The sequence below is a fragment of the Henckelia pumila genome, chromosome 3, assembly GCF_033568475.1.
Source record: "Henckelia pumila isolate YLH828 chromosome 3, ASM3356847v2, whole genome shotgun sequence".
Lineage (NCBI taxonomy): Eukaryota > Viridiplantae > Streptophyta > Magnoliopsida > Lamiales > Gesneriaceae > Henckelia > Henckelia pumila.
In genome coordinates this window covers 46736577-46791713 of record NC_133122.1, presented here as the reverse complement: position 1 = coordinate 46791713, position 55137 = coordinate 46736577, and the positions used below count along the sequence as shown (strand labels likewise).

General features: G+C 35.3%; 4 protein-coding genes, 2 long non-coding RNA genes and 1 pseudogene across 7 annotated transcripts; 4 read left to right on the top strand and 3 right to left on the bottom strand.

Moving 5' to 3' along the window:
- Nucleotides 1–930: 930 nt before the first annotated feature.
- Nucleotides 931–4044, top strand: LOC140891324 (axial regulator YABBY 1-like). The gene is made up of 7 exons (XM_073299767.1): nucleotides 931–1171; nucleotides 1483–1635; nucleotides 1888–2005; nucleotides 2877–2925; nucleotides 3491–3566; nucleotides 3675–3749; nucleotides 3851–4044. The coding sequence occupies exons 1-7, from the start codon at nucleotides 1055–1057 to the stop codon at nucleotides 3917–3919; spliced, it is 657 nt and encodes a 218-aa protein (XP_073155868.1). The 5' UTR covers nucleotides 931–1054; the 3' UTR covers nucleotides 3920–4044.
- Nucleotides 4045–5813: 1769 nt separating this feature from the next.
- LOC140891768 (uncharacterized) lies at nucleotides 5814–8831 on the top strand. Of its 2 annotated transcripts, XR_012152601.1 has the most exons (6): nucleotides 5814–6069; nucleotides 6162–6322; nucleotides 7073–7125; nucleotides 7797–7965; nucleotides 8226–8312; nucleotides 8703–8831. It is a non-coding gene; the product is annotated as an uncharacterized lncRNA (long non-coding RNA). The 2 variants fall into 2 exon arrangements; XR_012152600.1 differs by having other exon boundaries at nucleotides 7797–8312.
- Nucleotides 8832–11523: 2692 nt separating this feature from the next.
- LOC140893103 (protein RGF1 INDUCIBLE TRANSCRIPTION FACTOR 1-like) lies at nucleotides 11524–13545 on the top strand. Its single transcript, XM_073302170.1, has 5 exons — nucleotides 11524–11714; nucleotides 11882–12058; nucleotides 12353–12427; nucleotides 12632–12772; nucleotides 12963–13545. The coding sequence occupies exons 1-5, from the start codon at nucleotides 11712–11714 to the stop codon at nucleotides 13305–13307; spliced, it is 741 nt and encodes a 246-aa protein (XP_073158271.1). The 5' UTR covers nucleotides 11524–11711; the 3' UTR covers nucleotides 13308–13545.
- A 5787-nt stretch (nucleotides 13546–19332) lies between these two features.
- Nucleotides 19333–22472, top strand: LOC140887925 (GRAS family protein RAM1-like; annotated as a pseudogene).
- Nucleotides 22473–24599: 2127 nt separating this feature from the next.
- On the bottom strand, nucleotides 24600–29734 carry LOC140890758 (phosphatidate cytidylyltransferase 4, chloroplastic-like). The gene is made up of 7 exons (XM_073298786.1): nucleotides 29244–29734; nucleotides 28144–28442; nucleotides 27322–27512; nucleotides 26671–26795; nucleotides 26048–26181; nucleotides 25653–25768; nucleotides 24600–25047 (listed from the first exon to the last, which is right to left on the bottom strand). Exons 1-7 carry the CDS (start codon nucleotides 29547–29549, stop codon nucleotides 24956–24958), a joined length of 1263 nt encoding a protein of 420 aa, XP_073154887.1. The 5' UTR covers nucleotides 29550–29734; the 3' UTR covers nucleotides 24600–24955.
- Nucleotides 29735–30793: 1059 nt separating this feature from the next.
- Nucleotides 30794–34577, bottom strand: LOC140887104 (vesicle-associated protein 1-2-like). The gene is made up of 8 exons (XM_073294147.1): nucleotides 34378–34577; nucleotides 34088–34158; nucleotides 33855–33936; nucleotides 33541–33656; nucleotides 33286–33453; nucleotides 33149–33190; nucleotides 32301–32378; nucleotides 30794–31086 (listed from the first exon to the last, which is right to left on the bottom strand). Exons 1-8 carry the CDS (start codon nucleotides 34427–34429, stop codon nucleotides 30976–30978), a joined length of 720 nt encoding a protein of 239 aa, XP_073150248.1. The 5' UTR covers nucleotides 34430–34577; the 3' UTR covers nucleotides 30794–30975.
- A 7980-nt stretch (nucleotides 34578–42557) lies between these two features.
- Nucleotides 42558–47630, bottom strand: LOC140889678 (uncharacterized). The gene is made up of 4 exons (XR_012152151.1): nucleotides 47425–47630; nucleotides 46059–46161; nucleotides 44327–44741; nucleotides 42558–43567 (listed from the first exon to the last, which is right to left on the bottom strand). It is a non-coding gene; the product is annotated as an uncharacterized lncRNA (long non-coding RNA).
- Between the last annotated feature and the right edge of the window lie 7507 nt (nucleotides 47631–55137).

Genomic DNA, 55137 nt, shown 5'->3' with positions numbered 1-55137 from the left:
TCACTCGATATCATTGATTTGTTTAATTTTTGACTCAAGTTCTATAAACGATTAATAAAATACATCATTATCTTATTCAAGTTTATTGATAAATCATCCTTATATTATGTATCTCATCTACGAGCGAATTGTCCAAAAGCATAGGAAATAGATGCACTAATTAATTTATTTATATAATTTCATGCATTATAGTAAATGTCTAAGTTTACACTTAATCATATAAGAAAAATGTACATGAACACATTACATTTGAAATTAAAAATTATTCCTTCATTTTATTTGAAAAAATTCTTTCAAAACTACATTTAGAATAGTTATGTAAGTTCAAGTACAATGTGTATCAATGTGTAAATACTATATGTGTACATGTAACATAACTTATTCTTTAAACAACTGATCGTTGAGACTGATAAACTTAATCAAATGTTTATAAGACACAAATTAAACCTTCGCAAACAAGGTGACCATCATTGATCAACAATCATTAAGGTGCGATCGAAGCAATCGAACGATCCCCATATATCGTCAAACACACATAAAATCGCTCACAAGATTTCGTGTCGATGGAATTCGGAATAGACAGATGACCAAAATGATCAGACTCACTCATAGGATATACCATAGATAGGTTTACAAACATTTAGTTTCCCACACATGATGATGTATCAATTAGTCAATAATTAGTTTGTTACATAACTAATATATCAGTGATTGTAAAATGTAGACTTGTATAGGCCCACACATACATGCATACCCCTCACTCATTTCACTTCAATCCCTTTTGACAACTCAAACCTACATTCCACAAATAATCTAAAACATTTAAAAAAAAAAAAAAAAAAAAAGAAACAATGGAGAAGGATCAGATCCGAGGCTGATAATGTGTCAAGGCCCAAAAAACCCTCATATCAAATCATATATACACACTCACACACACAGAAACCTCGAACTATCCAATCAATCAATCAAATCATCTCTGCGGATCATCAGAGAGCTGGCTTGGGAAGCTAACTACTGCTCAAGAAAAAGCAAGAATAATTAGGAGGGGAAAACCATGTCCTCTTCGTCTTCTTTCTCACCACCGGACCACCACCACAACCACCACCACCACCTCTCCCCCTCCGACCAGCTCTGCTATGTCCACTGCAACTATTGTGACACTGTACTTGCGGTATACACATTTTTTAATCTTCATTTTCAACTTAATTCTTGTTCTTTGTGCAAGAATTCTCTCGCAAACCCTTCAATCTCTTGACGAGTTTTCTTGGAAAAAAGTGATCTTTTCTTTAACCTAGTAGTAGTTGTCTGAGTTCTTGAAAAATGGTTCCTTTTTTTTTTTGGGATTTTGGGTTCATGAAATAATAACTTGAGTTTCTTGTTTAGATCCACGCTTGATAAGCTAATAATTAAAGGGAAATCCTGAGTTTTTCTTCAGAAAGATTTGATATATGTTCTTTAATTAATTTCTTGAATGAAATTCAGGTGAGTGTTCCTTGCTCAAGCTTGTTCAAGACTGTTACTGTGCGATGCGGGCATTGCACCAATCTGCTCTCAGTCAACATGCGTGGATTGCTACTTCCAGCTTCCAATCAGCTTCATCTCGGCCATTCTTTCTTCTCCCCTCAGAATCTTTTGGTATTATACATAATATATGATCTGATATATGACTGTTTTAGGGTTTCTAAAAAGGAATGTGACAGCAAGATTTGATATTTATGATGTAAATCGTTTGATCTAACCAAATATACCATGTTTCTTGATTTTTCTTCCAGATTTCATATTTAAGATGTTGGAATGAGGAAAAGTTTGCCTTTCCTCTGTGTGTTTTTTTGTTTTTTTGGCTTCTGAACATATTAATCAAGTATCATGAGTTGCTTTTACTCTCAGGACGAGATTCGGAATTCGCCATCAAGCTTACTCATGAATCAGCCAAATCCGAACGAGTCATTGTTACCGGTTCGTCGGGGGCTCGAAGATCTTCCTACGCCTCCAATAGCTAACAGACGTGAGATTTTTGCTAGCTCAGCTAATTTTAATCTGCATTCTTAATTTTGCAAATGACCATATGCATGTTCCTTTTAAATATAATGTAGTTTTTTAAAATTTAGTTGAAATTTCTTCACTTGAATTTGCGGCTAATTTAAGGGCTTGGAATGGTTTCACTTGCTATTATAATTAAAACATCAACCTTTTTCATGTACAGCAGTTTGTTAAACCAGATAAGAGAACATGTTACAGCATAATTAATATAGTGAATGAACTTTATTTTATACATTCATTTATCACATTTCTACCAGTTTCCTACATATTTTTCTATGTTTTCTGCTATTACTTACTCACGTTCACCATGTATATATCGTCGATTTACGGTATCTGTTGGATATGTGATGAAGACACAGACAGTAAGATATGCTAACATGGTATTTATAAACAAAATGTACATTTCTTCTTCCGGCGGAACCCTATCTTCCTTTTTTTTTCCCCTTGAAATCTTTTTTGGTTGTCTGATTCTTTGCAATCTTATCTGGGTTTTTGTTATTTATTTTTCTGGACTCACTATTTTTTTTGTTTTATTTTTTATGGTTGGTTTTTTTTTATATGTTTTGTGCCAGTGTACAATATATGTATAAAAAGTCTAGAAATTAAGAATATATATGTTTCTCCCCCGGGAATCTTGAGAATGTGAGAATTGTATAGTCCCAAAAAAATATATATACTTGAAATCAAAGTCATAATTAGATAATGATAAAAGTGGTGATGAAAAGAAAGAAAGTGACAGTGAAGAAAGTGAACAAATATTGGTGCAGAAAAATTAAAATAAAGTCAGCCAAACAGTGACCACTTTTTGTGAGCGTTGTGTTTGTTTGTATTTTCAGCTCCGGAGAAAAGACAGAGAGTGCCTTCTGCTTACAATCGCTTCATCAAGTAAGTATATATATGTATATATATATTACCAGAAAATTATTTAAATTATTTCATTTTTTCACATGCATTAATTCCATTGAAACTATTTGCAAATCATATGCATATTTGCCACATTTTTTAAAAAAAAAAATTTAATAATGGGATATTATGTATGTGAGTAGATATTTAGATAGTGTCAACAAATATTTTCCTTTTTTTAAAAGAAAAAAAAAAGTGATTAGGGACTTTTCTTTTTTGCATCCTATATTTACCAAACCTTCCTGTGTTCGCCCTCTTTTCAGGCGCATGTGTTTACATAGATGTGCGTTCTTGACTTCTTTCGGCTTTTTGGTTTGCTTTTTTGCTGCAGCTTCTTGAATTGCAAATACTAATTCATTTAATGTAGTTTTCAGACCCTTTAACTCAAATTATATAAATTAATACATATTTTGAAACATATTTATGAACTAATTAGTTAAACAAGATTATTATGTGTAGTGTAGAACACACACATATGTATTTAAAAATTTAAGAAACATGTAATAATTAAGATTGAAAATGACACATGCTCTCGCCAAATATTCAGGGACGAGATCCAACGTATTAAAGCTGGAAACCCTGATATAAGTCACAGGGAAGCCTTCAGTGCTGCTGCAAAAAATGTAAGATCCAAGAAAATTATATTAATTTTATTAATATATATATTTATAAAATATGTGTTATTTTTTTTAATTAATTAATGTTTGTTTGCAATGTTATATTTTCTACAGTGGGCTCATTTCCCACACATTCACTTCGGGCTGATGCCTGATCAACCAGTGAAGAAACCAAATGTTTGCCAACAGGTACGTCGAAAACCCTAATATTTCCGCGATCGTTCTTCACAAGTACGCGCGAGTTGAGATTTAATTTGGCGGGTTTCTTTTCTCCATGTTTGTTCTTGTAGGAAGGAGATGATGTTCTAATGAAGGATGGATTTCTTGCTCATGCTAATGTTGGCCTTTCTCCCTATTAATAAGTTAATTAATTAAGTAGCGTCAAAATTATCGATCGGTGTTTAATTTGTATGTGAATTTGTACGTGTTGCAATGTCCTTAATCTGAGAAATATTTCTCCATTTTATGTTATGTGATGTTCTAAACTGATATTTGCTTGATTAATTAATTAATTTAGTTTTACTACGATTTGCTAATTAATTAATGCTAATCACTGATGTAGCTTTACTTGAAATTATTATGTTAAGTATCATGTGACATTCATTTTATATATTAATTAATTTGAAGCTGATTTAAAATTATTATGTTAACTATTTATAAGTTAATTAATTATTTTCTTTGGATTAATTATTTTCTCTCCTTTCTTTTGTATATTACTTTTTCATTGGGTCCTTAAGCTTGTAAGCGAATAATTCTGAAATTAAATATTTTTTATTATTTTAAGGTGAATTAATAGTCGAAAGACATTCTATTATTAAGTACATATTATATCTTGCATTTAGTGAAGCAGGCCCATGTAGTCGAAAGACATTCCATTATTATTATTATCATCATGTCTTCTCTTGTGAGTGTACTTTATAGTTATATAATCATTTTAATTTAATTTTTTATAAGTCTCGTTTTAATATATACTTATCAAGCAATTTATGGTACATAAATATATATGCTTCGACATTTTCCCATGCCCTCGGTATAACTAGCTTACCCACTTAAATTGAAAATTAAACTAACTTTATTTAAATTATATATGTTGCATGTTGTGTATGTGTAAGTATTTCCCTAATCGATTGAATATGGCGGGAAAAAAAAAATCGAATTCAAGTGCATATAATTTACTTAACCCTCAATCCAACCACGCTCAAGATTTCGAACCATGATCGAGGTTAGAACTCGAAAATTCAGTAACTTAAATGGTCTAATTATATAGGAGTAGTCAAAATAAAGTTATTTGTAAGAACTAGATTAATTATGTCGAGTTGACCTTGACCAATCAACAAATTGGCTGTTATTTTTTTGAAGGACAAATAATTGGCTATCTTAATTTTATTTGAATGTCTATTTTGAATTATTATTATTATTATTATTATTATTATTATTATTATTATTTTGTAATAAATTCAAAAAAAAAAACAGGTAATCGATTCGAGCTCTTTCCTATGCAACACAATGTTCCCCTACATGGGCCAGTACATTGAGCCTCCATAGTCCTTGTCAAACTCATGGTTTACATAATGGGCCGGTAAATTAGGCCTATGTAGTCCTTATTAAACTCACAGTTTGACCCAAATGTGTATGGGTTATACCATGGGTTATTTGATTTATCTTGGGCCCAAACTGAATGCCATACTGGAAACCATTTGGGCTTCGATAAACAAGCTTAGAGAGGCCCAATTGATTTTCCCAATTCTGTATTGGAATTTTTTTTGTTCTTTTATTTCGTTTGTACAATATCATAAAGAACTTTTTATGTACAGTACTTGTTTACTTTCCCACACCCTTTCAATTATGGGACGGGTGACCCAATTATATTCAGTAACACATACGACGGGTCTGGGTCTGGGCCAGGATCGGAATCTGGACTCTGATACCATGTTGAGAAACGAGACTTGGACCTAACTAACCTAAAAAACTAGTTCAAGAGGAGATGGTTGTTCTTGTCTATCACACTTTAACACACAAACTTAACCCTCAATCCTATCACACTTGAGATTTCGAACCATGATCGAGCTTAGAACTTGAAAATTCAGTAACGTAAATGGTCTAATTATATAGTAGTCGTCAAAATAAAGTTATTTATCAGAACTAAATTATCTCAAGAGTTGACCTTGACCAATCAACAAATTAACTATTATCTTTTACTATTAATTAAGTCTAAGCCCCTTATAAAAACTAACTACGGTATCTTGGTCTGTTTTAACTATACCCAAAAATGCCCCTTCACCCGTTCTCCTTTTAATTGAAGCCACGTTCTTCATCTTTTAATTGCGTTCTTCTTTCACACGACAAAATAGTTTCTCAAAAACTAACAACCCGCAAAATCTGATCTTATCGCCCACAAAATCGATTATTTCATACAGAAGCATATTCTTTGAAACAGAACGCTACAAAATCAGGCATTGTTGTTGTTGCTGCTTCTGTTCCGATCATCACGCACGGGCGTCAACTTCATGTATTTTTTTCTAAGTATTTGTTTGTTATTTGATCTCATTAATTGTGTTGGTTTCAATTTTCATTCCCTCTGTTTTTTCTGATTTCATTTAGGTTTGTAAACAACCTCTGCACGTGAAGCAATTATTTATTTGGAGGAAGAACACCACCTGCTCGACAAATTGCCAGAGAGAACTTCCCATACAATCGTACTACTTCAAGCATCTTTCTATTGGAGAAATCAAAGAGCGTACTTTAGGAGAAAAAAGCTTCAGGTTCAATTTTTCATTCCTTAATTTCATCGATATTCATTAATGATTTATTAGTAGCCCAATTGTAATAAAATAAGAAAACCCCTGGACCTTTTTTTTAATGACCTTAGTATTGCAAATTTGATTAATGCCAAAATTTCCCATGTATTTTCGTGGAAATCTCAATCAAACACCATACAATAACCAGTACTTTTGCAATATGGGAAAAAGGCTAAGTACTTTGTTCAACCTTTCTATGAGATATATATAGACATTGGGACTTTTAGTTTTCTGCACATGTGCAACTAGAACAGCACAACTCCTCATGGGTGGGTTTATGAGTTATCCCATTGCATCACGAAATAGATTATGCCCAAAAGGTATCAGGTTCGAGACTAAAAACATGTAATATTTGACTTCTAGATTTTATCTATTCCAATTCAACAAACCAAGCTTGAATTGCCTTGGAGAACAAGAGAATGGCTGGCAAAACCCACCATTTGTCATCTTTCATGGAATCACAACAAAGTTGAAAAACACATCAGTATACAAATCTCACATACTGAAAAGCTTGGATCATATAATCTTAGTTTTATTGACAACAATATCATGCTTTTGATGTTTGTGTGACAATGTCATGTAAGGATCTTACACTTTGGGTGGACAAAATCGGGTGCTACATTATTAAATATACATATCATCTATTCGTTTATTTATTTTATTTTGTTTCAGTTCTTTATTCTCCTATGAATATTTTTGTTTTGTGTTCAACAGATTTGAAGAAATAAAATCGAAAAATCAAAGATTCTTATCCATGGCAGTGTTGGGTAAGCCAATGTTAATCATACAACCATCAGTTTAAATTCCTAATTTTATGGTTTATATTTTATTATTTTATGATATTTTAAATTAATCCATTAAAACAAAAAATAACAGTAAAAACTTTATATACTTTGTAAAGCTATATGTTTATATGTTGAGGTTATAAATTATATTTCTTTTAAATTCTTTGTTACTTGCATTAATCTTCGATACGTTTTCCAAATATTTAAATGTCGATAATCACTCATTTGAAATATCACGTGTTGCTTGGATTTCTCGAAGGTCAGTAAAACGTAAATTATTTTTGGCCTTTTCCTATTGCTCATAGTTTATGATTACCATGAACAATTTTCATATTCAAGTTCCTGAAAATTGTAGTTTACATGCTAATTTTTGGATCTTCATATTCCAAATCTTCTTTGTGTTACATAAGATTCCGGTTTTTAAGGAAACGATCCCCTTTTTGGTTGACTTGCATTAGATTTTTTTTAATCTACTATCTTTTCAAAATATATGAGATTTACAACACATGTTTGCTGTTGCTTCTTCTGCTTCGAAAAATCCTCACGCAATTCATCAACTTAATGTATTGTTTTGTGAGTATATATTTGTTGTTTGATCTCAGGATTTTGTGTTCAATTACTATTTTCCTTACCTCTGTGTTTTTTGAGTTCAGTTGCGTTTGTACACGGTTTCTGCACATGAAGCAAATATTTCTTTGGATTAATAACGCCACCTGCTCGAAAAATTGTCACAGAGAACTTCCAGAGAATCGTAGCAATTCAACCTCTTTATGTTGCCAAACCTAGTTAATTCTCACCTTACCTCCTTCTCATTGCAACGTTGTAAGTGATATTTTTCTGATTTAACTCTCTTATTTCACATGCCACTGAATTTTCTTCACAATTAAAATTAAAACACTCGAACATATTTCTGTATAAAACAAAAAAGTCAGCATATCATATTAATTAGTGTTCTTTTTGTCATGAAATTATGCCAAATTGTTTTCATTGACACATCTCTTTAAAAAAACACAGATCTCTTCTAATCTTATTAATTACTCTTCTTTTTAAAAACCACAGATCTCTACTAATCTTTACTTTAGTGCGTAGGATTTAAGAACAAGCACAATCAGTCCATCCACCATCGACTCTGGCGTGAAATTTATTTCGATTCCTGTTCGTAACCTCAGGTAACACATACTATCTCCTCCTGTGATGATTTCTTTTATTCATTAATTTTTAAGTTTCAAAATTGATTTAAGCATATTATAAATTATCAATATCGGTTTACCCACGACCTTGTGTTAGCTTTGTTGGGATATTAATACAACTCTCTTCCAGATGTTTTTTCAATATTTCTTATTAACAGCAACAATGCATTAAATTTTACACATTTTCCTTATCTGTTTTATTTCTCTTCACAATGTTTAGAAATACATTCTATATTTCTCAATGCCAAGTTATGTTTGAGCGTGATTTATGTCGGATTTCATAGTTTATTTAAAAAATTTTTTTTTTAATAATTCTGTTCAGTTCAATCGTTTTTTTAAATCTGTTTCTCACACTGAAGTTGGATTCAGGGAACCACATTAGAAGATCAAAGGTGCTTGAACTTAATTTGAGCAGTTTAATCCCTACTCCAAGTGCTGGGTAAATATTGTCGGATACACTTTCCCATCAAACTTCAAGATATTGAAGATGCTTCTCACTCCATCTATGGATAATAAATTTATTTTTGGACTGCACTAATACTCACTAAAAAAATTTCAGAGCAGACACATACAAAGAAATGGCTTCAGTTATCAAAAACTAATACTTGAAGTATAACTATCAGTCTTGAAAAAAAATATATATTTTGTGAAATTGTGATGGAGTTACTTTGTACAATTCTTCTTGGTGATGATGAATGGATCTACTTGGATCAAGTGGATGTAGGATCGCATTGATCCGAACCACTATACGTCTTTTTGTCGTTTTTATATTTGCACATTACTTGCTCGATAAAATACCAACACTCAAACAAGAACATAGACATTTAATACACTTATTATTGCACTACAAATAATATATTCAATTTGTAAAATATACATGACTCAATCACGTTTTTTTACAATAAAAATTATATACAAATATATACATCTAATATTCATATATTTCGTTATACACATGCAACACATGTGCCTCGGTTGCTAGTTGTTATTATTTTTTAGAAGGACAAATAATTTGCTATCTTAATTTTATTTGAATGTCTCTTATGAATTATTATTATTATTTTGTAATAAATTCAAATCCAAAAAAAAAAAACGGGTAATCGATTCGAGTTCTTTCCTATGCAACACAATGTTCCCCAACGTGGGCCAGTACATTGGGCCTCCATAGTCCTTGTCAAAGTCATGGGTTACATCATGGGCCGATAAATTAGTCCTCCGTAGTCCTTATTAAAACTCATAATTTGACCCAAATGTATATGGGTTACATCATGGGTTTTTAGATTTAGCTTGGGCCCAAACTGAATGCCATACTGGAAACCATTTGGGCTTCGATAAACAAGCTTAGAGAGGCCCAATTGATTTTCCCAATTCTGTATTGGAATTTTTTTGTTCTTTTATTTCGTTTGTACAATATTATAAAGAACTTTATATACAGTACTTGTTTACTTTAACCCTTTCAACTAAAAAAGATATGTAGGATTAAAACTATAAAGTAATACCGAGCCAAAATTGGATGAAAATCTTATTATTTCCAAAATCCAATGCTAATTTATCTTAATTGTTACGCTCCTATGACATGTTGTATCACTAAATCCATCAAAATGCAATTAGATTTTAGCTAGTCACATTGATTGTTTTTATCTGTACACAATTGCTTCGATTAACTATTTTGCCCTTGATCGAAAGAACGTAATACGACGTTTTTATTCGGATCGAATTAAGTATAATCGGGTATTTACAATTATCATATCTAATCTTTATAAAGTATATATAATATGGATGTGCATATGTGTGGCTAGGAATAGGGAAAGGAGAAAGCGACTCAATGCATACAATGTGTTGTACCATCTTGCCAAACTCCAATTTGACTCCTCCTCAAATTTTATGCTAAATATTTTTAAAAAATAAATGGTACACAAATTCTGCTGTCCCTCTGTGTTCCTTATTTGTGAAACAATTGTATTTTCTTGCCTTTTTCTATCTCTGTACAAAGCTTAATTTCATTATATTTTTTTCGCACAAAGACAAAAGCCCATTAATGGTCCTGTGCATATTCATTAGTTTTGGTCTGCTCAGACTGTGTGGAGGAAAAAGAAGTGGAAGTTTAGGTGTTAAGTTAAGTACCCAAAAAAAAAAAATCAATACAGAAAACAAAAAATAAATAAGGAAACTTCAGTGGAAGAAATTAAATACATTTGCAAAAAATTAATTGAGTTCGAGTTAATTAAATTTCTAAAAATTGTGGACTCAGTTCATTTAATCACATAAAATATTTTCTTTTTCTTTTTCTCTTTTTTTTTTTTTTTCCTATTTGCCATTTATCTGGTCTGACAATATTTTCATTTTCTGAAAACCAAACTAAAACATAATAACATTTCTTGGATATCGGACCTAAGAGATTTGGGATCAACATTGAACTTGTGTGTGGGAATTGACCTTTGTATATTGGTTCACTTGCCATTTTCGTCTCTCATGCACAAAACAGTAATTAATGTACAGTGTTAAACAAAAAGGAAATCAAAATATTTAATTTAAAAAAAAAAAAAAAGCAAAAGTACGTACACTCGCTTCATCTTTAAAATATTTATATTTGTGCAAGTTTATGAGAAATAACTTAAGTTACCATTTTTGTTTTATAATTTCGAAGTTCGAAGAGAACAAAAGGAAAAAGAAAAAAAAAAAACAAAGATAAAACAACAAATCTTTCATCTAAGAGGGGATCTATAACAAATTTTCTTCTCATTAAAATCTCCCCAACAATTAATATTTTAAATTGTGTTCTTTTTCCAAAATATCAATTCCCAAACCAAGCATTACTGTTTGGTTTGGCTCAAATAAACTCACCAAAACAATAAAAATGAATATCAAATCAATGATTTTGAATGCCTTAATCTAAACTCACCCTTAGAAAATTCATATATGCAAAATAAATCCTCACACGTATTGGTGGAATAAGCTGTTTCTTCTGATCAATAACAATGAGTTTAATTTCTTTAAAAGAAGTTTGGCGTAGATCATAGAGTGTTAATATGGCTAAAAACATACAGATTATTGGAATATGAAAAATGTTTGAAAAAAATGTAACAGAAAAAAAAAAGTACAGAAAAATACTAAAATGACACAAAGCAGCAGCACAAAGAACACACGCCACTAGCTGCAGGCATACCCCAAATAATAACAGCAACTTTAAATGAAGCCAACTCCTCCACTCCTGTTCCTCCATCGGTAACACCAACAACGCCCACTACCAATTTCCCTTTCATTTGGCAGGAGGCGCCGTTCTATTTTCTTGCTTCCCAAATCTCTCTATTTATTTATACTTTACATACTGCTTGCTTGCTCAGATTTCAAATCAGAACAGAAATCAACTCATTAAACATGGTGGGGTCTCTCTCTCCTTTTTCTTTTCTTTATTATTGTTACTTTTCAATCCACTGCATATCAACTTATTACTTCATGTATATTGGAGAATTGATACGTTTTCTTTCTTTTTGTTTTGTTTTGTTTTGACTGGTTCTTGAATTTTGATATGATTTGATTCTTTGCAGCTGGATACTTGGGAAGTTCCTCAGTGGCTTTCGACCCTTTTGACGGAGAAGTTCTTCAATGCCTGCATAATTCACGAGGAAGATAAGAGGAACGAAAAGAATGTGTTTTGTTTGGATTGCTGTGATGGGATTTGCCCTCATTGTTTCATCCATCATCGCTCTCACAGGCTGTTACAGGTTATCTCTTCATTTCACATCCTCAATTGTTGTCATTTTGTACGTCTTTTTTTGTGTTTTTTGGTTCTCATGATGATCATCAAGTGGAACTGAGTTGAAACTTGTTGTCTCGACGTATATGAATTATACAGATTAATTGAATCCGATTTTTTCTACTATATTGATTTTGTTTTGATCATGTATGTTGGTTTGAAGTTTGAACCCTATTTTTGCGTTGTTGAAGCCATCATTGAAATCTTCAAAATATTTGAGTTTTCTGGTCAATTTTGATTACATGTGTTTGAATTGTTTCAGATTAGAAGGTATGTGTATCACAATGTTGTAAGGCTAGCGGATGCAGATAAACTCATGGACTGTGGAAAAGTTCAGGTAATTGGTTGATCAAAAGGAGCTTTAAATACCTGTTACGCTGTATAACCAAAATGGAAATTTTTTGTCCCATTTCCTTTTTGAAACTGAAATTCTTCATCTTTTACATGCAATTTTCACGATATCGGTCGATTTCTTGAAACGGGTATTCGTTTAACTTTTTTTTTTTTTTTTATTTTTTTCATGGCTTTTTTCCCACTGCAGTCTTACACTACAAACAGTGCAAAAGTGGTGTTTTTAAATCAGAGGCCACAGACAAGACCATGCAGGGGTTCGGGCAGCCTCTGCATCACCTGCGACAGAAATCTGCAAGAATCATATCTCTTCTGCTCCGTCTCTTGCAAGGTTTTTTGATTAATTTCTTCCCTTTTTTTTCCTGTAGAATTTGCTCAGGGTTCCTCGAAATTCGCAATACCTGGTTAAGTTTTTTTTCGATTTTCAAGAACTTGATATCTCGATCAACCATTCGTTGGCTTACTTTAATTTATCCTTTTATTTATATACACAATTTTGCTTGGTTCTTGTTTTGGTTCAGCTGAGACATGTGCTGGAATCTGGTGGCAAGCTTTCCATGTATCTTCGAAAATGTGAGTTTCTTACTTTGCCTGAAATGGGTTTAGACGAGGGCCGAATGACGCCCGACTCGGTCCTGGAACCGGACGGCTCGGTGAAGACGGAGTCCGGTTCCAGCAGCGGCGCGCTTGTGGGGTGCCTGAATCTCTCCAGCACAGCAACTACAGAAATCGTGAGGAAGAAACGGAGCAACCTGTCCAGAATCCGGTCCGGTTTGAGAGCGGCTTGCGGTCCGGTTTCGGAGATGTCGGATTCCATGATGAACCGTAGTAGGAAGGGTACCCCCCACAGGTCTCCACTTTACTGATGTTTGGCGAGGGCAATTTGGGAAAGAAAAATGGCCACCCAAACTTTTTGAATCTCTTTGTCCTTTTGTAGGCCTGTGATCCATTAAATACACAGTTTTTGAAAGGGCTTTCTACTCTCTCTTTCTTTTTCTTGGCAGTGGGTGGATAGGGACAAATGGAGTACCCTTTCGCCAATTACCATTTAACCCTTGTTCAAAAAATATGAATATTTCACAGGAGATTTCATTGCCCTTTGGTTGCTTTGTCTACGTTTGTTTTGTTTTTTGTGCGCCTATACAAACGCTTCAAGTGATACATATAAATATATAATTTTTTTCTAGAAAAAATGATTATGAACTTTTCTTTCATACGATTTTACAAACTTTAAGTATTTTTTAATCATTCGCAAACACTGTCTTACCGTCGTCGACTCTTGCTATTTGTATATATTTAAGATACATCTCGAAACTTCAAGAGGGACATCTCCATCTCCATTGCTATTTAAGATTACATCTCGAAACTTCAAAATCCCATTTTCCAAAGACACCTCCCGTTTAAATTAAATTAATCATAACATAAAAGACAAAAAACACACACATATATATACACACACATACGTTTTGCCACGTGTCTTAACTAAGCTGGGGAAACAGCAACGGCGGGGGTGTACGTACGTTTTATGGGCATAGTACGATACTAGTATTGCCTACAAGGATTTTGTTGATTGCTACCACCTAATTTAACTATACGTCCACCGAGATATTTAAAAAAAAAAAGAAAAAAGAAAAATAAAAGGAAACAATAAAAAAAGAGAGCAAAATTGAATCTTTCCCACAATATTTATTATCTAAGTAGGTGAAAATGCTTAATTTTATGCATTAGATACCAAATCACTCTAGGAAAATCGAATATCATCATCCACCTAAACAAACATAGAAGATGAGACACTACTAGCAAAAATAAGCCGATTACTTAAGAGTATTTACTAGTAAATTACAAATAAATGCCGAAAAAGTGGTATGACAAATCCACGTCTCAAAACTTATTGTAAGAATTTGATTTAAAATTAATATAAACGATTTAAAATCTTTTGTGTTATTCAAGTACGTTTTTTTTAGATGAATAAAACTGAAGTGAATTTTATACTCACTATATATTGGCTCAGTTTGGTACCGTTATTAATAATCTATGTATAAAATTATCATGTCTAATCACACGTTCTTTTCATCATATTATTTATTCATCTATTAATTATAATTTTACATCAATCAAATCATTAATTATTTATCTTACATCAATCAAATCATTGAACTCAAATGACAATATTATCCCTTATAAATAATATTATTTATATTTTTTTTATTATTAAAAGGATAATATGGTAATTTACCATTTTTATATAAAATTTAATCAATCAAATCAAATAAACTATAATATATCAATCAAATCAAATCAAATATCCATTGTCCTTTCTTACTTATTTTTATTACATTACATTACTTATCTATATATTATTTATCCCATCACCCGTACCAAACTGAGCCATTAAGTTATACAGTCAATAATAACCACGGTGGATTTCAAATATATATACTCTAAACGTATGTTACTTTTGAAATTCATAACTCGAATAATCTCTCAGACTCATTACCAAACTATGCAGTTAATAATACTTGATAGTGGTGAATTTCAAAGGCAACTCGGGCGTAAGTTGATGGACATGTAATAATATAGCTCATAAAGAAGTTAATTAGTATTTATTCCAAAATTTATATATATTTTTTGATATTGTTGTTAAAAGATTCAACGCCGATCAATAATAAAATTATTAGAATATATGAATAAAAAATAATTATTAAAATATATAGTTTTAGCAACTAAAAATATATAGTTTTAGAAATATAATTCTTTCCAATAAACAGAGAGTGTGGTGATATGTCGGATAACGTATATGAGAATTGGTGACCTAAAATCAAACAGTGTGTTTCACTTGATGAATAGTTTTAGCACCTAGAAAAAACTTTTAAAAATTATAAAATAAGTGAGTTTTTAAAATTTTGCATTTTAAAAGACTCACGAAAAATGAGATAATTATGTATGATTTTAAAAACAAGAGTTCTAAAATACCAATTATTTTATTATGAGGATTTGTGATTTGTTTCTGTTTTTACAATTATGATATAAATGTCACATCTAGCATTTCCGGCATTATATATTTTATTCTAAAAAAATTAAAATTATGCTTTATTACTCGTACATTAGTATAATAATATGTCACTGTGACAGGGTACGCACGTATATTTTGTCCGCTCAATAAAAAATTGACTATATTTAAAATTTTGTTTTTTTCTAAAGGAATATATTTTTGTTCAAATTTTATGTTAGTCAACAAACACATTTTACATAATATATATTAGCGTTTTTGTACACCCGTTGTGTTTGACGAAAAATTTGATAAAATCTAAAAAAATTTTGGGAACAAAAAATGAATTAAAAAATAATTAAAAAATGCCACATTTAATTCGAGGAGGTGAGATTTGAAACTCTATTCGAGAACCTCGCCCCCTTCGGATACCTGGCTTTGTAATAGATTTTGTTTTTTTCACTAAAAAAAATAGATTTTTTTTAAAAATATTTTGTTAATTTTTTTATAGTTTAAAAAAAAAACTTAAATTTATATTATGAAAAACATTAAACATAATTTTAAAAAAAATAAATAAACCTCATTTTTAGCAGGAGTTCGATTCTTGGTGATAATGTAAAATCCACGCATGTAATAAATAAAAAAAACTTGGTAATAATTAAAATCAGCATCGATATTCCAAATTCACCTTTAATTAATTAAATAATAATAATAATAATAATAATAATAATAATAATTCAGGTTCATTATCTCGAGTCGACAAATTCAGTTTTAACAGAAACTCTCAATATCTTACTATCTTATAATGGTTCCACCGCTTAGAATAACTACGTTTAGTCATAAATGTGTGTGGACATAAATACCCTTGATATTAATTAACATATTTAATATTTAAATATTAATATTTTATTTTACACTTCTTAAAAACTAACATAACTATTTTTTAACATCAAAACACACGTTCAATATCACGAATCAACAAACTCACATAATTTTAAACATGTTTAAAATTTTGAATTATATATATTTTTAACCAAAAAAATATAAATTTTACACACATGCAATGCATGTGCTCGGATGGCTAGTATATATAATAATTCAATGTTTTACAATTCAAACTAAATACCAGAACTAAATTGACGAAAAATATCAGTATCTTGCGTATGTTTTAATTTTAAAAAAAAAAAATCAAAATATGTGTTGTTTAAACTTTAAATCATTCACAAGACAACCCGTAATACTTTTTTCTTTAAACTTAGGGATGACAATATGTCGGATTTAAACTCGATTTCGTGTTAAACCCACCTCGGACAGGACGAGTTCAAACCCGAACAAACAGGTTTTGGGACGAAACAGAGCAGGTCCAGGTCAACGGGTCCGGGGCGGGTCTCGGGTTTGGGTTGACCCACCCTGTATATATATTTATACAATATATTATATTATATATATAGTATATATATTGAATGTATATATATATGCGTGTATATATATTTATATATATTATAAATATAAATTATAGTTTTTTTTTAAAAAAAAATAAATATTAACGGGTTCGCGGATCCAAGCCCGGGTTGGACTCGCCGGGTTTTGAGGCGGGGTTGGGCGGACGGGTCCAAAAAAGAGGCGGGGAGGGTCTGGGTCCGAGCCCTGGTTTTCTTGGCGGGATAGGTCTTGGATTTGGCAAAATTCGTCCCGAACCCACCCTGTTGTCGTCCCTATTTAAATTAACATTGGAAATTTAAAATGAGTGTAGAATCTTTCGGAAAAAAAGGTAAGAAAAAAATCACCACAACAAACTTTTTCTGGCTTGTAATATATTAAAAGTAAGAGGTGATGTTGTAAGAAATGAGGGAATTCGAGTGATCAATTAATTTGGATGAACATGTCAGTTTTAGGAGAACAAATGTTCCTTCTGCTTCTATGTTAATGACTTTTCGAGTTGTCATGTGTTAAAAAAAAAGAAGTTAGAGACGCCAAAATATCCCACGGAACCCTCCAACACTCAATTAAAAGACCACATCAAAAATATACTCACAAAAACTAGAGAATTTCGGAACATAAATTGATAACATATACCTTCAAGATAGATATTAGTATATTAGTAAATAATCATATGGGTTTCCCCTTGTTAACATCGATAAAAGTTGGGTAGACGTAACAACTTTTTCCAGCTAGATCTCCTTCATGTTCACCTCGATATGCACTCCAACCAGCCTTCTGCACAGACTAAATGACTCGTGAATGGGCGTCGGAAGAGAACCAGCCTTCTGCACAGACTAAATGACTCGTGAATGGGCGTCGGAAGAGTTTTTTGGGGTTATCACTTCGATGCCTAAGTCAGAATAGGGCTTAATGGATAAGAAAACTCAAATGAATATAAGAGCTTATAATGTATATGAGAGAATCATCCGAAATTATGAGGCAAACCTAGTATTTATAGAGGATTCTCGAAACTTTAGGAGAGTTCCGCCAATAAAAAACATTATCTTTTCCTAAAATACAAATCTTATTTCCTTCTTATCACAAATTATTTCATATCTCATAAGACATCAAATCTTAAATAAAGGGCACCAGACTTTATAAATCATCCCACCTCTTCCTCCACCCCTGTCCTCAAACAGCCACTGACCCCTGTCTCAAGACTGAGCTATAATTTAGCTCTTCCCGAACACTTGTTTATCTTTTTGAAATGACCTGGTTCAGACCTTTTTTTGATCCGATGTAACCCTCCTCCTAAGCCGACCTAAACCCCATCCTGTTCCCAAGTAACCCTCTACCTGGGCGGCTGGACCAACCTGGACTTCATCCTGGTCCGAGGTGGCCCTCCACCTGGGCCGATCTAGACCCCATCCTAGTCCAAGATGGACTACTATATATCACCCCTCAAACTATATTAATTTCGACTCTCATAATCCTAATCTTAATTGAATCGAATTGTTTAAACTATAAATAGACTACTCATCAAGATGGATTAATAATTTATATATAGATATAGCAAGATATGACTAAAATCATATTTATGAAATAATAATTTTCAGTTTTTAATTATGTAAAAATAAGCGAAACACCCATTAAATATATTTTTTTGAAAAAAAGCTGTCATAAAATATGATACGAATAACATGCATCTATTGATCGTACAAAAATACAATCGATAATGTCAATATTGGGTTGTTAACCCATAAAAGAGAATCAAATTAATTGGGTATGTAAAATTCGATATCAAAGTTTCAAGTTCAGTGTTCAATTTTACAAGTTTCTCATGTAATTATCCTTATTCAACTTCCTACAATATACAACTAAAAAATAAACCAAGCAAACATCAACTATTTAGTTTCTAAAACGTGTGATTGTCCATGAAGTGTTGTTCATCTGTCAACAACTCTTAAATATGGAACATGACCCCAAATTGAAGAACTAATTATAACAATTTTTTCTCCAAACTTGGGGAAAAAAACGTGGTGGTCAGGTTTTTCACTAAAGTGTAAGTCAAATAAAATCCTAATCCTAATAATTCAAGTGAGTAACAACCATCATAACATAAGTTGCGTTTTGCCAAAGAAAGAAGCTCTTGCAAGAAAACTATGTCTATCGGGCAACCCACATAAATAAATAAATAATTCAAAAAAAAAATCCTTGTGAGATTATGATGTCCGTAAATTTTATGAATAAATCATCTATATCAGTTTTTTTTAAAAAATATTTGGCTTCAACCACAATAATAAAAAATATTAATCATAGCTGCATTTAAAGAACGTGTTGATCCATATTTAAATTCGTGAAACCAATATATAAAAGACGGAATCTTAAATAAATCAAGAAACAGGGGAAAGAAAATTAAATATCACAAAAAAATGAAAAACATATATAAAATTGAAAGACAAAAAAAAAAAAAAAGAAGAAAAAACAGAGGGAGAGAGATGAATGAAGGGGTGGCCCTCTCCTACTTTTTTATGTTGCACGCATCTATGGCAGAAACACAGAGGGTACTGCATTTAGAGGGGAGAAACGATACAAAAATACTTCAGAATCTCCACAACCAAAGTCCTAGGATGTGGATAAATGTCATGTTATTTGATTAGTTTTTGCAATTAACGAGTGGCTAGCCTGTAAAAATCTTGCTTTTACATGCACTGATGCAGGTATATACTCCTATTTTTGAGTTTCCTGCATTTGGGAAGGTTATGTTTCGTGGGTTTCATTTTGGATTTTCTTTGATTTCTTTTGCTGGTTTCTTCTCTAAACTTTTACTGGTTTCTTGAGGTGGAGAAAGCTGGGGACTTGGGATTTCGTTATAGATGAAGGGCTCGCCTTTGCCCTTTGATTTAGAGGGGATGCATAATTGGATTTGGATCTGGTTGTGAAAGAAGATACAGTTTTTGGTCGTAATTCTGCAATTCTATCTTCTTGGTGTGAGGTAATTTTCAAGAAAGATTGTTTCTTGAACTGTTCATGTGAGCCCAAATCTGTCCTGGATTCTTCTCGAATTCCTAGCCAGCATACGTCGACTTCGACCCTGTCCACATCCCTCGGCGGCGGCAGAAGTGGTGGTGGTGGTGGGGTGGCGGCGGTTTCAGATACAGACCTATCTCACAAATGGCGGCAAGACTCCACTACTGCCACAAGCTCTAGTGCAGGAGCTGATTCTGGGCTCCTTCTAGTTCCACCGCCTATTGAGATCGCTGGCGGCGGAGGCGCCGCAGATGAATGTACTATGGAGGATTGGGAGAGTGTGTTGTCGGAACCCCTGCCCATGTCTTCCGGCCAAGAACTGTCCATGCTCCGCTTGATCATGGGGGACATTGCTGACCATTCAGTGGGCGGCGTGAATAAGGTTCTTCAAATCGGCGGGTGTCCTCCTCCGTCGGATGTCGAGTTCAGCGGCGCTTTTGAGGCTGCCGAGCAAGCTTCTGGCGGAGACTCCGTGGCGCAGTTTGGTACGAGTTTTATGCCCCTAAATCCTGCTTTTATTCACTGTTCAAGCTTCCCCGATAACAAATTTACTGCCGAAAAGATTGGTACTTCAACTTCAAATGCATCTTTAAATTTACTCAGTGATATCAAACCTTCAAATCCTCACAATATTACGAACAGCTCAATTTCTAACAATCTTGGAGTCATTTCCAACCCGCAATTTCTAGTAAATCAGCACGTAGCTCATAACTCACAGAACCCTTGGTTTTTCTTACCCGCACAACAGCAAGAACAGAACCCTTTAGTGCCACCTCATGCGAAAAGGCACGACTCGAGCCAGGCCACTGGTGGTGTATCCTTCCAAATTGGTGGTCAAATCCCGAAAGGCTTGTTTCTGGATACCGGGCAAGAGCTGTTTTTGGGGAGGCAACAGCTAACTTTCCAGCATCCCCATGTTCTTACACATCACCTTCACCAGAGGCCATTGGCAAGGATGGGGCTGGATCCTAATCCGAACATGGGCGGGGATGAATTAGGACAATGTGATCAGCAACAGCAGGCCATCATCGACCAGCTTTACGAGGCGGCAGAGCTGGTCCAGACGGGGAATTTAGTACTCGCGCAGGCGATATTGGCGCGGCTCAATCACCAGCTCTCTGGTTTTAATAAACCTTTTCAAAGGGCTGCTTTGTATTTCAAGGAGGCATTGGAGTTAGCCCTCCATGGTAACTCTTCAGCGGCTACACCATTGCCCTTTAGTCTCATTTTCCAAATTGGTGCGTATAAGTCGTTTTCTGAGATCTCACCTCTCACACAATTCATCAATTTTACTTGCAATCAAGTGGTTCTCGAAGTTTTTGAAGGTTTTGATAGAGTTCATATAGTTGATTTTGATATCGGGTATGGTGTACAATGGGCATCGCTTATGCAAGAGCTTTCATTTAGAAGTGGAGGCACACTGTCCCTTAAAATCACTGCCCTTGCGTCTCCATTGACCCATGGTCGGCTAGAACTCTGCCTCATTCAAGAAAACCTTTACCTTTTTGCTAATGAAACCAATATTGAATTCGAGTTTGAGGTTCTGAACATTGATTCGTTGAATTCTTCGTCGTGGAGTATACCTTTTGACATATCCAAGAGCGAGGCATTTGCTGTGAACCTCCCGGTTGGTTCATTTGCCACTTTCAAGCTACGAGTGCCATCCGTTCTTCATTTTGTAAAGCAACTGTCCCCAAAAATTGTGGTGTCTATGGACAGAGGTTGTGATAGAACTGATCTTACACTTCCCAATCATATAATCCACGCTCTCCAATCATACTCGAACCTTCTCGAGTCTCTTGATGCCATTAACATGAAATCGGATGCTAGACAGAAGATTGAAAAGTTCTTGTTCCAACCGGGAATCAAGCAGATTGTAACTGGTCGTTTCCGTTCTCCTGAAAAGACTCCGCATTGGAGGTCTCTCTTTTATTCATCCGGATTCACCCCAGTACCATTTAGCAATTTCACTGAATCACAAGCTGAGTGTGTGGTGAAAAGGACTTCTCTTCGTGGATTTCAGGTGGAGAAGAGGCAGTTGTCGCTTGTTCTATGCTGGCAACGCAAGGAGCTGGCTTCTGTATCAGCTTGGAGATGCTGACATATCCAAGGTGCCACTGAAACATCTCAACTTCATGCTCAATTGAATTTTATGTAATTTCCTGCTGAAGTTATGTATCTAAGGCAGATTGTTAGTTTCCATATTAGGAAGAATCAGGCGAATTTTAGTATTTTGTTTGTTTATGCGGCCTATAATGAACAAGGGTCGTGGCTCAGTTTCTGCTGAGAATTGTGGGTTCTTATTTTAACTGCCTTTGTAATCGCGACATTCAGTAGCATCTCCAGTCAAGTATCGGAAACGGAAGAATTTAATGGGTCAGAACCTGATTTCGAGTTCTTGCTAAGCATTAATATCTTGATCATGTGTGCAGTTTGATCCTTTGCGACAGCCCGTTTTTCGTAATATTTTGTAAATGTTGCCATGTACTTCATGAAGTTTCACACAGATCCGTCTATTTGTCACTTCTGTGTTGTCTCCACTAAATTGTCAACGTATACACTTACCTTTTGTTCTTTGTATACCTTCCTACAGGGAATTATGATGCTAGGATGAGTTATGTCTAAAATTTTAGGGAAAATAAACGAGTTAGTCCTGTTGAGTTTTTGTCCTAAGACTTGTCAAAAGTAGGCTCTTAATCCCATAACCTTGCTTTATGTTGGTTTGTAGTCCTATTTTGGAGACCAGTCCCAAGCCGTGAGACGATCTTTTAAGAGTTTTTGTATGACACAAGATTCCTCGGACGAGGAGGTGGATGCCTCAATCTATTTCATTTTAAAATTACGACCATCTTCACCTACCTCTAGTATGTTATCACAATCCCCCTTTGTACATGCATTCAAAGGGGGACTAGTCGTTCCCTTTCAATTTGTTTTGGTGATTAATCAATTTATGGGTTATTATAGTATCAATATTTTTGTTGGTTAATAATTCGGTTATGTTTTTTGTGAAGTCTTTTTCGTGACATCAGTTTGTAGAATACCAATACATTGAACTTGGAGCTTGTTTAATAATTTTTAATGTTGCGTCCAAATCAAATCACATGCCACTAATGCCATTGGACAATACCATCATTATTTTATGACTCCAATCTTTTATTTACTTGGAAGTCTTTCGTTCATTATTAGATAAAAGACTTTAATGCATTCTTTAAACCTAAAGATTTTTAGATATTTGTGCTGCCTCTAGGTTAACTTTGAATGTAGTGACAAATCTATATATCGAGGCATATTTGAAACAAATATTCAAATATGTTTTTAAATTTGGTATACCATTAGTGGATTCTGGATTGAATTATGTATTGTATGTCATGACAATAAGGAACAAATGTAATCCACTTGTTTAGATTTAAGAGTGAGGATGCATAGTCACATTTATTAAGTAACAGCGGAACATAGTTAAAAATTTAAAATTGCTATTGCTTTAATTAAAGCTCCAGCTGCTATAATTAATAATTATGCAGGCTGCCCGCGGATAGTTGAATATTTTATTTTATTTTTTAAAACAGTTCCTTTTTCCTTAGTTGAAATATATATTGCCCAACACCAAACTCAAAATTTGTTTTATAAAATGTAAAATTGGAATGGCTAATTATATATATTCATTGAATGGGTCTGGAGAATCCAAGGATGTCGTTGATTATGATTGATTCAATCAAAAGGTACAACTAAGTAACTAACCTATATTCTCGGAAAAATTAATTTGTTTTAGTTTAAGGGACTAATCAGTTAGAAAATGTTTGATTCATATTAAATTTGTTCGTTATATATTATTCATCGACCACTAAGCTACTGGTCATGAGGGTCTTGTCTGAACATCTCAAGTGCAACAAAAAGGGAGCCGTTGGATCTCCATTCTGACACTGGCAGCATAAACAAAACCGAGTCATGAGATCCAACGTTACCACATCGATCTTAGCTAGTAGAAAAAACACAAATAATTTTTCCTCGAGTTCGATGATCACTACCCGATCAACAGCTCTGTCACAATGGATAACTTGCCAGCAAACAGGGCAAATGGTTTCCAAATTAAAGAGAAGAAGATTTGTTAATTATATAGCTAATGTAAAAGTGTTAGTTTTTTTAATATAAAATAAAATATGTTCTTACAATTATCCAAATTGTTGAGTCCATATTTTGATCACCTTAGTAATGCTTGAGGAAAAGAAGATTCTTATTAAAAGCACCAAACGTAAGATATGCGGAGACTGGAGAGGCCATATAAAAAGTAGAACACCTTTTAGCAAGTTCTTGAAAGATGACCATTCCTTGGGAAATATAATGATACGCAACTTTTTCATCAAGGGAACTTTTCATTTAAAAAAAAGAAGAAAAAAAAGGGGAACTTTTCATCAAGCACAAGCCTCTGACATGTGGGTTTTAGTTGATTTTGACAAAAGAATGTGGTTTGGAATAAAAAAGTTGTAGAAAATACAAATTTAAGGTTTTGTGTTTGGTTGGTTCTAAAAATAGCATAAGGATATGGTCAATTGAAATCAAGAAAGAGACAATAAATCGCATTTTGTGCGAATGTTTCAATTCTTGATTGGCGCTTTCATGTCAGATATAATTAATTGATTTAAGGAAATTCTTTAAATTGATCTCAAATCAGCTAATGACAAATGTCTTTTCGTATGGATTGTATTTTTGTGGTATATAATAACAAATCACGGCGGCAGTGCACAAAGAGGCGAAGGTAATTTTTATATCATATCAGCAACTTGATCAATTTTCTTGCTCAATTGAATAAATATAACATCATTTCCAGAAAATGCACTAACTTGTGTATATGCCATACTAGCAAGATTTATTTTTCAATTGGAAAGAAAAATTAAAACTAACTTAAGTAAACCTGGAGGTGTTGCGAAGGTTTTCTGCGCCTCCTACTACGGATGTTCCAGCTCCGTGACGCGGAGTGCACCTGCCTTGTGATGTGATGTCCCCGGCTGTGTTAGGAATAATTGTGTGGGAGCAGCTTCCCCGAGTTCCCGTATTCATATTGCAGCATGAAATTCATTAGACCCCATAGAGTGGTAGAAAGGTTTTCACAAATGAGTGAGCCAACGCTCCTGTGAAGATGTAGCTGTCACATCTATCCAGAATCCCACCTGAGGATGAACCCGTGAAAAGAACTGAAACTTGGCGCGCACAGCACAAATGCTTGAATAATATGTCTACCCTAGGAAAGAACGTTAACAGCATAACAAACAAACTCAATCCCAATGTTGCCACTTAATTCCAATCCCGGGTAAAGATTCAAACCACCTCCAGTGGTTAGTATAACAGTGCCAATAGAAAACATCTCATTGTTACCAACTATAACTTCCTACACTTACAAAGTTAACATTAACTGCATTAGCAAGTGGAGAACAAATTGATGGTGAGCAAGAAATAGAGCAACTAATGGATTGTGAATTAGATTTTGATGGCCAAGTCGCCATTTGGACCTGATGAAGTCCACCCACGTGTTTTTGACAAATAAAACTGTAGCTGAAGTACTGGAATTGTTTAAATATAACTGAAATTTGGATGGGAGTATTTCTAGTTGTAAGGCTTCACCTCTGTGACACTAAACAGTATATAACAATACTCCAATGAACAACATTGACAACTTGGAAATTGAGTCATGCAACCAGGAAAAAGTAGACAAGTTGAGAACACGGAGGTGAAGCCAAGAAAACAAGCCAAAATAATTATCAAGAGTAGTTATTACCATGCCCAGGTATGAGCGATCCTGAATCCTTGACACCCGCATCACGCTTGATCATTGACTCCGTCAAGTCACCAAAAATAGACCCAAAGAAGATCAGAATGCCAAAAGCTGTCGCGCTGAATTTAATCCACAAAATAAATCAAAATTATAGAATTTCCAAGAATTATATCCTCAAATTTAACAGCAAGATATATAAAAGGAACTGCCTTCTCTTTTTTCTTTTCCATGAATTTTCTGTGCCCACTACCTTTTCATTTTTATTTTTGATATGAACGCATATCATAGATGGTAAATATTGAAAATATTGAAACTGGACTTCCGCAAAGAAAGAATTACAGGATCGTGGATGAGAATGCAAAAGTACCAGACAGAAAATACACTCAAAAGAAGAGTACCTCAGAGTAGATTTAGGCCAACATAAAATCTTTGCCAATAATACAGAAGTTGCAATACAACCACCAAGACCTACCAAAGCTCCCTCCCATGTCTTTTTTGGACTAATGGCAGTAAGTGGCGTCCGACCAAAAGCCTGCACTCAAATTCTGATAGGTTTATATGAATTTAATTTAATAATTAAAAAGAAGTAGAAAAGAGACAGTCAAATGAACTTTGTTGACCGAACCTAAGACATGCTGATATAATTTTATGCACCAACTGGGGTTAGAGTTTGAGTTGTGACTTGTGAGAGAACCAATTTCTTACTTCAAAAACTGCCAACCAAATATGCATCTCATTCATTAAAAATGAAGGAACATGGAGACAATCTTATGCAAAAAAAAAAGCGCAAAGGAGACAAGCTTCTCGAATATATGTTTAGATGAGAAAATTCAAATGAATGTGGTAGACATACTGTTAAAAATAACTAATTTCTTTTTTTGTAAAGATAAATGCCCTAATTCCGTTTCCATTTAAGAATGCTGTACCAGACCAAAAATACTAAGCAAGTTCAAACTAAAAATGTCACAGCTCTCTACTGCTCCAAAGAAAGAAAATGCTAAAGAGTAGCAGAAAACATTACCTTTCCTCCAAAGAAAGCACACGTGTCTGCTGCAATAACACTACTAATTGAAATTAACGTAGCAACAAGGCCTACTGTCCACTGAGCTTGGCCACCAAGTAAAAGTGGCCAAGATGCCCCAACTCCTGCCAAACATACAAGTATTTCAAACCTATCTTAAAGTAAACATGAATATCCAAAAGATACTTTAAAAAGTTATCTTTCAAAACTTGGCGGAGAAAGAGGACTTGAAACATTGTTACCCAAACTAATTCAGCAACACGTGATTCCAAGTTAAGCAAGCCATACAAATTAGCCATCAATACCCATGGACACCTTCCCAGCAAACATAATCCACATAGACTAAATAGGATAGGGAACTAAAAGATATCATAACACAGAAAACAAATAAAAGCAGCAAGTCTTGATTAGAAAGATTAATTGAAAACATGACTATCCAAAAATAATGTATCGAGATCCTATAATTGCTCCGCGAAAAGATTACTACAAATTCTTCTAAGCCAGCTCCATTGTCTGATATAACTAATAACTGAAATAAGAAGACAAGGCATGACAAACTGCATTCCACCTCCCAGCAACATAAACAAACTGCTTTCTCATGAGATATAAAACCCCTAAAAACTTTCCATTCAAAAACGAGAAGGGACTTACTGGTGTTCAGTGCAGGAGCTGCTAAACCACACCGGAGCTTCACCCAGAAACAAGGAAGGTAGCCACAGTAAAACAGCCCAAACATTGCACTACTGAGTTGAGCAAAACGAGGAATTCCCCTCTGAAGGAGGAGGGCCATAGCAACAACAAACGCCGAAGATGTCACAGAAACATCGATATTCCCCAAGTATCTATAACAGAAAGGCACAAATACTCACTAGTGAAAAAACCTACCAGAATGGTGACGGATTTATTCAATTCTAGGACAACAAAATGAGTGGTTAAAAGCTGAACTTCTCATCACCAAACAGAAAATACGGTCTCCGTAAAAGAGAGATTAATGATAGAGTAACATTTTTAACACATTGGTAAACACTCAAATAAGCAGATAAATAGTAAGCTTTGACCGTATACATACGTTTCTCTTCTTTTTAGTAATTACAGAAAAAAAATATTTTAAGTTAAGTCTCTTTTATTTAACACACTTGTTAGGTGCCTATTAATAAGTTTATCTTTTCTGCAAAACAAGAGAAAGGACTTAGCACAACAATAATCCTAATTTGAGTAATTGAAGCCTCCCCCCTAACCCTATTTGGGTCCCAAAGTGACATGATCCCAGTGCACTGACTGCTCTCACTCATACACCACCAGGAAATTAGGAAGAGCTATTGAAAGAAAATGAAACTTCATTGATAACCAATCATAGTTCACATAGTGATCTCCATCCATGAGTTGGTTTCAATAGGAGGAAATCAAACGAGATACATATGAAATATCACATGAATTTCACAGGAAAACAAGAAGGTAAGTAACATTACTTACAGTGTGAGTAGAGGCAATAGACAGCAGACAACAGAACAAGCTCGTGATAAATATCGAGGAGGAGGTGTCATTCCAGAAGCTATTCCATGACTTCTTACCAGCTCAAAGTACTCCCTAGAAGCAACAAATACTGCCACAGAAATGGCTATTGTGAAAACCCATCCCCCAGCCAACACCACACCTCCACCAGATAATCCTATGGCTAGCCCAAAAATAACCCTTCTTCTCAACTGGCTTCTTTTTTCTTGGAGCTCTGAATTTGAATCCTCCAAAGATGATCGAGTGTCTCTGTTAACTTCCTACAACACACCCACAGCGATGCTTGACATCTTTAACAGGAATTCATACTGCTAAAGCAATAAGTGAAGCTAAATGAAACTTTATTATCTGGCTATTGTCCAAGCATGTAATAAAATGATGATAAAACTTTAGTTTATTAGTACCCAGCAAGTTTTTCTTGGTATTCCAACTTTCATGGTTTTTAGCAAACCAAAACTGATCCACTCTTAAATAATTAACCAAGTAACTATCAAGTCAATTATCAATGAAGTCACTTATCACGTATAAATCCATTTCATCTATATGCTTACCATAAGCATGTAAACCAACATTCATCTCAACAACATCGAAGAAACAAATTCCCAACCAACAACTATACTACTTTTGAAAAACGTCCGTGGGAAAAGGAACTACATTAATATTTAATAATGGAAATTCCAGTGCACGGAAATGTTTAGCTCCCACCAGTTTGAGACCAGGGACCCGATGTTCATGTTACATTCAAGCTCGACAGAAGTTAATACAAGTCCATCTAAAAAACGAACTCCCTTATTGGAAGCAAGCTAAAACCTTTGTTATGCGGATGCTATACCGAATACAGACCGGATTTTGTTTTCTTCCACTCTAGTCTATTTACATTTTCCAAATACTGAGCGTTGTGTTTCACAATTTTGGAGGCCACAATCGGAAAACCAACCAGCAATTATTCTTTCAATTTTTCTTCACTTCAGGCAATAAGTGCACCAAATACTACCACTGAGGAACTCTAATTCACCAAAGCTACGATAAAAAGCTCGTCTTTCGTGATATTTGCATATTACCTCATCGGTTATCCCAAACTCGTCAATTTGCTCAGGCTGCTCAGCTCTAGCCACTTCGGTGATTACCCGCCGGCTGTGTTTCACCGTAAAACCGCGAGAAATTTCGAGAACCCTTCGTGAGTCACTACAATTAAACTCTGTTCTGAATCTAAATTCCCGGAAATTTGGTCGAGTTGATAGATTAAGACTGTTGAAAGCATTTGGACGGCGGCGTGAGTGAACGTGAGAGCAGCGGGAACAGAGAGAGGCGAGAGAAATAGGAGTTAAATTGCTCGCATCGAATTCCAGCGTCCGTGGAGCCATCATTTCAATGAGTGAATTCTGGTTCTGAGGGAGAGTTAGTTGGAGTGTCTCCACATAACTAATGATTCCGGTTGCGCAAGATCGACGCCGCCGCCTTTCACGGCCGTCCGGTTAAGCAACGGCGGTAGCTCTTCGGGTAATGTGAGCCTCGGTACGCTATATGGATCGGATGGGGTATATAAAAAACAATGCTGCAATGGAAGTAATATTCGAGCATGATTAAAACTCAAAACAGTGTCGTTTGGCAGTTTGTATTTTATTTTAGAAACATTATTTATTATTTTTTTGAAAAGAAACATTATTTATTTTTAAAGATACTAATAATAACACTTCCCAAAAATACTAGTAATACCATCTGTATATTTTTGGGTTTTAATTAAATATGTATCAAATTTAGTATATTATTGTTAAATTAGTATTTTCTGAAAATCAAAATTTTGATGAGTGAGGCTACGAGTACAACGAAATTTGTACATCAAATCTTACAACACAAAAAATTCAATACAAGATTTTAATTTATCAAAATCTCACGATACATTAAATACAAAATTTCGCGATAAAATAGCGAAATGTCACGATATTATTGTTGTAAATATCGTTGTACACCATATTTATTGTACCTCCAGCATTTTCCAATTTTGATACACTAAAATTATTCTTTTTATAATAAAGTCATAGAGACCAATATTTGAAGAATGAAAAAATATATACTCATATTACATCTTCCGATAATCCCCATGCCACATGAAAGTAATAGCTTGTCTCCATCCATATTGCTTCCTTTTATTTATATATTTTATTTCTTCTTGTACTTTGTCTCCATTTGTGCACAATAATATAATTTTTTATTTAGAAAAAAGAATATTCTATGTATAATTCAAGTGATAAAAACCACGTAAAGTCAAATGGTCAGCTTAGGAGAGCTAATTGGCAAATGATTAATCGATTAATTACTTGAAAGAATAATTATATTTTAAAATATTTTCAGGGTTCATTTTAATTTTAAAACATAAAAATCATATATGACAGTAAATTTTATTAATACAAGAATGTATGTTTTATTAGGTGAAACATAAACCCTTGGCGCAGAAAAAAAATAGAAAATTTTAAAAATCAGGAAAAAAAATGAAAAAAAGAAAGGTGGTATGCCAAGATGAATTGATAATCTCACTCTCTTAAATTACAGAAGAAAACCGTGTTGAAGAGCATTTAGTCACATAATGAATGAATTTCGAGAGATTACCCAAAAAATAATAAAATATAAATAAAACCCGATTTAGGTGAACTTTCTACGGTCACTACAACAAGAAAGCAGAAAATACAAAGGCTCCTTGGTAACAAATTTGTCTTCAATGTTCTGAACTTGTGAACAAGCGGACAAGTGAAAATAATCTAAACGAGAAACACAGGGTGATTGGAGCGCCATTACTCAGGTTCTCTTCAAAAGATACCCCAAGAGGATGCCAATCAAACCAACTATGGCAACATACATGAAAGGGATACCGCCGTTGGATCGTTTACCTTGACGTCTCAACAGCTCCTGCGCAAAAACAATTGAGTTAATAAATGGATGAGTTCAATTATGGGTAAATTTCATTGTTCCAAGCATGTGGTCAAATGGGGACATGCCATCATTCACCACAAGCTCATTAAGTGGTCGTCGCCACTAGAACTACTAGTTCAAATCAACCAATTACAAAATCTGCCTGCCAACATTCCTACCCAACCAAACACACAAACAGTGCCCAGCAAGAGAAAGAAATGATGAGAGTTGTAAACCTCTTGACAGTTTTATGTACACCGCCAATAAGACATTAAAATTTCTAGCTACTTAATTTCGGAAAAAAGTGAGTGGAGCATCACAACACTACCAAATATAACACGTCCAGGAGACTCACATCTAATGTGCCAAAGTACATCATTACTGGGTACATCAGAGTTGTGAAAATACCTACATCATTGCCAAAGTACAACACTACCAAATTATGCATCAAATCGCATCAACAAATTTATTTTATGTTACATCAGAGTTGTGAAAATAAATAGTCAATAAGCCATGACTCACATCTAATGTGCCAAAGTACATCATTACTGGGTACTTTCAGTAATATTATGCAGAGGAAAATGTGAAAACAAGAATCCATACATGCTGAATGTTCAATCATTTTCATGCATGACTCCGTAGGGATTTAGAAATTTTCATGCTGAATAGTCAAAGCTTGAATTTTGCATTGGGCTGGATTTTATGCAGCATTCACCAAGCTTCAGTTGGAAGAAATTTTAGTGTTTTACTTTACTTAACGAGTTGATAACAATCATTGGAGAGTATTGATGGATAGGCAGCATTTGGCAAAAAGCTCAATAAATGATTAGTGGTGCTTGATGTTCAGATTTTGACAGCAAGTGCTCGGAGTCAGAGGTGATCCAAATAAATTAGTGATTTTCTAGGGATGAGGGGGATATGAAACTTAGTTTATCTTGAAAGAGGATGTTGTCATACCAGAATAAATAAACACATGCAGGACCAGACCATTGAAAGGCCACTAAATTAGATCGTGCTTTATGAGTGGTAGTTTTCAGTTGCACAGAATGCAGTCCACACAAGCAAAATAAATAGAAACCTGATTTTCTTTTCATCGCTTTGTTTAATATGAGACCATGAGAGGAATTTCATGCAAACTGCTACTCTAAGCAGAAATGTCCAAGTGAGTCGCATAATACCAGGGATCACAAAGAGGATGGCAAGGGCTTTACCAGTTCTTGCTGAAGCTTGTTATTTTGCAGAATAGCAGAGTTTTTCTCCTCCGTCAGTTTATTTATCAGGGACTTGACCTGCATTCAAAACAAAAAAAACTAATCAGCAACAGCAGGCATTATATTATTTCACTACTATCACATTGATCTACCAATTGTCACATGAGCACTCCAGAATAAGAAAGGCGAAATGAATGAAAATTTAACAGTCTCTAGTCTCCGCACTGCTTCAAGGTTCATCAAGATTGATTCAAACCAGAAAATGAGCATAAAGACATCGCTCGTTCATCTCAACTTTCTATGCTTGACCTTTTATATAACCTTCATCAATTTTTCTTTGCATGACAGTTTACTTAATAATCATATTAAAATGGACACTGGATATAGTTTAAAGAATGGAGAATAAATAATCAAATAAACAATAGATTGGTCCTTCTTCTAAAAGATATTTTTCTAGCTTTTTAAAGCATTCTTTAGAGGAGTACAAGTTCAACCTAACTTTTCTGAAATAAAAAATTGATTTTCATAAAAAAATTCTCAATGCAAATGGACTTCAAACCCAGCATAGGAACAACTGACCTCTGAATCGATTAGATTAAAGAAATTAAACCCATTTTGACAATGAAAAATGAATTGAATAAAGGAAATTCTCAAAAGCCAAAAACCTCAAGAAAATGTATTAAAATGTCAAATCCTGGACAACTAAATACTATAGTTTAAAAAATGTGCGGGCTAAATTCATTGGAACACACTTGTCAAATGTAATAATCTTGTCTACGTGCAAAACCACTCCAACTATTCGACAAGGATACCAAAAACTGAAAAGCAGAAAGTTGTTGGGTATAAACCTCTGAAGCACCGTCCTGAGACTGAACAAACGCTTTTGACCCCTGCGAGGTATTAATAAACATCTGTCAATAGACCCATGACAATATTTCCAGTGGTCGAAAATATATAACATGCTGTATAGGAATCAAAGACTTACAGCATTGAATTCCGGAGTCTGATTCACCGTCCCATTATCCGACACTGATGCCCTAGGTGAGGAGCCTTCCTCTGATCCCTCTCGAACGGGTGAAGGTGGCTGTGGTGGCGGAACATAGGAAACCCTCAACTTGCATTCATCAACTTGATTCCCTGATTCTTTGTTGAACTATCAAGCACGCGAAAGAAATATTAACAAATGGTCAAATGCCCACAACATAGGCATGTAGAGAGCAAAAAATTGTCAAAAAGTTACCATTTCCGGGGTGATATCCTTTGCTGTGACTCCAGGGCTCACGACTACACATTGGAGGAGAAATTTGTCCCTGCACACGAGATCCGGGGGAGCCTCCTTCTGGGCTTGCATAGTAACTGAATGGAAAAACAATCATTGAAGTAATACTCTAACCAACATTAATTTCTCATTCACACAACTGAATTAAAATGTTGTCTTATTTTCACTTTCTCCGCGTCCAAATCCAAAAGTTAGTAAAACTAATAAATAAAAGAATTACACACGAACAAAGTTTAATTTAATTTAATTCAAATAAATGAGTGAGCGAGGGAGACCTATAACATCACAAGAAGAATGAGGCACCACCGTTCCAGTATTAGGCCTCACGCAATACTTCTTTGGATTTGTGGTCTTAACCTGAATATCCAAACAAACAACAGGACAAAACATGAAGGATAAAAATCATAGATATCCTCCACCGGAGACAAATTATGCCTACTACATTTCCATTTCCTATAACGGCGTATTACGAACACACTATACACAATTGAACACACAAATCTTATACCTTAAAGGCAACATGATTATCGGATTTATTCGATAACTGCAAGGAACATGAGATCTGCTTCTTCAATTCGACTGTTACAAATCAAAAAAAGGAAAAATACAAATATTAATCAACGACATCAAGGTTAGCAAAAAAGGGGAAAAAATCTAACGCACAGATCTAAAACAACAGAATCAAATCAACCCCCTCCCCCACTGACCCCAAAATCAAACATTCCCCTAGAACTTACAAGAAAAACGAAAAAAATCATACAGAAGAAACACACTGAGCGGGAAATAATCGTTAATTACAAGGGAATTGAAGTTCGAGTGGTTCGATTTGGAGGAGCTCGCCGTTGCTCATTTCTAAGCGGGTAAGTGATCTGTCAGCCCGATAATTGAGCCGATTCACTGCGGCGGAAAGGCGGTTGCCGCGGCGGAGATTGAATTAAGGAAGGTATCGGCACTGGAGACGAGAGAATAAAGAAGAGAGATCTGAGTCCGATTGATTAAAGACACAACTCCTAACGTACACATAATTAAATGGGCAAATTTTATATTTTTAATTTATTTATTTGAAGATTTATTATTATTATTTCAAATAATTACGTAATTAATATTTTACCATTTTAGTTCAGTGATTGGAAAGTATTTTGAAAGATTACCATGACTTTTGAAGTGGATGTGTGTTTTCTTTGTATCATGTATTGTTTATCAAAAAAGAAAAAAAAATAAAGTATTTTGAAAATATATTATGAAATTTAACAGAAATTTATTATATATAATATAATTATAATTATTTAGTAAATTTGGAGAATAAAAAAAATTGAACAACTTATTACTATTAGCTGCAAAAAATTAGAATGTGACGAATCTTTTTTTTTCTTTTATTATGATTTTGATGCACAACCTCTAGCAATGAAAAATTAATGGATAATTTTATATGTACATAGACTCTTGTATGGAGGTGTACACGCCCTATTAAATTAGGAAAAAATTTCAAATTTTTTTAAATTTTTTTTTTCAACCTACAATTTTTTGTTTTGCTCAAAAAAATATGTCAAAAAGATATTTTCAACCTACAATTGTTTATATTTTTCAAAAAAAACTCTTAACGAAAATATTATTATTATTAATTTAATTATTTATTGTGAAATTTTAGGGGTGCCAAAATTGAACACGACCCAAGTTGATCAGTTACTATTGGATTAAGGTTGATTTTTGGGGTTCAGGTTAGACCCGAAATATTTGATTTTTTTTAAAATTTTTAACAAAATAATTAAATACACATGATGCCCCAGTAAGCCAGGGGGCAGGGCCACGAATGCCCCGTAGTGGCAGGGCCGTATTAAGGCAGGCCAGGAGCCTCAGGAGCCCGGGAAACCAGGTCTGCAGGACTTAGATAAGGCCCGTATTTTAGGGGCATGATCCCCACGATTATCATAAACCCGAGCTTTCCGGATTCATCGTACGTGACAGGCAAACGTGGGCAACTACCGCACCCACGATCCAGATCGTGGCCACTACCCTGGAACTGCGGAGTGACACTCTCACTCCAAGGCCTATAAATACCTGGTCACAAATATTTGTAGAGGTATGTTCATCTAAACTTTCAAAGCACTATACTCATTTCTCTAAAAAGCCCACTCTATTTCTAAGTCTAACTTAAGCATCGGAGTGGCCCCGCCGGAAACCCCTCCGATGCCCCACTAACGTGCTTTTTATTCCCTTCCTTGGTGTGCAGATTATCTTGATTAAGGAAGGACAGCTCATATATTACCTCCATTAGCCCGGTCACCACGTCAGGCCCACTTCACTACCGTGATAGCCCGGGCCCTGGTTTTACAAAACCATCATCATTGGCATCGTCTGTGGGAAAGCTTGTTTTATAGACGTAGATATGGCTTCTCATGATCAAACATCACCTGGAGAACACCAGCCAGGATGGAATATTACCATTCCCGTGGAGCAGTTCGAATCATATGTCCAAGATGTGGTACGGAAGTCGTTGATAGCTGCAAAGCAGCCACAATCAAAGGACATAACAGTGGAGGAAGAAGGGAATCAGGGTAATCCAAACCCTACTGCCCAGGTTCGAAAAGGAGAAGAAGAAGAAAGCTCTTGGATGCACTCAATAAAGCCGTCCATGGCGGATGAGTTGCATGAACTCAGGAGGAAGGTACAGAAGTTGGAGGAGGGGGGTTCCAAAATGGCTTGCCCTATCAAAATTCCGGGTTGCCCTTTTTCACAGGAGGTGATAGAGGAACCCTTGCCACTGAATTACAAGTCGGCAAAAATCCGGGAGGTACCAGGCCCCGGCACCCATCTTAAGCCCAAGGCATATATAATCCCTTGGCATTATATAAGCCCGGGAGGTTCCAGGCCCCGGCACCTATCATAAGCCCAAGGCATATATAAACCCTTGGCATTATATAAGCCCGGGAGGTACCAGGCCCCGGCACCCATCTTAAGCCCAAGGCATATATAAGCCCTTGGCATTATATAAGCCCGGGAGGTACCAGGCCCCGACACCCATCTTAAGCCCAAGGCATATATAAGCCCTTGGCATTATATAAGCCCGGGAGGTTCCAGGCCCCGGCACCCATCATAAGCCCAAGGCATATATAAGCCCTTGGCATTATATAAGCCCGGGAGGTTCCAGGCCCCGGCACCCATCATAAGCCCTTGGCATTATATAAGCCCAGGAGGTACCAGGCTCCGGCACCCATCTTAAGCTCAAGGCATATAGAAGCCCTTGGCATTATATAAGTCCGGGAGGTTCCAGGCCCCGGTACCCATCTTAAGCCCAAGGCATATATAAGCCCTTGGCATTATATAAGCCCGGGAGGTACCAGGCCCCGGCACCCATCTTAAGCCCAAGACATATATAAGCTTTTTGCATTATATAAGCCCGGGAGGTACTAGGCCCCGGCACCCATCTTAAGCCCAATGCATATATAAGCCCTTGACATTATATAAGCCCGGGAGGTTCCAGACACCGGCACCCATCTTAAGTCCAAGGCATATATAAGCCCTTGGCATTATATAAGCCCGGGAGGTACCAGGCCCCGACACCCATCTTAAGCCCAAGACATATATAAGCCCTTGGCATTATATAAGCTCGGGAGGTACCAGGCCCCGGCACCTATCTTAAGCCCAAGGCATATATAAGCCCTTGGCATTATATAAGCCCGGGAGGTACCAGGCCCCGACACCCATCTTAAGCCCAAGGCATATATAAGCCCTTGACATTATATAAGCCCGGGAGGTTCCAGGCCCCGGCACCCATCATAAGCCCAAGGCATATATAAGCCCTTGGCATTATATAAGCCCGGGAGGTACCAGGCCCCGGCACCCATCTTAAGCCCAAGGCATATATAAGCCCTTGGCATTATATAAGCCCGGGAGGTACCAGACCCCGGCACCCATCTTAAGCCCAAGGCATATATAAGCCCTTGGCATTATATAAGCCCGGGAGGTTCCAGGCCCCGGCATCCATCATAAGCCCAAGGCATATATAAGCCCTTGACATTATATAAGCCCGGGAGGTTCCAGGCCCCGACACCCATCTTAAGCCTAAGACATATATAAGCCATTGGCATTATATAAGCCCGGGAGGTTCCAGGCCCCGACACCTATCATAAGCCCTTGGCATTATATAAGCCCGGGAGGTACCAGGCCCAGGCACCCATCATAAGCCCAAGGCATATATAAGCCCTTGGTATTATATAAGCCCGGAAGGTACCAGGCCCCGGCACAGCCCAAGGCATATATAAGCCCTTGGCATTATATAAGCCCGGGAGGTTCCAGGCCCCGGCACCCATCTTAAGCCCAAGGCATATATAAACCCTTGGCATTATATAAGCCCGGGAGGTTCTAGGCCCCGGCACCCATCATAAGCCCAAGGCATATATAAGCCCTTGGCATTATATAAGCTCGGGAGGTACCAGGCCCCGGCACCCATCTTAAGTCCAAGGCATATATAAGCCCTTGTCATTATATAAGCCCGGGAGGTTCCAGGCCCCGACACCCATCTTAAGCCCAAGGCATATATAAGCCCTTGGCATTATATAAACCCGGGAGGTTCCAGGCCCCGACACCCATCATAAGCCCAAGGCATATATAAGCCCTTGGCATTATATAAGCCCGGGAGGTACCAGGCCCCGACACCCATCTTAAGCTCAAGGCATATATAAGCCCTTGGCATTATATAAACCCGGGAGGTTCCATGCCCCGGCACCCATCTTAAGCCCAAGGCATATATAAGCCCGGGAGGTACCAGGCCCCGGCACCCATCTTAAGCCCAAGGCATATATAAGCCCAGTAGTGATGCCCCGGGGGGCAGGAACATAAAGAGTCAGGGATTACAGGGTTGTATTAAAGCAAGGGTGGCGGGACAATAAGTCAGGACATCGAGTAAGACTCTAGCCCGACTATTTTTGGGATGAGTAGTGATGCCCCGGTAAGTCAGGGGGCAGGGCCACGAATGCCCCGGAGTGGCAGGGCCGTATTAAGGCAGGCCAGGAGCCTCAGGAGCCCGGGAAATCAGGTCTGCAGGACTTAGATAAGGCCCGTGTTTTAGGGGCATGATCCCCACGATTATCATAAACCCGAGCTTTCCGGGTTCATCATACGTGACAGGCAAACGTGGGCAACTACCGCACCCACGATCCAGATCGTGGCCACTACCCTGGAATTGCGGAGTGACACTCTCATTCCAAGGGCCTATAAATACCTGGTCACAGATATTTGTAGAGGTATGTTCATCTAAACTTCCAAAGCACTATACTCATTTCTCTAAAAAGCCCACTCTATTTCTAAGTCTAACTTAAGCATCGAAGTGGCCCCGCCGAAAACCCCTCCGGCGCCCCACTAACGTGCTTTTTATTCCCTTCCTTGGTGTGCAGATCATCTTGATTAAGGAAGGACAGCTCATATATTACCTCCATTAGCCCGGTCACCACGTCAGGCCCACTTCACTACCCTGATAGCCCGGGCCCTGGTTTTACAAAACCATCATCAACACATAATAATAATTAATATATTTTGATTTAAATACATAATAACAAAATCTCACTTATATAGTTCTATATAACTTAAATTTGAAAGTTCAAATATACAAAATTTAAAATAAACTTACTACACACAATAAAAATTATTTTTAAAAATCAATGTTTTACAAAATAATTATTACATGTTTAAAATCTATGATACAATATACTCCAATATTTTTTTTCAAACATACAATATATAAAAATATAGTAATTATTTCTTAATTCTAGAAATAAGTACAAAAACTTTTTATAAATTTCTCAAACCAAACACGATCAACATAAACCTATATGATTTGATTTTGTATGTTTTTTTTAACAAAATAATTAATTATTACACATAATAATATTAAATATATTTTAGTTTAAATATATATTTTATCCATAATAAATTTAAATATATAATAATAAATCTCGCTTATATATGATTTAAATTTGAAATTTTAATTTTAAAAATTTTAAAATATATTTTCTATAAGAAAATAGACAATTATTATTTTTTAACTCAATTAATAATTATATTTTAAAATTTTATAAACTAATTATTTTTGTGGAACTAAGTAAAATTAATTCTACAAGTAAGTAATAAAAAGTAATAGTATTTTCTTAAAAAAAAATTTGAGTAAGACAAAAAATTGTAGGTTGAAAAAAAAATTTTTAAAAGAATTTGAAATTTTTTCTTAATTTAATAAGGCGTGTACGCCTCTATGTAAGAGTCTATGTACATATAGCATTGTCCAAAATTAATTATCGATTGCAGAAGCTTCGGGCAAATAAAGTGTAATTAATGACTCTACGCTTCCTACAAATAAAATTCTTGAATTTCATTTGTATTCTTTTTAATTTAATTAATCTAATAATATAGTGCACAATTGAAGAATACAATTAAAATGAAAACGGATAATTAATTTACAACCACATTTTTACTCATGAAATATGATAAAAATATATGATATATCAATATCAATATATGATTTTACTTCAAAAAAAATATGAATATAAATTGAAATATGTGTCTAATGAAGCTATATTAATCTCAAACTATTTAGAAATTCGAGTCAAATATTTTATGAATAAAGATATTATTGAGAATCTTATCACTGGGACCAATATTGTTGAAATCTTCTTTAAATAAATTAAATGCGGGGAATATTTTTTATTTAAAAAATGAAAAATTGGAAATTGTGGGACGTAATGTAGCATTACTGCATTAGCTCGTGAACAGCTAATTCCACGTTAACAAAGGATGGCAGTAAATTAGAAATTTAGAATCCTCTTTGTATTTATTAAATGCTATCAATTTAATACTCCATCCGTCTCATATATAATGTCTTCTTTGGATTTTCACACAGATTAAAAAAAATATATTGGGAAAGCAAATTTTATATAAATTTCCTATTTTATCCCTATTTAATGTGTTAAAAAATGATTGCACAATTTTCAAAGTATAGTTAATAGGGATATATTAGTAAAGAAGTGTAAAAAAATATTATTAAATATGATATATGACTATATATTTGATACAAATAAAAAAGAAAACATGGACAATATAATTGGGACGGAGAGAGTAACTTATAAATTTTGATCAGTATCGACTATTGAGTAGCAAACGTTCTGTTTTTTCGTTTTTTTTTCTAAAAAAAAAATTTGTTTTTAAAAAAGATTTCAACTGATCGAAAATAAAATTTTGCCATTTTACCGATGTAGTAATGTCATTGTAAGTGAGAAATAATAATCATTTCAAACTAATTAGTAATTTCGGTGTAGGGACGAAACTTTTTTAAAATTCTCAAAGCATTCATGCTTTAAAAATATTTACCCTCTCCAATCTTTTTATTTAAGAAATTAATAACTTGCTTGGAGAATATCCCGTTTATGACTTCAAAAAAAAGATCGTGGTAATTCTCTAAAAAAAAAAATTAATTAACAAAAGGATCGTGATAATCTGGTTTATCGGTCAAAATCTTCATATTAACTTAAACCAGATAATTATATCGAAAAAGGTGTTTCATATAGGAATTTCACACACACACACACAATATATCCTAGCGATAATGACACATACGATGTGTGTGCATAAAAAATCGTTGCTCGTGAAAAAAGTGGAAAATGAAAAAAATTTTCGTGAGAAGATAAAAATCAAGTTTATCAATTTAAGAAAATGAAATAGGTAACTGCATAAAACTTATAAGCAAAGTTATGACCGGTTAAAAAAATTGAAAGTGGAGTACTAAGGATATTTTTGGAACAAAAAAAAAAGCTTCATCAAAAACAGTTATTAAAAGGGTCTCTCCCTTTATTAATAGTATAAATATATATTTATATATATATATATATATATATATTCAAATCTATAGCTATTTTTTTAGGAAAAAGTATCAATTTTAATCTAACTCGTCAAATCAAAATCGTATAAAAATGTTAAAAATTAAAGGGAATAAGAAATGATCATCATGCAATTATTATATTTTAACTAGTTGTATTCAAAAGTTAAGAGGATGTTTAGCTAAACTTATTAAAAAGAGCTTATAAGCTCTTAGTGCTTAAAAACTGTTTTACGAGCTTATAAGCCGTTAGAACTTATTTTTAAAATAAACTGTTAAAGTTTGGATAAATTTATTTTAAACAACTTAAAGATGTTGATATGTTTGATATTATAAGATCTTTTTATTGTCAAAATTACAAAAAAATGTATAATTATATGAAAATAAAATTTTGAGTTATACACATACGAAAATAGTTTTAGAACAAACGTATATTAAAAAATAATTTTTTTTAATATATTACTTTAGAAAAATTTATGTGATTTATAATTTTTTTAAAAAAATAATATTTAATATTTAATGGATAAAGGATATGATGGAGATTTATGAAAATATTCAAGGATATTTTAGAGAGATGAAATATTAAAATAAGATTTTTTTGAAAAAAATATCTCCCCCCTTATTTTTTTAAAAACAGCTTATAAGCTATCAAACAGCTTATTTTGACAGCTTATAAGCTGTTTTTTAAATTTTTTGCCAAACAAAATTTGAGAGCTTAAAAGCTCTAAAACAGCTTATAAATCGCTGAGAGGAGTGGTAAATGAAAAAAAAATTCTGAAAATGGAAGAAAATGAGCTAGCAGGTATTATTTATTTATACTAGTATAACCGCAAACACATGCTGCATGCATATAAAATCATAGAATATATTGTATTATATGTTATATATAAAACCGTCAAAAAAAAATGTTATATATAAATATTATTTTTTCAATAATTATTAAAAAAATCATTTCTTAAAATAATATAAAAATAAATTTATAAGTTATTTATCATTTTATCCTATCTATAATGTTAGTTGAAAAAATATATAAATATATATAAATCAAATCAAATTTACTTACATATATATTGTAAAGGACAATTTTGGAAAAAAAAAATTGATGCCTTCACTGATGCTCAACTGTTATATATAGTATAGATAAATATTTTCATACTATAATAAGCATGCGTGTTGTCAAGTTTTTAGCCTAGAAAAAATTAACATTTGAAGGCAAGGCAAGGAAAGGATTGAAATAAGCACATTCTGCTAGTTCAAAAACGAGTTAATTAATCAATCTTAGAAATGTGGCAAAGGAGAAATATCTTCACTAACACCACACTGTTGCAGAACCTTGCTCATTAGCTAGGCCGACTCCTCATCTTTTGATCGAACCTGTCCTGCCGCAGCATCTGATCCAGGATGTACATTCTGACCTGACGATCGAACACCCACACGATGTTCAAAAATGGAAGCAACATCCATAGATGCACCCGAAGTAGCAAATGCAGTACAAGCAGCCACACGTTCGGCTTGTGCCCAGCCAAACTAACTGGAGCAGGGTTTGCATTTTCTGCACCAGTTCTGAGTGTTCCTCGTTATAATTTCCATCCACATTCACAAGATTTCCACCTGATCTAGTGTTAGTTGAGAAGGATAGAGGTAGATTCATTGCTTCGGCGTCAGCGCTCTCTGGGTTAATTCCTGATGTTGGAGCGTAAAAATTTAAGGTATTTGCATCCAGTCCAAAAGTACCCTGAACAAAACCCTGATGATGAAGTTGAGGAGCAACAGAAGTTGAAGCATTTGCCGCATTCTGGAGGAGGGCAAGAATTGATGGGCTCAACGCTCTAAGGACTTCCTGTCCAAGGATTTCATTTTGACTGAGGAAGGACTTGGCTTTTGAAAGGTGCTTCTTTCCCACCAGATGACACTGAAAGACAGCTGCAGTGTCGCATTTAATATTACACAGTTCGCATATCAAGGGAATAACTTCTTTCGGCTTTGGAGGTTCTGTGGGAATTCTTGATTCATGATGAAACCTCATTCTGTCACCATTATTTTCACCGCGAATCTAGTTCCTCAATCCGGGTTCTTGACCTGTAGAGCGATCCATCCTCAGTTTTTTTGCAGGTCCTACATTGGGTCCTACAGTTTCAACCTTCCGTTACCAAGCTTCTTCATATGATGATCGGTCAGAATTTAGGGGTGTAAACGATCCGAACTACTCGTGAGTAACTCGTGAGTAGCTCGGTCAAAACTCGACTCAAGCTCGAGAACATACAATGGAGCTCGAGCTCGAAATATATGTGTTCGAGTAGCTCGCGAGATATTCCATAACACATATAAATATAAAATATAATATAAATATATATATAAAAAAAAAAAATTATATAATATTTTATTTATTTATTTATTCATATAATTTTTTTATTTATATATATTTATATATGATTATATATAATTTTCGAGCTCGAGCTTGAGTAGCTCGAGATATAAACGAGTTCGAGCTCGAGTACAAAATTAACTACTCGATCGAGCTCGAGCTCGAGTAGTCAAATATGAGTCGAGCTCGAGCTCGAGTAGTATGCTACTCGACTCGGCTCGACTCGATTACACCTCTAGGTCAGATGAAGTCTCTGGGTGAAGTTTCATCTCACCATATAATTTTTTTATTTATATATATTTATATATGATTATATATAATTTTCGAGCTCGAGCTTGAGTAGCTCGAGATATAGACGAGTTCGAGCTCGAGTACAAAATTAACTACTCGATCGAGCTCGAGCTCGAGTAGTCAAATATGAGTCGAGCTCGAGCTCGAGTAGTATGCTACTCGACTCGGCTCGACTCGATTACACCTCTAGGTCAGATGAAGTCTCTGGGTGAAGTTTCATCTCACCATACCCCAGAATTAGATTGGACCGCAGAGGAACTTCTGGACCTAATTCAGAACCAGATGTTTGTGGCATTAGCTCTTGAATCAATCTTTTATTGTGATTCTGTATTTCTTCGTGAACTTTGACATGCTTTAAATGTTTTTCCCTCGCCTATGCATTTCAAGAATTTCAGGAGTATTGCAGTCAACATTACAGAGCTCACACCATGCAAATTTTGGAGGTGGTAAAACAGGAGCCGCAACAATCTGGTTGTGATCATGTGCAGGTGCATTCTTGGGCGGTGCATGGGGCGTCCGAATTCTGTCACGCCCACGAAAATGGCGACGCTCTATACTTGGAGAACGAACAGAATGACCTCGAGCACCTCCATGGGACAATCTGTCATCAATTCCACCAATACCTCCATATGAAGGCGGGGCAATCTGCAGAACGACAAGAAAAGGTACACAAGAATGTAGTCATATATCACCCCTGTTTTCAAGAGATAAAAAAAATGATGTAGAAATGTGCAGCACCATCATGGAAAGCTAATTGTTGGCACATTCACATTATAAAATTGAATTGTAGCTGAAAACGAACTGAAAAATATATAGTAAATATATGGCTGCAATGAGGCAAATTACCTATGAAGTGGAATCACAAGACATGTGGGCTAACAGTAAAGCTTAATCTTTGACAGAAGCACACAATGTCAAACCAAATAAACACGAATTAATAGCATTCCAGGAAAATATACAATGATAACACAAAATCAAATTCAAATAATAGCAAACAATAACAAACAATTGAGTTTCAAAGAGAGAAAAAACAGGTGTTAGATTAAATCATGTTAAAAAAATTCAAACGAAGAAATTATTGTTTGAAAGAGGAAAAAAAACATCGGTAAAAGTTATCTATCCACTTATTCTCTGTATAAAATTGATGATAATCCATTATACACGACCAATAATAAATTCTAGATGCAAAGCATCCACCTCCATGGGAAGGTTTTTCAGCAGCTTCAAGATGGAGAGGTAGAGTAAGTATGATGTTACAAAATAATATCTGAATCATGTCTCAAGAGTCTCGATCTAACCTAAAAAACAATGGAGACACATAGTTCATTTAGTCTACTACTCTTTGCAAAATTATTGGGAAGGATCATCGTTAGAAAGATAATTTGACTGCCCTTTTGAAATGCAGGACTAAGCATCAGGGAAAACAAAGAAATGCTTGTTTTGTCTATGGATATCAATCTTGATGAGTTTTGAAAGTTCATTGCGAAATGACGCGTAGGTTTGGTTTTCTACGATTAAAAAAATCAGAATTCACTATAGCAGTCAAACATGTAAATTTTGGTCAGATAATATATTTTAGTGTTTGGACTTTGGATATATATAAAAAAAGTTAAAAATATACCATTTTTTTAAAGATGACGTGAAAATAAGATGACAGTGTTGTTTTTATCGTTAAATCAATTTGTTTCAAGAAATTTCTGCATAGCAACAAAGTTAAAAACATTTGCTGATGGAAAATATGAAAGAACATAATTTGTATTGCAGTCATGGTCCCCAAACCATCTGAACTCTAAAGCAACTAGGAGAGAAACTCAAATCTTCTGCACACTATCTCAAGGTAATAAAACTGTTGCTTTAGGGTTCTTCTTCATTTCATTGAAGCATTTTGTTTCCTAGAATAAGAGTGGGCGACTATGCCGAATCTAATGTTCATAAAAACATATCAAAATAACAACCACCCACCTGTGCCTAGATCGGAAGAAGCATATAGCAAAAATGAAGGAAGGAATGCATAAACTGACTTGCAACATCTTCAATTGAGACCAATTCTTTTGACCGAGCACTTCTGCAAAGGACAAAAACAAATTTAGGCAAGGGGACCACATCAAATTGAAACTAAGTGTTCAACAGCCTGTCCAAGCTTCCTTTCATGGTGACAATATGATAACGTCCAAGCTTGTCCAGCCTCGAGCTTGAGCAACCAATAAGTCAACCTTATACTTAAGCTCAAGCTCACCTTCATCATTTTGTCTAACTACACGAAAGGCTACTCTGCTCAGCTAATTATTAAAATTATGTATGCTATTTTATAGAGGGATTATTGATAAAATTGCCACTTCACATGGGGCACCAACTTCCTTCCCTTTAATAAACTGATATGTGGCATAATTAGATGAGCAGAATAACATCAACTTGGGGTAGTATAGTTGTTGCTTGAATAGCCAACATGTAGTTTAAAATATAACTCGCTAGCACAATTAAGCACCAAAACTTCCAACCAACCTCGGAAGAGAATATGAAAGTCAGACATATTAAACACAACAAAAATAATGCTACAAAATAAAGTAGTATACTTTATGATTTCATGGTAATATGCTCAAGAACTCACAAATTTCAACAAGGAGTAACCTACACAAAGATCTAATCACCTACTCAATCATTTGATGTTATCTTAGCACATAGAATACTAATAACAGGTAGATACACTCGGTTTACAAGTTTTAAAGGGAGAAGATATATTTCTTGAGCTCAGATAGTGGCCAAAATATTCTTTAGGTAAAGCATTAAAGAAAAAAATAATGTGGATAACAACTATCAGATATTTTGCAAATAACAAGGCAATGCACCCTTAACAACATAGATTTGAACCATGTTCACTGTTCAGTAAATAACAATCTGGCCAATCTTCAATTACGATTTGGCATTTGTGTTATCCTTCTATTCCTTGCTAATATTTATAAATCATTGGCAATACTCCGACGAAGTCTAAATTAGTATATTAATCGATCAAGTTCCAATTCCACCACTTTAAATGTCAAACTAACCTTTCCCTCCTACCTAATAGAAAATCATTGAAGAAACAATGCAAATCTAGATAACATGTGCAAAATACCACTTCACGGTTTCATGGAAAAATTCATCAAAAAGCCGGTGCTCCCCCTTCCCAGATTCAAAAACACCACAATCAACTCATTCAATAAAGTTCTTTTTGAGAAATCAAGATTTAAACAAACGAAGCACTCAGATTGAATTCACATAAAAACAACAATGAAATCCCAAACCAAATCCACAAAACAATCAATCCCACATAAACAAAACAGATCTATACCGGTAGTTGGGCCGGCACAGTGTAATTGTAATACAAATATTGCTGCTGAGCATCTCTGCCGTATTGGGGATACAAATAACTAAATAAGTATAATAGGTTTCAGCGGATAGATCGTAAGCCTGGGCTTGATACGCCGAGGGATCGAACGCTTGTTGTTGTTAGTTAAGCAATCAACAGATTTGGCCAAGATTAATTGAAGCCCAATATTACAATGGATGATTGGCCCATATAAACCAAGGAGCAACGTGCATCATCTTCAGGAGATTACACACTAGAAGAAAGTTCGAGATGCAATCTTTGTTATATTTATTGCGACAGAAAAATACACGTGTCATGTATTTATTAGTTGTGCTAATTATAAATATGGGCATCTACAATGTAAATCTCAGATAAATGAATATAATATCTTTTCAGTACATTTCCTCTGTTTTTTACTTTTTCAACTTGGTACCAGAGCCATAAATGACGGAAGCCAATTCCGGATCCTCCATGACCAATAATGGTGTTCTCGCAAATCCTAACATTTTCATCATTAACCCAGCCAATCAGATAACCTCTGTTAAGCTAAATGATGATAATTACCTATTATGGAATTTGCAAGTTCTTGCTAGCATTCGAGGGTTGGGACTTGAAATATATATTATTGAAAATCCCCCAATCCCTTCTCGTTTTGTTTCTGGAGCAGGAGGACCAAAAACAATCAACCCCGAATATGTTTCGTGGTGCCGCCAGGATCAACTTCTTTTCTCTTTTTTGCTATCTTCCATGGCAGAAGGTATTCAAGGCCAAATGGTTGGGTGTGAATCCTCAAGTCAGCTTTGGATGAGAGTCACACGCCTGTTTGCTTCAAGATCCAAAGCAAGAGTGATGCACTACAAACTTCAGTTGCAAACACTCAAGAAAGGTAATCTAAGCATGAAGGATTATGTTAGCAAGATGAAAAATTACATGGATATTCTTGCTGCTTGTGGTCATCCAGTTCTTGAAGAAGATCAGATCCTATATGTTCTTGGAGGAACAAGAATCGAATATGAGTCGGTGGTGGTTCATGTCACCTCTCGAACCAAAAATCTTACTTTTTTTGATGTCAGTGCGTTGTTACTAGCACATGAAGGACGCATTGAGGCTTATAATCTCAATGGAAATGTTCCAGCTCCTACTGTCAATGTTTCGACACTAACCCCTCCACAGAAGCCAGAAAATTTTCAGTCCTTTCGAGGCTCGTATCAACGAGGAAGAGGACGTGGTAGGAATATGAGAGGTGGCAGATGAAATTGGCAACCAAATCGACCGGTGTGTCAAATCTGTGGGAAAAACGGCCATGTAGCCAAAAAATGCTATTATCGCTTCGACAAAGATTATGTTCCATTACAAAGAGGGCCAGGTCCCAGTCGACAGCCTCAACAAGGATACCATGGGACTGCTTCACAGCATCCAGCAACGGCCTTCACTACCACGACCCTTGAATCTCCTACTGAAGATTGGTGGTTCCCGGATTCTGGGGCTTCACACCATGTTACCAATGACTGGCCTTGGCAATCTTTCCCTTGGTTCAGATTATTCAGGAGGTGGTAAAGTTCAGATAGGGAATGGAACAGGTTTCCTGAATAATCTGAACCAAGTAAAGTTCAGATAGGGAATGGAACAGGTTTGTGTATCTCTCATTTTGGGCATTCTACATTTCTTCCATCTGTTTCTCCCCGTAAATTCCTTTTATCCAATCTTCTTCGTGTACCGCAAATCACAAAAAATCTTTTAAGTGTCAGCAAGTTTGCACAAGATAACCACGTGTTTTTTGAATTTCACCCACAATTTTGCCTTGCGAAGGATCTTACATCTCAGGAAGTTCTTCTCAAAGGGAATTTGCATGATGGCTTGTACAAATTCAGTCTTGGAAAGCCTCTACCTCCTTCAGCGTTTCGAGCGAAGTGTTTTACTTCTAATATCTCCTCTTCCAACAAGGATCAACACCAGCTATCTGCCAATGCATCATCTCGTCTCTTAGACCATTGACATCTTAGATTAGGTCATCCAAGTTTATCTACTGTTAAACATATTTTATCCTCTTGTAATATTTCGATTCCAAGAAATGAATCCATGAGTTTTTGTTCTGCATGTGAACTTGGAAAAAGCCATCAATTGCCATTTGTTTCCTCTTTAACTCGATATTCCGAATCTTTTTAACTCATTTATGCTGATGTTTGGGGTCCAGTACATACCACATCTCGAAATGGATTTCGTTATTATATAAGCTTTGTCGATGCATACAGTCGTTACACTTGGATTTACTTTCTCAAATTAAAATCTAAGGTTTATAAGGTTTTTACTTGATTCAAGAAATATGTGGAAGTCCAGTTTAACAAACATATTAAAATGCTTCAAACAGATTCTGGTGGTGAATTTCGACCACTCTCTCAATTCCTTCATGATCAAGGTGTGGTTCATCGTTTTTCCTGTCCACACACCTCTCAACAAAATGGAGTGGTCGAACGCAAACATCGCCACATTGTTGAATCTGGACTCTCCTTACTTGCACATGCATCCATGCCTCTAAGCTTCTGGACATATCATAAACAGACTTCCCACATTAGGTACTCAAGGTCATATTCCTATTACACTTTTATATAATAAAGTCCCTGATTTTGCATCTCTTTGGGTATTTGGATGTCTCTGTTTTCCCTGTCTTAGGTCATATAACAACCACAAGATTCAATTCAGATCCAAACCATGTACATTTCTTGGTTATAATAGCACTCACAAAGGGTATGTTTGTCTAAGTCAGGAGGGTCGCATCTATATCTCGCGTAATGTTAAATTTAACGAGCATGTGTTTCCTTACCAAAATAAGTGTGACGGTTCCAGTGCTCAAGAATCATGTTCTGAGTTTGTCTCCCTTCATTTACCACACATTGGTTCTTCTAAAAACTCAAAAGAATCGATTTCTCTACCTCTTAATGAACTCTCTCCTGTTCTCTCCACTTCTCACAATGCTACTTCATCTTGTTCCTCTCCTGTGGAATGCACAAATTCTGTTCCTACTTCTTTGAACTTGCACCTGATGACTACTCGATCCAAGGCTGGAGTTTTCAAGCCTAAAGTCTTCTTGACAGATTGCTCAATACCTCAAGAACCCTTGACCTTTCAAGAAGCTCAAGCCTCTAAAGAATGGTGTCAAGCTATGGAAAGTTAATATCAATCTTTGAAACATAACCATACCTGGTCCCTAGTTGAGGCACCGGCTGATAAACCTATAATTGGATGTAAATGGGTGTTTAAACTCAAGAGTAATCCCAATGGATCCGTTGCTCGTTACAAAGCGCGTCTTGTAGCAAAAGGATACTCTCAAACTCAGGGATTGGACTATAATGAGACGTTTAGTCCAGTTGTTAAGCCCACTACAATCAAAATTGTTCTTACCATTGTTCTCTCCAAGGGCTGGAGTATTCGACAAATTGATGTTAACAATGCCTTTTTGCATGGCCATCTTCATGAGGAGGTATATATGCATCAACCTCCTGGTTTTAAGTCTCCAAATGATAACTCACAGCTTGTTTGCAGATTGCACAAGGCCATTTATGGCCTCAAACAGGCTCCTCGTGCTTGGTTCGAAAAACTCAAGACTGCTCTCAAACTAATGGGGTTCTCTGCATCTAGGGCTGATGCATCTCTCTTTGTTTGGTTTGATTCCAGTTCTATTATTTATGTCCTTGTATATGTTGATGATGTGTTAATCACAGGGAGCAGTAAGTCTCAAATTCAGGACTTGATCACTCGGCTACATAATCAGTTCTCCCTCAAAGATCTTGGAGAATTGTCCTTCTTTCTTGGTATTGAAGTCCTTCAGAATGCAGATTGCTCTATGTTTCTTAATCAAACAAAGTATGCACGAGACCTTCTTGTCAAAGCAAAGATGGATAAAGCTAAATCTTTACCCACTCCTATGATTTCCAGCATGAAGTTGTCTGCCCATGAGGGCGATCCTTTTGAGGATATTACCTTATATCGGAGTACGGTCGGGGCTCTTCAGTATCTTACAATCACACGACCAGATATAGCATTTAGTGCAAACAAGGTGTGTCAGTTTATGCAAAAGTCTTTGTATACACATTGGAAAGCTGTCAAACGCATTCTCCGATATATCGTCGGTACTCTTGACTTTGGCATACATCTCAATCCTTCTTCTAGTCTTAATTTGTTTGGATACTGTGATGCTGACTGGGGGAGTGATGTAGATGATCGTCGATCAACTTCTGGATTTTGTTGGTTTTTTGGTGGTACTCCTATTTCTTGGAGTTCTAAAAAGCAGGCAGTTGTTTCTCGATCTAGCACTGAGGCCGAATATCGTAGTCTTGCTAATGCCACATCTGAACTTCTTTGGATTCAATCTTTATTGTGTGAACTTCGCATATCGATTGCGACTCCTGTCTTATGGTGTGATAATCTCAGCACCATTGCACTAAGCGCCAATCCAGTGCTTCATGCTCGCACGAAACACATTGAACTTGATCTACACTTTGTTCGTGAAAAAGTGTTGTCCAAAACCCTGTGTGTTTGACATGTTCCAGCCTTTGATCAAGTGGCAGAAATTCTTACCAAACCATTGTCTGCTGTTTCATTTCTCAGACTACGTTCCAAGCTCAAAGTTGTTTCTAACCCACTGCGGAGCTTGAGGGAGGAAGTTAAGCAATCAACATATTTGGCCCAAGATTAATTGAAGCCCAATGATTACAATGGATGATTGGCCCATATAAACCAAGGAGCAACGGTGCATCATCTTCAGGAGATTACACACTCCTTAACAGAAGAAAGTTCGACATGTAATCTTTGTTATATTTGTTGCAACAGAAAAAGACACGTGTCATGTATTTATTAGTTGTGCTAATTATAAATATGGGCATCTACAGTGTAAATCTCAGAAAAATGAATATAATATCTTTTCAGTACATTTCCTCTGTTTTCTACTTTTTCAACTTTGTTGATATGTAGAGGAATCCATGGGCATGAAATCCGTGATTTTGCTGAAAATTTTGCATGATCAATTTCTTGGTTTTTATCATTTCCATGGACGAATTGGGACATTGGGGTTTGGTGAAGATGAAGGAACGAACAAGGATTTAATAAAAACTAAAAACTGATTAATTAGTATTATTAAGAACAAAAAGTGGGTCGCTCAAAAAATAGTTGGAAAAAAAATTGATACTTTTTTTTTAAAGGAAAAAATTGATAATAGTTCTAAAATCTATACTATATATTATATGGCAAATGAATTTTGTCCATTTTCTTTCCTTTTGTTTGTCACTTGTTTCGAAAAAGTAATTCGAGTTTTCGGACCGTCAAAATGACCCCTAACGTTTCATATTCTTTCCTCATTGCATCCCCACCGTTAGATACCGATAAAAAATAGATGGTGAAAAAGTTAATATCTCTTTTTCCTCAAATTGTAATGGATGGAGAAGATTTTGTAGCGACAAATTTCACCACTTGCAACCACACGATCAAAACAGCGAGCCAAGAGTTTAACTCTTTTTCTTTAAGACAAAATTTGCCCCGCCTAGGTGCTAACGGGATTGTGCAAAGTGTCTTCCAAGATAGAACGCTTTACAACTTTGAGTAGCAGCACTGCAAACCCAAAGAACTTCGAACACAAAGTGCTTTAAAGAAACTCTTTTATGAAGAGAAACAAGAGAGATCAGAACTCTCTATGCAAGACAAGAGAAGAAAGAATGAGTGAATTGGTAAGTTCGAATGAATGCAGGGGCTATCTATTTATAGACGTTGGAAAGCTGCCTCGGACGGTTGCACCCCTTCGATGCATGCATGGCCGAAAAGTTGCAATGGTTCGGTCTGAAGAGATGCACCTGTTCAGCCGAAAGGACGCACTGTTTTGGACCAAAAGTCGTGCCCGTTCACACGAAAAGTTGCACTGATTCGAGCTGGATGGTTTCACTGATTCGGAAGCAAAATAAAATATTTAATTAATTTTTGTCCAAAAAAGTTATATTTATGTCAAAGCCAGCCCAGCCCACGCCCGTGACCGTGCCGAGCCGGTCGGACGGACGGCGGCGGCGGCGCGCGCGTGTGGCTAATGGTTCGAACCTAGCCTAGACTAGGTCCGCTCCCTTTAACAAACATGGTACCCCTTGGGGCCCCAACCCATTATCTAAACTTTGACATTATATAGTACAATTTATTCCCACATTTTATTAATGTGGAACAATGAGCATAAAGCCTCATTCACCATCCATTTGTCCATAACAAATTTTCCAACAATCCCCCACATGAATGTGATTTATGCGAATATGTATGCATATGCTAAAACAGAGTTTCTTACGAAAATTATTGTATGGGGAGAGGTAGCTTGCGGCTTTGAACCTTCCTTAGTGAAATACTATCGGATTTACTAGGCTGCCTAGTGAACGTGATGTCTTGAACTATTCAGCCGTTGATGTAAACCAAGACAACAGTATTCACACAATAATTTTTCTCACACTTTATTTGTTCTCATGGTTTTGTCCGTTTTGGCCCTGGACAAAATCTTGGATTCTTAAGTGTTTCGTTGAAGCGGCCCATCTTCACACTTAAATAGGTGACCTCCTATTATATGAGTATCCTGCCATACCCTATTTCTTAAAGAAATATAGGAATCATTAAAAGTTTTAAAACTTAACCTCACTACTTGCACAGGTTGCACTTTTATCCTAGGAATGAGAAGAGAACGAAGTTCTAAGTGCACACGAACATTCATAACTTGATTTTCCCATTGAACCAAGATCTTGGGATCTTCAATCTACAAGGTTGGGTTTCCGCTATGAATATTCTTTAATTTTGTAGGTTTTAATCTCATTCCTCTTGATAAGCAGTTTACTTGATCTCTCCCTAAACCTTTTGTCAAAGGATCCGATAAGTTATCTTTTGATTTTACATAATCAACTGCGATGACTCCATTTGAGATCAACTGCCTAATGGTATTATGTCTTCGACGTATGTGTCTTGACTTACCATTATACATACTACTTTGTGCCCTACCAATAGCCGACTGACTATCGCAATGTATCATAATTGCTGGTACTGGTTTCGTCCAACACGGAATATCTTCTAGAAAATTACGAAGCCATTCCGCTTCTTCTCCCGCTTTGTCTAAAGCTATGAATTCCGATTCCATTGTGGAACGAGCTATACACGTTTGTTTTGAGGATTTTCACGACACAGCTCCTTCACCGATGGTGAACACATATCCACTTGTGGATTTAGAATCTTTTGTGTCGGATATCCAATTTGCATCACAGTATCCTTCTAGTACGGAAGGATATGTTGCATAATGTAATCCATAGTCCATTGAATACTTTAAGTATTTAAATACTCTTTCCAACGCTTTCCAATGATCATTACTAGGATTACTTGTAAATCTACTCAATTTATTTATTGAGTATGCAATATCAGGACGAGTACAATTTGTAATATACATTAGACTCCCAATTATCCTTGCATATTGCTGTTGAGATACGGGTTCACCTCGATTTTTGGATAAATGTAAACTTAAATCCACGGGTGATTTTAACGGTGTGACGTCATATGCGTTGAATTTCCTAAGTACTTTCTCAATGTAATGAGATTGTGTTAGGATAATTCCTTCAGGCGCTTTTACAATCTTAATTCCTAAGATAACGTCAGCTTCTCCCATATCTTTCATATCAAAATGTTTTGTCAACATTT

Bases quoted from the DNA above. Each gene is read 5' to 3' on its own strand.
- LOC140890758 (XM_073298786.1), bottom strand. From the start codon at position 29,549: ATGATGGCTCCACGGACGCTGGAATTCGATGCGAGCAATTTAACTCCT. The intron at 27,513-28,143 runs GTAAGTAATGTT...TTTCTGTTATAG, and splicing joins CTATTGCCTCTACTCACACT to ATACTTGGGGAATATCGATG. The intron at 26,796-27,321 runs GTAAGTCCCTTC...TATGTTTGGCAG, and splicing joins AGCTCCTGCACTGAACACCA to GAGTTGGGGCATCTTGGCCA.
- LOC140893103 (XM_073302170.1), top strand. The intron at 12,059-12,352 runs GTTATCTCTTCA...GAATTGTTTCAG, and splicing joins GCTCTCACAGGCTGTTACAG to ATTAGAAGGTATGTGTATCA. The intron at 12,773-12,962 runs GTTTTTTGATTA...GTTTTGGTTCAG, and splicing joins TCTGCTCCGTCTCTTGCAAG to CTGAGACATGTGCTGGAATC.
- LOC140891324 (XM_073299767.1), top strand. From the start codon at position 1,055: ATGTCCTCTTCGTCTTCTTTCTCACCACCGGACCACCACCACAACCAC. The intron at 2,926-3,490 runs GTAAGTATATAT...CCAAATATTCAG, and splicing joins GCTTACAATCGCTTCATCAA to GGACGAGATCCAACGTATTA. The intron at 3,567-3,674 runs GTAAGATCCAAG...TATTTTCTACAG, and splicing joins TCAGTGCTGCTGCAAAAAAT to TGGGCTCATTTCCCACACAT.
- LOC140887104 (XM_073294147.1), bottom strand. From the start codon at position 34,429: ATGAGCAACGGCGAGCTCCTCCAAATCGAACCACTCGAACTTCAATTC. The intron at 34,159-34,377 runs GTAATTAACGAT...GATTTGTAACAG, and splicing joins ACTCGAACTTCAATTCCCTT to TCGAATTGAAGAAGCAGATC. The intron at 33,657-33,854 runs GTCTCCCTCGCT...TTTTCCATTCAG, and splicing joins TTCTTCTTGTGATGTTATAG to TTACTATGCAAGCCCAGAAG.